Genomic DNA, 72,089 nt, shown 5'->3' with positions numbered 1-72,089 from the left:
TATCAATTTGTGGTGTGATTTACTAATCGGTGCAAGCAGTTCCATGCGTGTCTTGTGCCTAAATAATAGATACGGCACAGACATAGAAGCAGAAACAAGTTACTTCACTAGATCTGCAAAGATGGCTTCAAATCCATTCAGCTTGTCCAATGAAGAGAGCTCCTCTGATTTTTCAGTCTCAGAGCAATTTTTGCCACCAAAATCCAAAAAGATATTCTTAAAAGAAGAATGTGGCCAGGTCTGCCGCCATCATGCACTTGAGTTGGCAATGCATTTTAGGATTTGACACAAATAATTGAATATGATTTATAAAATTGTTATAAATGTTCAGTGCTAACTTTGCATATTTATGTGTGTCTTAAGGTCCCTTCACACGGCGTAAGCGCTCGGCTCATTCCGAGCCGTACACGCGAGCGCTTCTAAACACTTCCCATCCACTTCAATGGGAGCGCGCGTAAAGCCGGCTTTACGAGCGCTCCCATTGAAGTAAATGGGAAGTGTTTAGAAGCGCTTGCATGTACGGCTCAGAATGAGTGGAGGATACGGAATTCTGATGCAGGAAAAAAGACGCAAACACTTCATAAATCTGACGTAACAGCAAAAATGGCGCAAGAAAGGAGCAGCTCACATCAAATTCAGGAGCAAACACATTGATAAATTTGCCCCATTTACTCTGATTGTTTTGAAAACAAAAAATTTCTATTGTCATGCCAGTAAGGCCTTACCCTAAGGTTAAATGTAAGAAAACAGTGGAACTGCACACTCATATACTGGATTGAGGTGCAAGCAGAAAATGGGTCCTCCGACCCTGTCAGTATCCAAAAAAGAAATTATCTGCTGTACACTCTTGATTCAGTGGTGAATAAACAAATACATTTATTGTGAAGGTAACATAGGTTGATGCGCCATGGAAAAAACGGTATTTAGGTATACATGAAAAATTGATCCAAGAAATGCATTGCGGTTTTTCCAGCAGCGCTTTTCACAGGGACAGTTTTCCTCTTAAGACTTTCTTCTTCAATTATACCTATATGGTATATGGTTTTTGAAATGTCAGCACATCCACTCGGGTATTTTACTGCAATGTGGGGATTCAATTAGCCAGAATCCCATCGACTTTGCAGGTAGTGCAAAATGCCACGGTTTTTGCTGCGGCGTTTCCGCCGTGTCAAAATTGCAGAGTTTACCCTATGTGGGGCCCTCAGCTTACAAAGCAGTTACAGTGTTCAGACTACACAGCTAAGGCCTCGTTCACATCTGTGTTGGTAATCCGTTCCCATGGGGACCCCCCAGAACAGACTACCAAATGCATTGGCAAGATGTGTGCAGTGAAAGCACACAGACCCCATAGACTATAATGGGGTCCGTGTGCTTTCCGCACAGGTCATGCGGACAGGAAAGTAGATCGTGAACAAGTTTTCTGTCCGAATGTTCCGTGCGGAGACCGTGTGGAAAACACACACGGACCCTATTATAGTCTATGGGGACCCTGTGTTTTCACTGTACACCACTTGCCAATGCGTTCAGTAGTCCATTCGGGGGGTCCCCATGCGGACTCCCCAAATGGATTACCAAATGCAGATGTGAATGAGGGTTAAGGCTCATTAGTGTCTCATGACTCTTGAAGGTGTAAAGGGATGTGGTAAAATAGCCTAACTTCTTGGGGTCACACGGAGGAAAAAAGGTAAGGAATTTGGTGTGGAATTTCAGTGCTGAAAAAAAAGCCTCCCATTGACTTCAATGGGTTCCTTTTTCTTCTAGCAGAAAAAGGAACCCATTGAATTCAATGGGAGGCTTTTTTTTTCAGCGCTGAAATTCCACACCAAATTCAGCACCATTTTCCTCCGTGTGAATGCACCCTTGGAATGAAAGTTGATGAATTTTCCCCTACTAGGAAAGCAAAGAGGTTGCATTATGACTTCAATATTACTGAAACTCTTGTGTGAACGAAACTCTCCAGACCTAGCCTAAAAATCACTGGATGATATGATTTACCCAAATTCTGGCAGAAGAGAAAAAGGAAGAATGCCCCTGCCTCATTCGGGCTAATAGATGTCAGAATATTTTAGTATAATTATTTTATCAGTTTATCTTACTAATATAAAATAGAAGACTAAGAATGACTGTAGAAGATGGAGCCACTGAACACCTTTGCATGATTGACATCTCCTTGTGCAGCGTCACATTTGTCAGGTGCTTTGCAGCTTCCTTGAGGAGAAGACAGAAGAGCAGAATCTGTGTCTCTCAGCACATTGCTTACAAAAACATTTTCATTTTCAGTTCCCATTCGGCACTCATTCATGTGTGCTATTCAGAGTGGAGATTTCATTAAATGCATTAATAGATTTTATGGGACTTGTCAGCTCCGAGAGATGTTAGGAAACACAAATGCATTTTTTGTTGCTGTTGTTGTGCATAGAATTTCAATGACAGAGGAAGCAAATGCGCTGAGAAAATATAAAAATAAGACTCAAGGTGAATGTGCCTGCTGGAAGAATGGCATGCTGGCTGTTGTAGTTCGGCATCAGATGGTATGACACAAGATCAAATGGTTTCCTTTGCAGTCTATAATGAGTGGTATAGCTGATACATGTGGTGCCTCAAATATGCCACATGCTCCTAACTGCTGCTGGTTCTAACTGTCAGAACCAGCAGAGACCATACTAAGGCTAAGGCCCCACATTGTGAAAGTACAGTGTGTTTGGCTGCTGGAGAAATGCAACAGAAAAAAATGCTGGAATTTACGCTACCACCATAGTCAATGAGCTCCATTCCCTGCACTTCCAGATTGTCCTGTACAATCCTGAATATATCTGCCCACACAAGAATCTGACCATATCCTAGTGGGCTAAAGGACCTTTGATGACGTCACCCAGTGGCGTAACTAGGAATGGTGGGGCCCCGTGGCGAACTTTTGACATGCCCCCCCCTCCTGACCGACACCAAAGACCTTCACCGACCGACCCCCCCCCCGCCGCATTCCTGCGTGCCCTATTATGCCCCATAGTAGCCCCTACACACAGTATTATGCCCCATAATGATCACCCATGAACAATTATTATACCCCAGAATATAATAATTGGAGCCCCTGAAGGTAACCACTTTTTAATGCGTATAGGTTTCTGCTTAGGGGGTCCCCAAGCAGACTCCACAAACGGAAACCTGAATGCAGATGTGAACCGGGCCTAAGCATCACATTATAAAATACAATTTTAGTATGTACTGTATAATGGTAGACATGTATAGAAGCACATACAGATAGATAGATAGATAGATAGACAGACAGAAAGACATTGATATGCTGTATATACTTACACATAAACACCTCTATTCACACACATACAATCATATACAACATATACACACCTATCTACACACATACAGGACTCACACAGTATATAAGACACAAAATCGTAACACACATACACATCTATACATATTTTACCCAAAAATATACTTACATTTTGCTGAATGGCTGGGTGCCCAGGACATGGAGGAAACTTCTGTACAGCTCTGCCTGGCAGTGAAGAGAGCAGCTACATCGACTTCTCCTCTCACACTACGATGCTGAGGAGGGGGAGGGGCAGCACAGGAAGCTGCTGTGTGCAGGAAACTTTACAAGAAGCGATTGGCAGCCCCTGCATCTGCAGATGATTTCTCTGCTGCCGATCTTCTCCTTATGGTAGGCAAAGTATGGGGCCCCTGAGTTGTGTCGGGAGAGGGTGTGGGGACCCTGGGAAACAGGGGTAGTGGCTGTCACCAGGACCCTAATGTCCCGGGCCCTTTGGCAGCTGCTACCACTGCTACCACGGTAGTTACGCCACTGACATCATCAAAGATCCTTTAGCTCACTAGGATTTAGTATCTACCGCAGGAAGAGCCCCGGAGCTGATGCACAGCCCAGGACAGGTGAGCATAATTTTTTTTATTTTTATACACCTTCCCTGGGTTGGCAATTAATGGAAAGGGGCCCATTCAGGTCCCTTTCCATTAACTATATATATATATATATATATATATATATATATATATATATAGTGGTCGGGGAACAAGGCTTTCCATGAACTCTATGGTCCGGGGCTCTGGCCATTTCAAGCTGGCCACGGGCCCTGTACCCCTCCGGGCCCCGTTGCGGTTGTACTCCCTGCGACCACAATTGTCATGCCATTGCCAACATCCTTTAGTGGCCCCACATAGTATCATGCTCCCCAGTGCATGTTGCTAGAAAGCATTGGGCCTTTCTATTTTTCAAGACTGTGCTTCTGACACTCAAAACTGTAACCCAGTGGGCCATGACAGTTATGTATTGTCTACTGCCAATAATTGATACTTTAAGTATTGAGGGTGGTGTGCACCTTTCCTCTCTTGGATATTTACCTGAAGAGGCCTACATGGCCATCAAGCAGGAATAACTTTCTTCAAGAAATAATGGTGGCTAGATATTCTCTATGGAGACTGTGCACTGCCATCAGTTGGTGAAACACAGTGGATTCCACTAAGTGGCATAGAAACAATTGCATCACCAGTAACTTGGCCAGGGGATTGTTAAATTTGCAGACTAGCACGATGACTGAGTTCAGAGTACATGGAGGAGGAGAAGCAGATGGATAATGTAGAAGCTAATAATGAATGATGATCATGACTACCATGTGCTAGGTGTGGAGTGACTACATAGACAATCATGGGAAGAATGGAATGGTTTTGTTAAATTGGTGCCACTGCTAATTCAACTTTGCCAAATATGCTGGTAGCATTTCATGTGTGTACGGAGAGAATTAGTTCCTACATGTGGGCCTGCACGCCCATGGCTAAGATCTTGCTATTTGTCATTGATTTGTCATTTGGTAATGTACAAAATAATTTCCATACAGGAGATGCATGTAGCTGCTGTCACCAAAACCAGAACCATGTCTTCTAGTGCCAGTCTGCTACCTCAGGCAGGTCTTCTGGATGTTGGGGCTGCATGGTAGGTGGGACTATTGCAGCTGCCACTGCCCTCATCCTGTGCAACCCTATCACCCTCACTCTATTGCTATGTCTTATTTGTAATAGAATCATCATCAAATTCTAGATCACCTTCCTCAAATTTTTGTGACTCATAATGGCAATGGGATTCCTCTATGCCCTCATAATTCCTAACAGATTTCCCCCTAGTTCCTTTTACCAGAATTACCACCAGTAGCGCATCCCTTACCACTACTACTTCCACTGACTCTCATGCCTTCCACTGCTACCTCCTCACAATAAAAAAAAACAAAACTGTGGCAGTTCTCTTCCAACCCATCAAAAAGAGGAAGAAGATAAAGTATTGGACAATGAGTAAAATTCAAATGGGATCTAAAAGGGATTTGTACCATTGAAGATAATGGAGAAGATATGTTTGACAGTACAGAGAGATAGCATGTTGAGGAGGAACACATAGACCTCTCACTCAATATTTGTGGTTGACTACTTTAAAAAAAGGCTTTATTCTAGAATAAGTACAACAACACATGCAACTACTGGTGGGGCTGTCAAGACCAGAAGTAGGGTTTCTGTAGCCATCCACATTCTTATTCTTAATAAATAGAGATGAGCGAACAGTAAAATATTCAATATTCGTTATTCGTTTCGAATAGACGCGCAATATTCGACTATTCGATCGAATATCGAACCCTATTATAGTCTATGGGGAAAAATGCTTCGTTTCAGGGGAACCCACCATTCGACTCAGGAGGGTCACCAAGTCTACTATGACACCTCAGCACATGATGACAACACCTCTGGAATGCAACTGGGACAGCAGGAGAAGCATACCTGGGGGCATCTAACAAGCCCAAGTCACAGTTTTACCCCACCATCACAGCATAACAACTATACACTTTCCACACTCAAAAAAACCTATCAAAGTGGGAAAATACCTGGAAACCTTCTTTCTTCCCCAATTGGATGGACAGAAACCCAAATTTAAGCTAAAGAAACATTAACAAGCACCCCTTTAAATCACATTGCCCATGACAACCACAGATGGAATAGGCAATCGGAAATCCAAAAGCCCCCACCCTTAACTGTCATTGTGGATGTGTGTGTGTGTGTGTGTGATGTGGTAAGACCTTCCAAAATTCACTTTTCTGGCCCTTAACGTGAGCCCTTCTAAAATAAGTTAGAGGCCCTTAAGCTGAGCTACCAGCAGAGATTGAGGCCCTTTAGGTGACTTCAGCCTCTTGCCAGTAGAGTTTTAGGCCCTTTAACTTAGTTCAGCCTTGCACCAGCAGAGATTTGTTGGTTCTTTGGGTGAGTTGAACCTTGCACCAGCAGAGTGTTAGCCCCTTTAAACTTCTTAGCGACTAAAACGGTGGTTCCAGAACCATCATTCTCATTGTGTTGGATTGATGCAGTGGATTGGACTGAGGACCCAGACATTGACCTTGATTTTGATTGGGAAATTGATAACATTTTGGCATCAAGTCCTGGGGGTAACTTTTATTTAGAGGACCGCAAAGGTGGAGAATTGGCTGCAACTACTACTACCAGTAATCGTCCTCTAATATCGGACTCTACATTACTTCTACAGGGTTCTGATCAGGTGTTAATTGTCCAAACAACATGCTCCAGTACTTTAGATGTATATCAGGAACCACTTCCGACACCAGATTTAACCAAGCTTCACCATCATCATCCTGCTGAGATGGAGCCACTAAAGCAAACCTTGCCTTCAAAGGCATGTTCTGGAGCTGCAACTGAGCCAAATATAAATACAGAGACCTTTGGAACTGAACAAAATTCACCAGCAGTGTTTTTGGCCCTTAGAGTGAGTTGAGCCTTGCACCAGCACGTGTCCCGTAACATCAGTCGGGCCCTAATTTCTGCGCTAAGTTGCACAAAGCTCCACTTGACCACCGATGCATGGACAAGTGCATGCGGCCAGGGACGCTGCATCTACATCGCAACACACTGGCTGAGTGTAGTTGAGGCTGGGACCGGGTCGCAAACTGTGGCAGCCTGCCTCGTCTCCCCGCCCAATATTCCTTGCAGGAGTGCTGAAACACCACCCTCCTCCTCCTCCGCCATTAAATCGACCCCAGCTACGAGCTGGAAACGCTGCAACACTGGCATGGGAAGATGTCAGCAATATGGTAATATGGTTTTCCCTGCTGCACCTCGGCCCAGGCATGTTTGCGTATGTGATAATGGTCGGAACCTGGTAGCAGATCTGGAGCTTGCCAGACTCAAACACGGTCAACACATGGCCCATGTTTTCAACTTGTTGGTGCAAAGGTTCTTTGAAACCTACACCATTGTGCCTAATATACTGGTCAAAGTGCGGCCATTTTCGTAAGTGAAAAGTAGCCTCTGCTAGGCTGAAAACATTCAGAGTACACTACTGTCATCTTCGCACCGTTGGCTGGCGGAGGAAGACGAGGAGGATGAAGTGGCATTTCATGTCACTGTCCCACACGAGGCTTGAGGGTGAAGTTCAGTGCATCCCATTGCTTCAGCACGGATGGTGTGAAGGGGAGTGGAAAATGGAGCAAATGGATAGTGACTCTTACAGTTGGGGGCAGCGAAGTCATGCCAAGTAACACACTGGCACACATGGCTGACTTCATGTTGGGTTGCTTTTCAAGAGACAAAGGCATACTTCACATCATGGAGAGCAAACAATACTGGATTGAACTAACTGAACTAGCTAAACTGAATTGCTGTGTATCACCCTTAGCTTCGGGGGGTAGACCCTTAAAAATTGGATTGACCATATATGGCCTGACGGAATGAACGGCTGTTTCCCACTTAGCTTCGGGGGGTAGACCCTTAAAAATTGGATTCAGCGCACATAGCCTGACTGAATTTCTGTGTCTCCCAGGTAGGTTTTGGGGGTACACACCGTGTAACTGGATTGAACATACATAGCCTGACTGAATTTCTGTCTCTCCCACCTAGGTTTTGGGGGTACACACCATGAAAAACTGGATTGAGCGTACATAGCCGGACCTAATTGCTCTGTATCCCTGTTTTGGGGTTACACACTGCCTGAAAAGCTGGTTTGCACATATATATAGCAAAAACTAACTGCTCTGTATTCCTGCTATTTTGTGGGGGGGACACCCCTAACAAAAGCTGGTTGGAACGTATATAGCAAGAAGTAACTGCTGTGGATTCCTGCTATTTTTTTGGGGGGACACCCCTAATAAAAGCTGTTTTTCATGTATATAGCAAGAAGTAACTGCTGTGGATTCCTGCTATTTTTTTGGGGGGACACCCCTAATAAAAGCTGTTTTTCACGTATATAGCAAGAGGTAACTGCTGTGGATTTCTGCTATTTTTTTGGGGGGACACCCCTGAGAAAAGCTGGTTGGAACATATATAGCAAGAAGTAACTGCTGTGGATTCCTGCTAATTTTTTGGGGGGACAGCCCTGAGAAAAGCTGGTTGGAACATATATAGCAAGAAGTAACTGCTGTGGATTCCTGCTATTTTGTGGGGGGATACCCTAATAAAAGCTGGTGTGCAGGTATATAGCAACAAGTAACTGTTCTGTATCCCTATTTCCTCCGTCCGTGGAAAGCTGGACTCCTGTCCCTGCAGTGTATAGCTCTGAGAAGAGCTGTTGTTGTTCTTCGGTTTTTCCATGCCTATCTGAAGCTAATGCCTATCTAGCCCTCATCAGATATGTTTCTCTCCCTATCTCTGACCACAAATCTGGCGAATATGGCGGCGGCCGTTCTTATAAATGGGAGGTCACATGTTTTCGGCAGTCAATGGGTTTTTTCAAATTTTTTTTCAATGCCTCCGTTGTCATAGTTGCTGTCCCACCTCCCCTGCAGTTATTGGATGCAAAAAACGCGCCAGGGAAGGTGGGAGGAGATACAAATTTTTACTGCGTATGGCGCATGGTATTTGATTGGGAACGAATACTTTGAACGGCCTGATATTCGATTGAATGCCTATTTGATCGAGCGGTGTTCGCTCATCTCTATTAATAATAGTATTTACACAAGTGTTCCCCCCCACTCTTTTTGCCTGTCTCATGCCCTGTTTTTTTCCAATCATTTTAATGCACACGGTTAACTGATTTAGCAACAATTCTGACACTGTATTTTGTATTGTAGAGATGAAACTGCTCTATTGTACAACTGACACACACAATTAGATTATCAGCAGAGATGAGCGAGTACATTTGATCGAATACCTCCCCTGCATAGTTTTTGGTTTTAAAAAAAGCGCCAGGGAAGGTGGGAGGGGAATCAAATGTTTACCACGTGGTATTCGACCGAGTACACCAATAACTATGCAAAGGGAGGTATTCGGTTGAATACTACTATTCAATTGAATACTACTATTCGATCGAATACTACTCGCTCAGCTCTAATTATCAGTAATGGAAGGGTTAAATGTCTGTATAAGAAGCAGCAGCAGAAGCACAGATTCTTACAGCCACTATGTTTGTAATCCTATCACTATTGAATTGTAGCAATAATCTGCCTATGTGATTGCTTGAGTCTGTAAGTTCACCTAGTCCTCTAACTATTGCTGAAATTCCTATTGCTTTTTCAGAATTGTCCTACCTAAGCCTATAGCCTATGGTGCAGTGAGAAGGATCAGGAATCTATTTGCATGACCACCATTACAATCACCAACTAAAAGCTGATAATGAATGCACAAGCTTTTATACTCCATATGACATCAGTACTGTAAGTGTCACCCTCAACTGTCTATTGGCTGAGAGGCTGTCAGGTGGTGCTTCAACATCTCAGTGACTCAGTGAGAGTGTCTCTGTGATACACACATGTCTCCTCCTCTTTATTTACTTGTCAAACTTGTGGCAGCGGCCATTTTCTCATAGCAAGGCCATGTTTATTCGTCCATTTGGTTTGTTTAGGTCAAATTTGGTTTGTGATGAAGCGGTTCACCCATCTCCAGATGAGTGGTTCTGTAAAGACACATTGGGGGAATTTATTAACCCCTCAGAGCCAGTTTTCTGGAATAGATAATTGATATTGTGGTGCACTTTTGGTTCAAGGTCCTAATGTCTGGTATATTTCTTGTTCTGAACATATTGCGAAGGTGGGCATAGCACAGCAGGCGAGGCAGTAATGCCTAGGTGCAATGTATTTATTATAACTCATGCCATGGTGTGAACTATACAGGAAATCTACACCAGTTCCTGACTTAAAAATTATTTAAGAGGAGCAGGTGCACATGGCCCTATCCTCAGGAAAGGCCATCAATATTAGATCTGCAAGGGTCTAACATGTGGGACCCCACAGATACCAATGTGCCAAGGGCTGCGATAGAAACTGTGGCTGAGTGTAGGTACTGCAGTGTTGTTCCCACAGATCTAATATTTATAAGCTATCATCAATGTTAGAAACTGTATACTCCCTTTAAATGTACAAGGAGACGGGAACTAGCTGTTGCAACAGTCAGATGTCCCACAGAGAAGGCCGTCATAAGTAGAGATGAGCGAACACTAAAATGTTCGAGGTTCGAAATTCGATTCGAACAGCCGCTCACTGTTCGAGTGTTCGAACGGGTTTCGAACCCCATTATAGTCTATGGGGAACATATACTCGTTAAGGGGGAAACCCAAATCCGTGTCTGGTGGGTCACCAAGTCCACTATGACACCCCAGGAAATGATACCAACACCCTGGAATGACACTGGGACAGCAGGGGAAGCATGTCTGGGGGCATAAAAGTCAGTTTATTTCATGGAAATCCCTGTCAGCTTGCGATTTTCGCAGGCTAACTTTTCCCCATAGGAATGCATTGGCCAGCACTGATTGGCCAGAGTACGGAATTCGACCAATCAGCGCTGGCTCTGCTGGAGGAGGCGGAGTCTAAGATCGCTCCGCACCAGTCTCCATTCAGGTCCGACCTTAGACTCCGCCTCCTCCGGCAGAGCCAGTGCTGATTGGCTGAAGGCTGGCCAATGCATTCCTATGGGAATGCAGAGACTTAGCGGTGCTGAGCCAGTTCTGCTCAACTACACCGTGTGCCGGTCAGCCCATCTGATATAGCAGAGCCGAGTGTGCACATCTGATGTAGCCCATCTGATATAGCAGAGCCGAGTGTGCACACTCGGCTCTGCTATATCAGATGGGCAGATGTAGCAGAGCCGAGTGTGCACATCTGATGTAGCCCATCTGATATAGCAGAGCCGAGTGTGCACACTTGGCTCTGCTATATCAGATGGGCTGACCGGCACATCAGATGTAGCAGAGCCGAGTGTGCACACTCGGCTCTGCTATATCAAATGGGCTGACCGGCACTGGTCGAATTCCGTACTCTGGCCAATCAGCGCTGGCCAATGCATTCCTATGGATTCCTATATCCACACTCGGCTCTGCTACATCAGATGTAGCAGAGCCGAGTGTGCACACTCGGCTCTACTACATCTGATGAGCCGGTCAGCCCATCTGATATAGCAGAGCCGAGTGTGCACATCTGATGTAGCCCATCTGATATAGCAGAGCCGAGTGTGCACACCGGCACTGATTGGTCGAATTCCGTACTCTGGCCAATCAGCGCTGGCCAATGCATTCCTATGGATTCCTATATCCACACTCTGCTCTGCTACATCTGATGTGCCGGTCAGCCCATCTGATATAGCAGAGCCGAGTGTGCACACTCGGCTCTGCTACATCAGATGTAGCAGAGCCGAGAGTGGATATAGGAATCCATAGGAATGCATTGGCCAGCGCTGATTGGCCAGAGTACGGAATTCGACCAATCAGCGCTGGCTCTGCTGGAGGAGGCGGAGTCTAAGATCGCTCCACACCAGTCTCCATTCAGGTCCGATTGAAGAAAGAAAAATTTGAAAACAGACACATTTCCCCTCCTTTTTTAATTTATATCTTATGGAATATTTTTAAAAAAAACAAAAATGTGCAAAAATAGAGAGGACATAAAAATAAAGTCCTATAAATCATCAATAATATTACACAAACATTATTTGAATAATCTAAGTGAAAAAATGATAGAGCTGTCAAAACTGCATGTACAAAAAAACCCCCAAAATGTGTCCGGTCATTAACCTGTGAAAATGACCGTGGTCATAAAGTAGTTAAGTCTGGGGTTACATGTGTTGTAGCTGAACAGGCTAGCCAGCAGCTAAGCTAGTGTGAATAGAACTCTATTGGGAGGCTTTTTTTTGGAGGCTGATTTTGAGACGGATTCAGCCTCAAAATCCTCGCCAAAAACTGCGTGTGAGCTGACCCTTAAACATAGTGTAGAACCCTATCTATCTATTGCTGAGACCTATGATTGGGCCTCAGCGGTGACATGGGCACGCCAAGCGTCATGATGTTGTGATGCTCAGTGTGTATATGTGACCACTGGTGGAACAATCACAAGCCTCAGTAGAGACCCCAAGTGCATGACGTCACAGGAGAGTGCAAAGATGCTACAAACTAGCTCAAAACAAGTAAAGGAAGGTGAGCATGAATATTGTTTTTTATTTTTTTCACCTCCCCTGGTCCTCCACCTATTATACTCTAGGGTCTGAAGAGATTCAGTCTTTGCATTGCAATAGTTAAAAAAAACCAAAAAAACAATAGTAGGGGTAAATCCTGCGTGAAAAAACAACTGATTTTGGCAGCTTTTTGCCAACAGCAGGTCTGTAGTGTACCACTATATGTGGACTTAGCTTAAAGCAGCTGTACCTGTTATGAAGCTGTTACAGTTATATGTTACTTATAGATGATTGGTCCATGGAAGGTGTAAAGGATTTTTGTCTGGAGCTTTTGAATCACTTGATGTCCATGGCTAAATGTCAGTCAAGCATAATAGATCTGGCATTCTGGTGCACCCTCCCCCAACCCTTGACCCTTGAGCCCAGGCCAATAGGTTAGGGACAGCAGTTCACTGCTTGCATATCAATAGGCAACGTGACTGTTGTCACACCATCTGAGCATTGCATAGTGTAAGACTCATTTCCTGACAGTGTATGTTGCCATCTAGTGTTATTTAAGATGAACTACAGCCTTGTTGTCTTCAGTAAATCTTTCCATATGTTGGGTTTATTTATTAGCTTACCTTTAGGAGTGTAAAAAATCCAAACATGAGTATAAGAAGTTAAGCAAATGTTGGCTATTCTAAAAAATTTAAAAACCTTTAGTCACTGTCCTGTTTTAGGCCCTAATGACCAAACTATTTTTTGCATTTTCCTTGGCATTTCAAGGTCTTTCCTGTCAATGTATGAGGGCCTGTTTTTTGCTTGACAAGTGGTAGTGTTTAATATTACTATTATTGGCCATCAATAGATATATCTCATTGATTAACTGGTAATAACTTTGTATGGGAAGGAATAGAGAAAAAAATCCCTAAAACCTACAGTAGTGACCCTTTCCCCGCATAACTTCTCCAGTCTCTCCTGCCTTCACTACTTACCTTAATAAAATATTTAAAGGGGCTCTATCATTGGGGATATGCATTTTAACCTAAGGGCACGTCGGAAAAGCCTTTAGAAATGTTATTCTACATCTACCTTTGGTTCAGTCCTCAAGACTTTCCCTAAATATATTGATTTAGAAATTCTGCTTTGTTCTCCTGCTATGTGACTTTATTCCTCCCATTGTTTACATAGTGTTGCTATAACCACAGACCTATAGGACAAGTGACATCACTTACTCAGTGCTCGGCAGGACAATCCGTGCAGCTAATTGCAGTTTGCTGTTAAAGCTTAGTCTGTTATCTCTATGTAAACACAAAGATTACACTGAGCCCATTCTGTACAAGCATCTGCATATTATCTGACCTGCAGAAGTTGTTCTATGTCCCGTTCAGCAAGAGGGAGGAGGTGGGAGAGAAATACAGAAAGTGAGAAGAAGACATTGCAGGCAAAGTTGATGAAACATTGAGATGGGAAAACCCCTTTAACCTCTCTCTCTTTTCTGGACTCTTTCCCTCCTCTTTCAAATATGCTGTCATAACCTCCTACTGAAGAAATCCTCCCTTGACATGTCCTGTGCTGCTAACTATCGACCTGTCTCTTACCTCCCCTATATCTATAAAATCTTGGGACCCTTGACCTACTATCATTTAATCTGCTAACTTTCTGCTAACGCTCTTCTTGACCCCTTACAATCTGGCTTCTGGACTCTGCACTCTACTGAAACAGCCCTCCCAAAAGTCTCCAATGATCTCCTTACCGCTAAATCTAATGGTTACAATTCTCTTCTTATTGTTCTGGATCTCTCAGCAGCATTTGACACTGTTGACCACCAACTCCTCCTCACCACGCTCTCCTGGTTCTCCTCTTATCTCTCAGACTGCAATTTCATTGTATCATTTGTGGGCTTTGTCTCTTCCCCTTGCTGTCGGGGTTCTTCCGGGCTCGGTAATAGGCCTCTTATTCTTCTATCTCTACACAGCCCATTGGACAAACCATCACCAGATTTGGTACCATCCGGTACCATCTTTATGCTGACAACACCCATTTATATACCTCATCCCATGACATCACCCCTGTACTAATACAGAACACCAGCAACCATCTCTCTGCTGTCTTAAATATCATGTGTTCGCTCTATCTGAAACTAAATCTCTCTAAGACTGAACCACTACTGTTTCCACCATCTAATAGATCTGTCCCTGATATATCAATTGCAGGCCTTACTATAACTCCTATGCAGTATACCCACTGCTTCTGGGTTATGTTTGTTTTAAACCTTTCCTTCAACCCCATATCCAATCACTTGGACGCTCATGTCACCTCCACCTCAAAAACATCTTCAGAATCCATCCTTTCCTTAACACAAAAACACTAAAGACACTTATTGTTGCCCTGATTTACTGTCGCCTTGACTACTGTAACTCCTTACTAATTGGTCTTCCCCTTACTAAACTCCCCCCTATATTCTGTATGTAGCAGCCAGGCTCATCTATCAGTATAGACGCTACAGCGTCTGTACTCTCCATTCAGTGAATGACCTAACACTTACATCCTCTATTATCATAACCTCCCACACGCGTATCCAAGACTTCTCCCGAGCTGCACCACTTCTCTGGAATACTCTATCCCGGACAATCAGATTAACTCCCAATTTCTACAGTTTCATGTACAAACTAAAGACACATCTCTTTCGACAAACTTATCAAAATTCCTAATGTAAACCCTTCCGCAGTTAGAAACCCTAAGACGAACCCTCCTCTGTTCATGCTACCACATTGCCCCACAAGATATAATGGCGTATCGGACTGTAACTTTATATGTCCAGGCACCAGCTGCACATTAAAGAAGACTGACTGGTGACAGCTCATGCAGCATTATTTATGTGTAATGAAAGTAACCACAATCACAAAAATGCTTGGACCAATGTATAAGCAATGCTACTTCTGATTCCACCTTGAACCATACAGTTTGTAAAATGCCCTAGAATATGTTGGCGCTATATAAATAAAATGTATTATTATTATTATTATTATTAATGTATCAACAGCAATTTTGCCATTGCCTTTTTATGCTATAAATTTTGGGCCATTCACCATGGCTTAAATAACCTGATAAATATTTTCACTGGGTCAGTACAATTAAATTGATACCAAATTTATATAATTTTTTAAGCTTTACTCTTTTCTGTATGCACATGCAACTATTTTGGCAAAAGGCAGTCCTGGGGACCTTCATTAGGCCCGTAGGGCCCCTTCACACGGAGTATACGCTCGCTGATTCTGAACGTGTAACACATTCCAAATCAGCAGTGTTAAAACAGATCCCATCGCTTTCTACGCGCGTATCACATTGAAAGCAATAGGGAAAAAAACAGCCCATTCATTTCTATGGGGAGCGCACGTATGCTGGCTCCCATAGAAAGCAATGGGATCTGTTTAAATGCCGCTGATTCGGAACGTGTTAACATGTTCAGAATCAGCGAGCGTATACTCCGTGTGAAGGGGCACTTAGCTGCCATGTAAAAGTATCAGACAGAGTTTGCAGAAATGTTGATGCCTACAGGGGGTCGTCATCTTCATCCAAAACCTTTATGATGCTGCGATATAGCAGGATTTGAGGCTAAGGCACCACATTAGGAGCAATTTTTGTTGCAGATTTTGTAGAGTTTTTTTGACAGAAAGTCAGGAATAGATTTAATAGAATGGAAAAGTATAAATGCTCTTTTATATTGTCCTTTCCTTTTCAAGCCACTCTTGACTTTGGCTGCAGCAAAATCTGCAACAAAAATGCTGCAATTCCGCAACGTAGGGCCTTAGCTTAAGGTTGGCCAAGGGCCGCTTTAACCATAGGGTCATTGGTGCACGTGCATCAGGCCCTATGATAGGGGGGGGTCCCCTTGAAACAGTGAGACAGTCGTGCATTTAGAGTCCTGTCGCGATATGTCACAGCTCCAGCTCATCTGCGTCCTCTGAGTGCAGATGTGTGGAGTACAATGGTGATACAGAGAACCATCTTCTCCCTGCATCACCATTTGGCTGCTCTGCTGTCTCTGCTCCTGGTGCACAGCTTGGGAACAATAGCTGCAATGTAGTGATGTCACTTTTTTTTTTTTTTCTTATGGTAGAGTTGGAAGGGACCTCAAGGGCCATCGGGTCCAACCCCCTGTGAGTGCAGGTTTTCCTAAATCATCCCAGCTATATGTTTATCCAGATTCCGCTTGAAGATTTCCATTGATGGAGCGCCCACCACCTCCCGTGGCAGCCTATTCCACTCTCTCACTCCCCTCACTGTCAGAAAGTTTTTCCTAATGTCTAATCTGTATCTCTTTCCCTTTAGTTTCATCCCATTGCTTCTTGTACTTCCTTGTGCTAATGAGAATAGGGTAGATCCCTCTGCACTGTGACTACCTTTCAGATATTTGTAGACTGCTATTAAATCTCGCAGTTTTTAGAGGAGGAAAATAGGGAAAAAAAATTTTGAAGCAAAAACTGGTAAAATATTTAATATATGGGAGTTGTAGTTTTGCAACAGCTGCAAGGCCACATTGACAGGTGACCCTGCAGCTGTATGGGGATGCATAGAGCGTTTTTTTTGCGGGGCCAGCTGTAATTTTTAGTTATTATTGCTTAGATCACCTTGTATTGAAAAAAAAACAGGAGGTGATTTAGAACTTTTATTTATTTCATATTTTTAAAGCTTTTTTTTTTTTACTATTTTATTCCCCCCCGGGGGCTTGAACCTGCGGTCACTTGATCGCAAGTCCCATAGACGGCAATACAACTGTATTGCCGTCTATGGGAGCATTCACACGGTGTTACGTGCCGCGAGATTTGGCACGTAGACGCCGCGTGACCCTTTGCGTGCCGTACACGCTCCCATTGAGTTCAATGGGAGCGGGGAGCGTATGCGCCGCGCTAGTTTGCGGCCGTGCATTTATTCACGGCCGCAAACTAGCGCGGCACATACGCTCCCCGTTCCCATTGAACTCAATGGGAGCGTGTACGGCACGCAAAGGGTCACGCGGCGTCTACGTGCCAAATCTCGCGGCACGTAACACCGTGTGAATGCTCCCTATGGGACATTCTGTCTATTAGTATTACGGCTGGTCATAGACCCAGCCGCAATACTAATATATAGCAGTGACAGGCCTGGGAGCCTCATTAGGCTCCCGGCTGTCACCCGAACAGGTCGGCTCCTGCGATATCGCCTCGCAGGAGCCGGCCTGCAACTTTACAGGTACGGGGCCGGTGGGGACCGGCCCCGGGGGAGAAGGGGCCACGGATACTGACCCGGCATCCGCTGTACTAGAGAGGCGGATGCCGGGGAGGGATAGACGCCGGGGCCTGAGACATCGCTACGATCCTCTGCCCTGCATGAAGCCAGCGGTGGGGGCACGGAGGAGCCCCTGCCGCTGCTGGCTTCATGCATGGCAGAGGAGCGCAGCGATGTCGCAGGCCCCGGCACCTGTAATGGCATCTATCACTTGCCGGCTTCCGCCTCTCTATTACAGCGGATGCCAGGCGCCACCTTCAGACTATAAGACGCACCCTTCTTTTCCCCCAAAATTTTGGGGAAAAAAAGTGCGTCTTATAGTCCGAAAAATACGGTAAGTGTTTTCAGTCCACAATCTTGTTGACAGTTGCCAAATGCAGGTTCCCAGCATGGCATCCATGTAAATTGTGGTCCTCATTCCTAGCATGGTTCCCCTCACCACCCCAGCATGTCTACTTCTCTCATTACTGGTATGTAGCAAGGCTCCCCTCTCATTTCTAGACCCCAACATGGCTTCCCTTTTTACTCCCCCTCCCCTTCACTGTCATCCTGATGACATTTTATAGGCCAAAATCTCAACTTAAAGCACACACCCTGCTTCTTTCGGCCCTCTTCAACGTCGACACAGACGTCACGTGGGCCAGACCGGTGTCATGACGCACAATGATGCCTTCCTGGCCCATATGACGCCTGGGATGTCACTAAAGTGGCCCAAAGACTCCTTTGAGTCACTCCGGCTCCCAGGAGAGGTAAGTGAAACTGTTTTTTATGTTCCCTCACCTCCCATGGGTCTCCAACCATTATACTCTGAGGTCTGAGAAGATAATAGTTTGTTGGGGGCATAATACTGTTCGCAGGGGCTACTGTGGGGCATAATACTGTCTGGAGGTCACTTTGGGACATTATAGTGTGTGTAAATAGGGCATATACTGTGTGGAAGCCAGAAAGGGGGTGCTATGCTGAGGGGGAGGGGGGAATGTCAAAAGTTTACTGGGGAGTCCTTACTTATAAGTTTCTTGCTTTTGCTTGATCCAGGCCAATTATTTGGTGCAGTTTCCAGCAACAGCCTTCCTGACTATGCTCATAGATTTTTTTTTCTAGTATTTTATCTGCTTGGTTGCATGTATTTGCCATGTATTTGCAGTCCAGTGTCCCTGCAGTATTGGTCACTTGGGCTTTTATCAGGTATTTGTTTGCAATAGTTATCCCTGGATGAATGACAGAACATTATCAGTAATGGATGGGGGAGGGGGCAGACTTCTCATTGTACATGCCCACACTCAGAAACAGAATTGCAAAATGTGTTTCAATCTGATTTAGTAGCAGAAAAGAGTGAAGGCTCATACAGTCATAGAAAAGAATGCCCAGCAAGACCTTTCAGATATTCATACATTCACAAAAACTCAGGTACCCTTCAAGGAGGTGGTATACTCAAAGGAGTTGTCTTCTTCAGAGATTTTACTATGTAAGTAATGTTACAAATTATGGTAACTAAGCTTCTTTCTATTTGCAAACTGTTATATGGTGGGCAGTAATTTACCAGATATATTCTTATTAGAAATGGGTTCTCAAAACCTCAGCTCCTGCTTAGCTCCGGCCCGGCTTGCGTGTGTAGGCGTGATGTGATGACGTCATCGCGCCTACACACACAAGCCGGGCCGCAGCTTTAAAGCTGGAGCTGATCTCACAGCTCCTGCTTTAATCGCGTATGTATTCAGCTCATCGGCGGACAGACGCCGATGAGCTGAAATCGTGACAGGCAAGTGCCGGGGGGCCCCCAGAGGCTCTGTGGGCCCCGGCACTTGCCCGACTATGCCGAGCTGACCGGGACCATTTTGTTAGGGCCGGGCCGCGGGGCCCCGCTAAGCGCGGGGCCCCGGGCGGTTGCCCGGCTCGCCCAGCCCTGGATCCGCCCCTGTTGCCCCCCTCCTCCCAGCTTCTCCCATAGTTAAACATTCCCCAACAGTATTTTATCTATCTTTGGGTACTAAACAAACATAAAAATCCTTATACTCACATCTACACATTCCCCTGCTGTTCTGTCTGATGTCTCTGGTCCCAGATGCTTCAAGGAGCTAAATTCAATATAAGTGGCGTCATTACATTGCACCTACTGCATCTAGAGCAGAGACATGGGCTGAATGGTAAAGCAAGGAGCTGATGGCTTCCTGCTTCACCATTCTCCTATTTAACTTATCTGTGTCTGAGTTGAAACCAGGACATACCTCCTGCCGATCAGGACAGTCGGACAGTACCCAGAATCCTGGACTATCCTGCTGACTCTGGCATGGTTGGGAGGTGAGCTTTTACAGCAACTCAGAGCACAGTATAGGGGGAAGATCTTTATATCAGCTCACAGCATGGTGCAGGGGAAAAATCTTCTACAGCTACTAGCAGCACAGAGCAGGGTGAATATCTTGTGGGAAGAAGATAATTTACAGAAGCTCAGAATAAAGAGATAATGACAAATATTCATTCTGCAGCTACTCACAATACATTGTATGGTGAAGATTGTCTACAATGGCACAGTCTAAAAGATTGTTGATGGAATCTCATGGCAAGCTGTGGGCAACGCCGCACCTCCCATGAGGCGACCTGAAGCGACCGCTTCAGACGGCGCTATGTCAGGGCCCCAGGGAGGGCGGCATTTTTGCTTACCTAAGCCAGTCCAGGACAAGCTGTCTTGGACTGGCTTAGCACCGAGCGGTGGATTGGGGAGGCCGCTGGAGCAGCGCTGCTCCAGCGGCCTCCTCTCACGCTCAGACAGAGAGCAGGTCCTGTCCCTGCCTGCTCTCTGCCTGCGAACGCCGCTAAGCCCCGCCCCCTTCGCTTCACCCCCTTCGCTCCGCCTTACCCCCTCCACTCCGCCCCCTCCTCCTTTCGCCTCGGCAGGCTGTGGGGGAAGATTCTCTACAGTAACTTATAGACAGCTCATATCACAATCTAGGAGGAAGATATCGAGTCCATCTCACAGCTATTCCATAGCAATGTGTAGGGCAAAGATCATCTACAGCAGTTCACAGTACAACATGGGGTAGATGATCTCAAGAAGATCACTGCACAGTGTTGTGGGAAAACCATGAACTGCAGCTCACAATACATCGAAAGAAGACTGATCTTTAACAGTAACTGAAAGGGGGGAAGGTTAAGATAATCTTTGTATAGGTGTGTAGCAGAAATCAAGGTAGCAAAACAAGATAACATTTGACTAGTGATAGATACCCTCCCCCCATCCCATGCAAGAAGACTGAATGTAGAAAAGATTGCAAACCAGTTATGAGTGTTGAGCACAGAAGAAGTAAAGCAGAATACAACAAATCGATGCAGGAAGGTTTTTTTTTTTTTTTTTTTACTACAGGAGCTAAGGCTGGGTTCAGATCTGCACAGGATCTCCTTTCATTGACTCGCAGTGACACCTGAAAATCGCCAGACAAAAAAGTGCTGCAACACTTTTTCATCTACAGGTTTTACCGGATGGGTTACATTATTGAGTATCCTCTGATGGACCAAAACAACAGATACCCAGGCGAGGATGTGAACCGGGCCTTATACTTACATATCTGTTTAGTTTTTTTGCACAAAGGTGTCCATAGCCTGTAATGTAATACAGTCTGATGAATGTATAACTAAAAACATGGCAATTGTCTAATATGCTTAGTTTTTTTTAAATTCCTCTCCTTTTTTCAGATCTTTGTTTTTGGCAGTAAACTATGAAGTACTCGTTTGCTTGAATCGGTTTTACTGCAATTCATTGATTTTGTGGTTTCTGGCACTGAACTATGACCTGATGACACCATGTGAACAAACGCTTAGTGTCTGCACTTCTACAAGAAGATTTACTGGTGTATTTTGGTTTGTGCTACAACAACTTCCAAAACTGTACAGATGAGAGCAAATGATGGTCATCATTTTCCAGAATTTTAGCCAAAATTTCTCTCTTTTTTTTATTTTTGTAATATTGAAACACACACTTCTGTTCAAAAGTTTGGGGTCACCCAGACAATTTTGCGTTTTCCGTGAAAACACACACTTTTATTTATCAAAAGAGTTGCAAAATGAATAGAAAATATAGTCAAGAAGGTTAGAAATCATGATTTTTATTTGAAATAATAATTTTCTCCTTCAAACTTTGCTTTTGTCACAGAATGCTCCATTTGCAGCAATTCCAGCATTGCAAGACCTTTGGCATACTAGCTGTTAATTTGCTGAGGTAATCTGGAGAAATTTCACCTCATGCTTCCAGAAGCCTCTCCCACAAGTGGGATTGGCTTGATGGGCACTTTTTGGGTACCATACGGTCAAGCTGCTCCCACAACAGATCAATGGGGCTGAGATCTGGTGACTGCGCTGGCCACTCCATTACAGATAGAATACCAGCTGCCTGCTTCGTCCCTAAATAGTTCTTGAATAATTTGGAGGTGGCTTTGGGTCATTGTCCTGTTGTAGGATGAAATTGGCTCCAATCAAGCGCTGTCCACAGGGTATGGCATGGCGATGCAAAAAGGAGTGATAGCCTTCCTTATTCAAAATCCCTTTTATCTTGTACAAATCTCCCACCTTACCAGCACCAAAGCAACCCCAGACCATCACATTACCTCTACCATGCTTGGCAGATGGCATCAGACGTTGTCCACCATCTTTTCAGTTCTGCATCTCACAAATGTTGTTTTCTGTGATCAAAACACCTCAAACTTCGATTCGTCTGTACATAACACATTTTTCCAATCTTACTCTGTCCAATGTCTGTGTTCTTTTGCCCGTATTAATCTTTTCTAGAGATGAGCGAACAGTGTTCTATCGAACACATGTTCGATCGGATATCAGGGTGTTCGCCATGTTCGAATCGAATCGAACACCACGTGGTAAAGTGCGCCAAAATTCGATTCCCCTCCCACCTTCCCTGGCGCCTTTTTTGCACCAATAACAGCGCAGGGGAGGTGGGACAGGAACTACGACACTGGGGGCATTGAAAAAAATTGGAAAAAGTCATTGGCTGCCGAAATCAGGTGACCTCCATTTTAGACGAATAGTGGATTTCAAATCCGGGTCATATGAGAATGTGAACTTTGTGACTATGAGACAGGGATAGCTGTACAGGCAGGGATAGCTAGGGATAACCTTTATTTAGGGGGGAATGTTATTAAAAATAACTTTTTGGGGCTCTATCGGGTGTGTAATTGTGATTTTTGTGAGATAAACTTTTTCCCATAGGGATGCATTGGCCAGCGCTGATTGGCCGAATTCCGTACTCTGGCCAATCAGTGCTGGCCAATGCATTCTATTAGCTTGATGAAGCAGAGTGTGCACAAGGGTTCAAGCGCACCCTCGGCTCTGATGTAGCAGAGCCGAGGCTGCACAAGGGTTCAAGCGCACCCTCGGCTCTGATGTAGGAGAGCCGAGGGTGCACTTGAACCCTTGTGCACCCTCAGCTCTGCTACATCAGAGCCGAGGGTGCGCTTGAACCCTTGTGCACACTCTGCTTCATCAAGCTAATAGAATGCATTGGCCAGCGCTGATTGGCCAATGTATTCTATTAGCCTGATGAAGTAGAGCTGAATGTGTGTGCTAAGCACACACATTCAGCTCTACTTCATCGGGCTAATAGAATGCATTGGCCAGCGCTGATTGGCCAGAGTACGGAACTCGACCAATCAGCGCTGGCTCTGCTGGAGGAGGCGGAGTCTAAGATCGCTCCACACCAGTCTCCATTCAGGTCCGACCTTAGACTCCGCCTCCTCCGGCAGAGCCAGCGCTGATTGGCCGAATTCCGTACTCTGGCCAATCAGCACTGGCTAATGCATTGTATTGGCTTGATGAAGCAGTGCTGAATGTGTGTGCTTAGCACACACATTCAGCTCTACTTCATCGGGCTAATAGAATGCATTGGCCAGCGCTGATTGGCCGAATTCCGTACTCTGGCCAATCAGCACTGGCTAATGCATTGTATTGGCTTGATGAAGCAGTGCTGAATGTGTGTGCTTAGCACACACATTCAGCTCTACTTCATCGGGCTAATAGAATGCATTGGCCAATCAGCGCTGGCCAATGCATTCTATTAGCGTGAACTGAGTTTGCACAGGGGTTCTAGTGCACCCTCGGCTCTGCTACATCAGATTGCTACATCTGATGTAGCAGTGCCGAGTGTGCATCAGATGTGTAGTTGAGCAAAACTGACTCAGCACTGCTAAGTCTGCATTCGCATAGGAATGCATTGGCCAGCCTTCGGCCAATCAGCGCTGGCTCTGCCGGAGGAGGCGGAGTCTAAGGTCGGACCTGAATGGAGACTGGTGTGGAGCTATCTTAGACTCCGCCTCCTCCAGCAGAGCCAGCGCTGATTGGTCGAGTTCCGTACTCTGGCCAATCAGCACTGGCTAATGCATTGTATTGGCTTGATGAAGCAGTGCTGAATGTGTGTGCTTAGCACACACATTCAGCTCTACTTCATCGGGCTAATAGAATGCATTGGCCAATCAGCGCTGGCCAATGCATTCTATTAGCGTGAACTGAGTTTGCACAGGGGTTCTAGTGCACCCTCGGCTCTGCTACATCAGATTGCTACATCTGATGTAGCAGTGCCGAGTGTGCATCAGATGTGTAGTTGAGCAAAACTGACTCAGCACTGCTAAGTCTGCATTCGCATAGGAATGCATTGGCCAGCCTTCGGCCAATCAGCGCTGGCTCTGCCGGAGGAGGCGGAGTCTAAGGTCGGACCTGAATGGAGACTGGTGTGGAGCGATCTTAGACTCCGCCTCCTCCAGCAGAGCCAGCGCTGATTGGCCGAATTCCGTACTCTGGCCAATCAGCACTGGCTAATGCATTGTATTGGCTTGATGAAGCAGTGCTGAATGTGTGTGCTTAGCACACACATTCAGCTCTACTTCATCGGGCTAATAGAATGCATTGGCCAGCGCTGATTGGCCGAATTCCGTACTCTGGCCAATCAGCACTGGCTAATGCATTGTATTGGCTTGATGAAGCAGTGCTGAATGTGTGTGCTTAGCACACACATTCAGCTCTACTTCATCGGGCTAATAGAATGCATTGGCCAATCAGCGCTGGCCAATGCATTCTATTAGCGTGAACTGAGTTTGCACAGGGGTTCTAGTGCACCCTCGGCTCTGCTACATCAGATTGCTACATCTGATGTAGCAGTGCCGAGTGTGCATCAGATGTGTAGTTGAGCAAAACTGACTCAGCACTGCTAAGTCTGCATTCGCATAGGAATGCATTGGCCAGCCTTCGGCCAATCAGCGCTGGCTCTGCCGGAGGAGGCGGAGTCTAAGGTCGGACCTGAATGGAGACTGGTGTGGAGCTATCTTAGACTCCGCCTCCTCCAGCAGAGCCAGCGCTGATTGGTCGAGTTCCGTACTCTGGCCAATCAGCACTGGCCAATGCATTTCTATGGGGAAAAGTTAGCTTGCGAAAATCGCAAACTGACAGGGATTTCCATGAAATAAAGTGACTTTTATGCCCCCAGACATGCTTCCCCTGCTGTCCCAGTGTCATTCCAGGGTGTTGGTATCATTTCCTGGGGTGTCATAGTGGACTTGGTGACCCTCCAGACACGAATTTGGGTTTCCCCCTTAACGAGTTTATGTTCCCCATAGACTATAATGGGGTTCGAAACCCATTCGAACACTCGAACAGTGAGCGGCTGTTCGAATCGAATTTCGAACCTCGAACATTTTAGTGTTCGCTCATCTCTAATCTTTTCCTTTTATTAGCCAGTGTTAGATATGGCTTTTTCTTTGCCACTCTGCCCTGAAGTCCAGCATCCCGGCGTTGCCTCTTCACTGTAGACATTGACACTGGCATTTTGCGAATTTTGCTATTTAATGAAGCTGCCAGTTTAGGACCTGTGAGGCCTCGATTTCTCACACTAGAGACTCTAATGTACTTGTCCTGTTGCTCAGTTGTACAGCGGGATCTCCCACTTCTCTTTCTACTCTGGTTAGAGCCTGTTTGTGCTGTCCTCTGAAGGGAGTAGTACACACCGTTGTAGGAAATCTACAGTTTCTTGGCAATCTCTCGCATGGAATAACCGTCATTTCTAAGAACAAGAATAGACTGTCGAGTTTCACATGAAAGTTCTCTTTTTCTGGCCATTTTGAGAGTTTAATCGACCAACAAATGTTAATGCTCCAGATTATCATCTAGCTCAAAGGAAGGTCAGTTTTATGGCTTCTCTAACCAGTAAAACTGTTTTCAGCTGTGCTAACATACTTACACAAGGGTTTTCTAAACATCCATTAGTCTTCTTACACAGCAAACACAATGTACCATTAGAACACTGGAGTGATGGTTGCTGGAAATGGGTCTTTGTACATCTATGTAGATATTGCATTAAAAACCAGACGTTTGCAGCTAGAATAGTCATTTACCACATTAACAATGTCCAGAGTGTATTTCTGATTCATTTACTGTTATCTTCATTGAAAAAAACTGAGATTTTGTTTCAAAAATAAGGAAATGTCTAAGTGACCCTAAACTTTTGAACAGTAGTATATAGCAGCTGTAAACCTACAAAATATCAAACACACTGAGGTGAATTAATTAATAAATCTATGTCAGTTTTCTGGAGTATATGTGTAAAAATTTAACACTTCCCATGTTCTGGACCTCACTCGAAACTTTACCACTGAAATATGGATGGATCTGGGCAGAGCATGAACTGACGTAGGGATGCTTGTTTTCTAGACAGAGTTATACAGGAAATCTACGCTAGTTCCTGACTGGTGTAGATTTCCATTCCAGCACAAAGCCTTGTACCTAATTTCTAAAGAGGCTGGAGTCTTTTCATAAATCATATACAATTCTGATTCTTTCAGTATTGGAGTATTTCAACCACAAGGTGGCAGTGTATACACACTACAAAACGTTCCTTTTGGCACCTACATAAGCTTCTGTCTTTTTGGACTGTGATTTTAACTCTCACTCAATTCAAGGACAATTATTTTTATATCTGTATGGTTTGATGGTGCTCCAGGTGCCCATTAAGAAGAGGGACATGTATTTATATCATAACTGGCACTCATTGAGCTCCATTAATTTTATAGAACTTTGATCAACCGCCTAAGGGGCAGTACTGGGTACCATACTCCATGTCTGACATCTGAAGACTGTATTTAAGAATATCTATGAAAAAAGGCAATTGGAAGTGTCACCAGTCGTAATGAATTCCTCCTTTTTTCAAAGTTTAACAAATGAATGTGTGCAGCTTTATGTTTATATAAGAAGAAATGGATAGAGTCACTCGGTCACTGATGAAAATACTTGCAAAGTACTTAACATCCTGCAAATATAGAACAATCGGCACCAACCACTAACGTCTCACTTCATGTATATGTATCTTATGAGCAGGGCGTGCGATCACCATCAATATGACATACTCGCGGTCTCCAGCTTAACAAGAATCCAGACTTGTCAAATACACTCCAAAAAGGAGAAAAGAAAGAAAACAGCGGCATTTCTATTTTTTTCTATTTTCTATTTGCTGAACTATAGTTAACATCAAATTGCCTTCCTTCATCAATTGGTCATTTTAATCTGCATTAAAATGCCTTTTACTTACTAACTACAGGGTAGGGCTGAGGCTCCACGTTGCGGAAATGCAGCTTTTTTTTTTTGCTGCAAATTTTGTTGCGGTTTTTTAAGCCAAAACAAAAAATGGGTATAAAAGTAATGGGAAATATATAGGAAGTTCTTATACTCCTACCTTCTGCTCAATCCACTCAGAAAACTGCAACAAAATCTGCAACAAAAAAAGTTGCGTTTCTGCAACATGGGGCTTTAGCCTCAAAGCTAAAACCGCATTAACTATAAAACTCACATCAGACAATGGCTGTGTACTGTGCATAACCATCCCTACTCGTCTCATATGTCTCTGCCTTTGTGTTATCAATGTGTAAGAGGTCTGTACCATGTATAGTTGGTAAATGACCCCTGTGTGCCTACTTTATGTGGTAATGTGATTTGTTATTCCATTTGTAAATTTGTCTGTCCACTCTGTGTGTGTTCTCTCTGTTAGTGGCATGGTTGGAAAAAGACTGAAGGGGGAAGAGCTATTGATAGTTGGGTGAACAGCTGCCATATTGAATAGTCACAGATTAGGGGTAATATTGCTTTATATTACTCTTTGTGTGTGATCTAGTAACTCTAAGGGTCTGTTCACACTGCAGAAATTGATTTTTCTCATCTCAAACTTGAATGTCGAGCGTCAGCTTTTTGCTGTGACTTTCATCCCCTGATTAAGCAAAGAAGAATGGGCCTAATATAAGGAGAGTCACATTCCCCTGGTTCTCAGATGTATTCAGCAACAGAATCCACCTCAAATTCAGCACCAAATTCCTCTGTGTGAACATACTCCAAGTAGTACAGCTTGAGGAACAGAGCTGCAGCATGGAAGGAACTGCTTACTAGACATTGCTGTGATAAGACATGATTGCTATATTAAAGCAGAAACCACAGCATAAGATTAAAAATGCTTAATGAGGTTATCCAGGCAAAAATGGACAACCCCTTTCACTCAGCTGGGGCAGTGAAAAAAATACTCACCTGTCCCTGATGCTCCGGTGTCCTTCTGGAGCGTTCCGGGCTCTTCTAGCGTTCAGGTGACTGCTGAAGCCAATCAGCGAATGACCTGTGAATTCACCACCTGTGACATCACAGGTCTCTTCCTGAGGTTGCTGATTGGCCTCAGTGGTCACGTGACTGCTGAGGCCAATCAGTGGCTCAGTGGAAGGGATCCATGACATCACAGCCAGTGAGCAGTTTCAGAACAGAAGGAACGGACTGCACATGGAGGACACTGGAGCATCGGGGACAGGTGAGTATGATTTTTTTCTTATTCTTTTCACGGCCTCCAGCTGATTTAAAAGTTAAAGGGATTGTCTAATTTTGCCTGGACAGCCCTTTTAAAAGCATTAATATACTATACTGTATTCATACAAAGTACCAAGGAAGCACTGCCATAAAAGCAGTTTAGTTCTTGCCATGGGTTCAGCACAGAAACTGCACTATGGCTAAGGTCTCTCGTAGGGTCCCACAGCAAAAAACATTGTGGGAAAAACTGTGGCAGCAATGCATCGTGGTCTTTCCTTCAGTGCATTTTACTGAAAGTTTGAAGAGGTTTCCCCTGAAGACTTTCTGCTTCAGTTATACCTATAGGGAAACTAGCGAGACAATGGGGCACCATGCCAATAATTATGGGGTATGCATCCCAGATGTGCCAGTGCTAGTGATGCTACTCTAGGTGGATACCACTGTGTACAGACAGGAGATAACTGTTAAGTGTACAGTCCACATATTGGTTCATTTGCTTGTATAATACACATTGTTTATTTTGGGATACAAAATTAGTTAAATAATATCCGTGATGATACCATAAATTGTCATCCATCTTACTGGAAAGTGTAATTACTTTGTCATTTGTGCTACAATATAATTGGCTTTTAATTGTATGTTGCTGATATATAATAAAGAAATTACAGCAATGAATTCTAATAAGCAAGCTAGTGAAATCCTCCAGGAAATAACGCAAAAGCAAGTGACATTTGAGTGCATATAACACTGGGACATGCTTATTACAGGAAGCCCCGCTAACCAGTCTTCACTAAAACCAATAGGCAAAATTCACACCAACAAATTTAAATACAATTTAGTTCTCTAGAGCTGAAGTCACACTCTGTCTTTACATAAAAGATCTATATGGTAGCCTATATTCTGTCAGTGTCATGTCTGCCCCTGTTAGCACAGAACAGACCCCACACAGGCTGCATAAACAGCAGATATTCTGCTGATGGTTAATACAGGGCAGGAGTAAAAAAAAATGTTTATAAGTGACATAAAGCAGATATAATAACATTTTATTTCATAGTAGAAAATGTATTTTCATTTCCAAGAATATCCTGAGATGATAAAACACACAATTGGGGTTGTAGTGCTCAAAGACCCTCCAAGCACGTATGATGAGTGATGTGTTTATACCACCAGATGCTCATAATATAATAACTCTTATGAATGCTAATAACAAAGACGCTGCCATCGCTGATACAGTATTTAATAAAGATGAGTTCTCAGCCTCAGGTGAATCCATAGGTTGGCTAATACATTACACTATGATGAAAACACAGCACCTTCCTGACCTCATCTCAATGTCTCTTAAGGTGTAGGGATCACCTAGCTAGAGATTTCATACATGGTGACTAAGCTGTTGTGACACCTTCGATTGCTTTGTTCAGATATCACAAGCAAAAGGATTTTAGAAGGAAATAGCTTTGTGACCCCAAGCTTTTTTTTCTAGATTAAAGTGTCTGGAGGTGGACAGGGAATATTTGCCAGATTATCATTCCGTGGATGAAACATCCCTTATAGTAATGGAAATACAGGCATGAGTTGCTGCTGGACCCGTGTCTTAGTGAGGTATACACTGTATATTAGTCTTTATCTTATTAGTTTTACTGTTTCTTTGCTGTTTATTTCTTTAATCTTGTAGCAATGTGATATGGGAGACACTATGAGGCCTACTGTGGACATATAATTGTGTGTGGGGGGCCTACTGTGTCGTAAATAATACTGTGTGGGGACCCATTATGGAGTATATAATACTGTGTGGGGAGCCATTGTGGAGCATATAATACTGTGTGGGGGACCTACTGTGGAATATATAATGCCACAAACCAGATGGAGGAGAATGAAGGTTGGGAGTTGTAGTGGCGGATGATATGCCACTTGCTAGGCTGAGCACACTCCAGCTATTACTCCAGACCCACTCTTGGGCTAGACATTTTCAAGGAGGGTCCTGCAGCACGACCAGATGGTGGTGGTCATAATTTCCCCTGGGGCTCTTCCAGTTGGAGAGGGGACCTCTCCTCTCTGAGCCAATGCGGTGTTGGTTGGAAGCGTCCTGATGGTGAGGCAGGCACGACTCAGTAGTCCAGAGGTGCAGTGAACCAGGTAACAGTTTATTATAGCAACTGGAACAGAAGAGAATGACAGCTTGCAGATGGGGGTAGTAGTACAATGTCCAATCCCCAAGCCTTGGCTATAGGAGGATTCCCAGGGATGCTACAGGCTCTGTTATACACTCCAACACTTCTCCTCCTCTCTTGCCACTTCCATATAAGCATACTAGGGATAATAGTGAAATAGGGTCCTGACAGGGATCTACTTACCTTTTTTTTAGGCCCAAATGAGTTCCTCCTGCTCTTTCTAGCACGGCATGCAAATGTCTAGACTGTGGTAGTCCCTGCTCGGGGCTGTCTCTAGCTGAGACTGGGGCAGAAGAGTTTCCTCCTTGAGGCTGTAAGGCTTGCTGTTGAGTCTCAGTCCAGAAGCTGGTTGCAGGGATGCTCTGCACTCTGTACTGCACACTCCACAACACCAAGGACCAATGGTCGCCATGGAGACTAGAGTCTCCAACAACCCCACCCAGTGGCCTGTGATAGTCCAGTCTGTGTGGGGGCTACTGTGTAGCGTATAATACTGTGTGGGGGCCCACTATGGAGTGTTTAAAACTGTGGATCATATAATACTGTGGATCATATAATACTGTGTGGAGGCCACTAGACATATAATGCTTTGTGGAGGCCACTGTGGAGCATATAATACTATCTGGGGTTCCAAATTGGAGTATATAATACTAAATTCATTATAATTTCTTTGGTTGTTGTTCATCCAGGGCAAGGGACAGGCAAAAGAAAAAAAATGAGGAAACATGCTTGCAGTCACTAACAATAAGAATGTAGGTGGCAACAGCAACACTACTTCCGGTCTTAAGTTTTTAATTATTTAACTTGCTTATCTCAGTCACAGAAGGATATTGCACTGTATAACCCTACAGTCCCCAACAAAGTTGATCCAGAGGAAGGCAAAAAAAAACCCATGAGACTCATGCCAATTGCCCCATTTCAGAGGAAAAAATTCCTTCCCTACTCCAATCTGGCAGTCAGTATAAAAACCCTGGATCAATGTGTCCTTAAAATCTAGAGTCCATAACCTGTAATATTGTTCTGTTCAAGCAAGGCATCCAGGCCCTCTTTGAACTTGTTCTGTGAATCCACCATCATCACTTCCTGGGGCAGAGAGTTCTATAGCCTTACTGTTCTTACTGTAAAGAATCCCCTTCTATGTAGCTGGTGAAACTTTCTCTCCTCCAGACGTAGAGGATGTCCCCTTGTTACTGTCACTGGCCTAGGAGTAAAAATATAGTTAGAAAGTTCTTTGTGTTGTCCCGTCCCTTCATGTATTTGTACATTGTTATTAGATTGTTATTTTCTCTAAACTGAATAACCCCAAGTTTGCTAATCTCTCGTTGTACTCCAATCCACCCATTCCCCTAATTATTTTGGTTGCCCGTCTTTGCACTTTTTCAAGTTGACTTATGTCTTTCTTGTATTTTGGGCCCAAAGTTGCGCTCAATATTCTAAGTGTGGCCGTACCAGTGATTTGTATAGAGGCATAACTATGTCCTTGTTATGAGACTCTAGACCTCTTTTGATGCATGCCATAATTTAATTTGCCTTGGCAGCAGCTGCCTGACACTGGTCACTAAAGGTAAGCTTGCTGCCCACCAAAATCCCTAAGTCTTTTTCATTGGCAGTCTTACCCAGTAATTTACTATTAAGTACATAGTCATACATTTTATTATGCCGAACAAAATGCATTACCGTCGGGAAGGGGTTAATAGGAGCACTGCAGATACCCTATATTCAGCCAGGCTGAATTCCAAGTGGGGGAAAAAAAAAAGTCCTCAAGCTAAGGAAAGGGGCAGACAGACAACCAAAACACCCCCTCCCCTTCCCCAGCGTCTAATGCACCCAAAAACTCGGCCATTTTAATTTTTGAAATTTTCCAGTAGCTGCTGCTTTTCCCCCCTAGGCTTATACTCTGACTAGCTTTCCTGTCCCTGCTGATGAAAAGCCTCCCCACAGCACCATGCTGCCACCGCCATGTTTCACAGTGGGGATTTTATGTTCGGGGTGATGAGCAGTATTACTTTTCCACCACACATAGCAATACTTTTACATATTACACTTTTCATATTTTTATTTGGTAAAAATTTTGAAAACCATGTATTATTTTCCCATAGCCATTTAACACCAGAGCACAATGGGGAAACATGGCTGGGTAAAATGCAACAACCAGGCACATACAAGGGCGGCTCCTGTCACACAGACGGGTATATAAAGAAAGGAGTAGACACTTTGGCCTGGACGATGGGTTATATCTTTAAGACCAGAGATTTTATCAATTGTAAAACGGCAGGGGTCATGTATGTAATTACGTGCCCCTGTGCCAAGAGCTATGTTGGTAAGACAAAGCGGGAACTGAGGAGACGTGTCCTGGATCACGTGGGTGATATAGTACGACACACGGATACACCAATATCTAAACACGTGTGGGAATCCCACGGTGGTGATGGGGGGGGAATCCGCTCTCCCTCCGTTTACAGGGCATTGAAAAGGTCCCTAAGTCCATAAGGGGTGGGAATTGGGATGAGATTTTGAGGCGGGAGGCCAGGTGGATCTTTCGATTCAGGTCTGTGAGACCAAATGGCCTCAATGAGAATATTTCATTCCTCCCCTTTATTTAAACGGATGGAAATCTGTTGTGGTTTTATCGATCGTGCCCTTTACCACTCTGGAGACACTTGACCATATAGTGCGAGGCTGTAATACTCTTCACAATTATCTGCTACATTGTTTTGGTCTATCACTTAAAATCTCAATAAAATACATTTAAGTTTGTGGTTGTAAAGTGACAAAATGTGGAAAAGTTCAAGGGGTATGAATACTTTTGCAAGCCACTGTATGTCTAAAAAAAAAAAAACCACGGGCAAGCACCATTCCCCAAAAAAAGGGTAATTTTTTGAGCATTTTAAATGTTAAAATGCCTAAAAGCAAGTGGAATATATGGTTAAACTCAGAGTTTGTTTCCACTATTTACTAGAGATGAGCGAACACTAAAGTGTCCGAGGTTCGAAATCCGATTCGAACATCCGCACACTGTTCGACTGTTCGAACGGATTTCGAACCCCATTATAGTCTATGGGGGGAAATGCTTGTTTCAGGGGTAGGCAACATTCGATAAAATCATACATACCAAGTCCACGAGTGACGGTCGGGCTGGATTCTGCTTGAAGTCTTCTTCCGGCGCAGGGTCCCCGCGTCCTCTTCTGGGTGGAATTCACTCTGCCTAGGCATCCGGCCTAGGCATAGCCGACTGCGCATGCGCATGCGGCTCTGCCCAGGCCTGACGTCTGAGCAGAGCCGACTGCTCATGTGCGTGTATGCGCGTGCATGCCCGCGCATGCGCAGTCGGCTCTGCCTACGCCGGATGCCTAGGCAGAGTGAATTCCACCTGGAAGAAGACGCGGGCACGCAGCGCAGAAAAGACTTTGGAAAGGTAAGAGAAGCACCATTGTTGATTGGCAGAATGTATAGAATTCTGCCAATCAACGCTGGTTCTACATCTAACATTAAACTTCGAACACCTAGTAGGTGTTCGATCGAATACTACGGTATTCGAAATACTCGTACTCGATCGAACACCTACTCGATCGAACACTACTCGCTCATCTCTACTGTTTACCATATGTTTCTTCATAGACATACATGTCACTTACATTTTCACATAACTTGGGCTGTGTTTTTCTTAGAGAGCTAGAAATTGGATAGATAGGTTTCTAGTAGCCTCAGGGTGTTATATGCTATTGTAACATCTCTGCCTGTTCGGGTCTCTGCGCCACCCTCTGCTCGCGTCCTGCGGCGCAGGAGGCGGGTGCAGTTTGATAATTTGCTTGAAGTTTTTAGTTGCACTGTGTGAACACGGCACTAGTTCTGTAATTGTATTTGCACCACACCCGTCTTCTGCCCTTGTTGCCTCTGTCCATTCAGTGGTTTGATTTTGTCTTGCCTGTGATTGACAGCCTGCCTTCCTGTCAGGTTCAGGGCGGGTCCTTCCTCCCCTATTTAGTCTTGGCTCACATTCACACTGGTGCCGGTTATTGCCTCTTGCTTGCTGGTTTCCCTTGCTGTTTATTTACTTGTATTCTAATCCTTGACCTCTGGCTTCCCTACTGACTATTCTTTTGGACTCTGATTTGGCACTGCATCGCTCGACTGTTACCGAACCCTGGCTAGCTGACCTCCCTTTGTTGTTGCTTGTCTTGTCTGCATGTTGTGTATCACTTATACAGGAAGGAACTGTCTTCGTGGTTGCCGCCTATTACCTAGGATAGGGTCTGGCAATAGGAAGGGTCAGTTGGGGGCTTCAGCTTAGGGCTCACTGTCCCTTGTGCCCCTTCCTCCAGGGTTCGCCAGCAGCTTCTGGGGAATTATCATCTGGCTATTCCCTAACAGCTATGTTCTAAGCCAATTGAAGTTGTGGTTCATACCAAACTTGTTTGATCTGAAACAAATCTTGTACCCAAGCCACTCAAACCCAAAACTAAAGAAATCTTGGGAGGTTCACCTATTTCTAGTTTTGAGGTCAGTGTGCTCCATGTGATCACTGAATTCCGATCACAGGCATCTGCAGTGACCCTGGGAAGATATTAGAAGAGGCTGCAGAAGGCCATGGGTGAAAACTGGATGGTGGAAAGAAGATCAGATGCCCAGGAGAGGTAAAGGTGACTATTATTATTTTTATTTTGTCTGCACCATCCCTGGGCCTTTGTTTTCTATACTGTAGAATCTGAGTTCCCGGAGTATAATAAAAATTTTGTGTTCAACCCAACTAGAATTTTTTGTACAATTTGTTACGAACCAAAATCGCTCATCCCTAATGATGACAAATGACCTTCAGAACAAAAATGTTAAAAGACCAATTTAGCTTATTTTATTCCATATTGACCAAATTGGGTTGTGATATTACATTTTGATTCATTCTCTTTATTTTATGTGCCACACTACAGGTTGGTTACTTGATCGTCAACTGTTGATGTAATAACTGTTAAGTGAAAGGTCCCAAACCTTGTTTTAACTTTTGAGCCATAGTCAACTTTGAGAGATGGTTGGGAGCCATATTCACAACAAAAATAGAGGAAAGACAATCTGCACATGAAATATGACTATAAATGGGCAAACCACTCAGAATTCATTCGGGTCCAAGATTAGTTTCAGATCAAATTCAGTTCTTGCTTCCTGGAGATGTACCTTGGGCCACAGACAATGGACAAGAACAGACCCTATTGTCTTCTATTGAAGAATTTTCTAGGTATGCTCTATGACTTGTTCTCCATATTGTCTTCTTCATATTATTTGGCTTAAGAGCATGAGTCTGCAGGATTTTTATCATTTTTTTATATAAATAATAACATGGATTTAAAAAAGTTAACTAAAAATCACATAAAAATATGTTAAACATGATATTTAATTTAAAAAAGGGTCATTTTCTGATGACACATTCCTTCATGTGGATCCATCATGGTTTCATGAATAGTTAGATTTTTTTTCTAAAAGACCACTGCAATACTGATGTACACTCACCGGCCACTTTATTAGGTACACCTGTCCAACTGCTCGTTAACACTTAATTTCTAATCAGCCAATCACATGGTGGCAACTCAGTGCATTTAGGCATGTAGACATGGTCAAGACAATCTCCTGCAGTTCAAACCGAGCATCAGTATGGGGAAGAAAGGTGATTTGAGTGCCTTTGAACGTGGCATGGTTGTTGGTGCCAGAAGGGCTGGTCTGAGTATTTCAGAAACTGCTGATCTACTGGGATTTTCACACACAACCATCTCTAGGGTTTACAGAGAATGGTCCGAAAAAGAAAAAACATCCAGTGAGCGGCAGTTCTGTGGGCGGAAATGCGTTGTTGATGCCAGAGGTCAGAGGAGAATGGCCAGACTGGTTCGAGCTGATAGAAAGGCAACAGTGACTCAAATAGCCACCCGTTACAACCAAGGTAGCCAGAAGAGCATCTCTGAATGCACAGTACGTCGAACTTTGAGGCAGATGGGCTACAGCAGCAGAAGACCATACCGGGTGCCACTCCTTTCAGCTAAGAACAGGAAACTGAGGCTACAATTTGCACAAGCTCATCGAAATTGGACAATTGAAGATTGGAAAAACGTTGCCTGGTCTGATGAGTCTCGATTTCTGCTGCGACATTCGGATGATAGGGTCAGAATTTGGCGTCAACAACATGAAAGCATGGATCCATCCTGCCTTGTATCAACGGTTCAGGCTGGTGGTGGTGGTGTCATGGTGTGGGGAATATTTTCTTGGCACTCTTTGGGCCCCTTGGTACCAATTGAGCATCGTTGCAACGCCAAAGCCTACCTGAGTATTGTTGCTGACCATGTCCATCCCTTTATGACCACAATGTACCCAACATCTGATGGCTACTTTCAGCAGGATAATGCGCCATGTCATAAAGCTGGAATCATCTCAGACTGGTTTCTTGAACATGACAATGAGTTCACTGTACTCCAATGGCCTCCACAGTCACCAGATCTCAATCCAATAGAGCATCTTTGGGAAGTGGTGGAAAGGGAGATTCGCATCATGGATGTGCAGCCGACAAATATGCGGCAACTGTGTGATGCCATCATGTGACTATGGACCAAAATCTCTGAGGAATGTTTCCAGCACCTTGTTGAATCTATGCCACGAAGAATTGAGGCAGTTCTGAAGGCAAAAGGGGGTCCAACCCGTTACTAGCATGGTGTACCTAATAAAGTGGCCGGTGAGTGTATATATGTATATATATATATATATATATATATATATATATATATATTTATATGCCACTGCTTACCCCCGATAAAATATAATCAGAATATTTCAAAATGTCTGCTAAAGAAAGGGCTTTGTATAAATGACATTCTACAGTGGGGCAAAAAAGTATTTAGTCAGTCATCAATAGTGCAAGTTCCCCCACTTAAAAAGATGAGAGGCGTCTGTAATTTACATCATAGGTAGACCTCAACTATGAGAGACAAAATGAGAAAACAAATCCAGAAAATCACATTGTCTGATTTTGTAAGAATTTATTTGCAAATTATGGTGGAAAATAAGTATTTGGTCACCTACAAACAATCAAGATTTCTGGCTCTCACAGACCTGTAACTTCTTCTTTACGAGTCTCCTCTTTCCTCCACTCATTACCTGTAGTAATGACACCTGTTTAAACTTGTTATCAGTATAAAAAGACACCTGTGCACACCCTCAAACGGTCAGACTCCAAACTCCACTATGGTGAAGACCAAAGAGCTGTCAAAGGACACCAGAAACAAAATTGTAGCCCTGCACCAGGCTGAGAAGACTGAATCTGCAATAGGCAACCAGCTTGGATTGAAGAAATCAACTGTGGGAGCAATAATTAGAAAATGGAAGACATACAAGACCACTGATAATCTCCCTCGATCTGGGGCTCCACGCAAAATCTCACCCCGTGGGGTCAAAATGATCACAAGAACGGTGAGCAAAAATCCCAGAACCAATGCGGGGGGACCTAGTGAATGAACTGCAGAGAGCTGGGACCAATGTTACAAAGCCTACCATCAGTAACACACTACGCCGCCAGGGACTCAGATCCTGCAGTGCCAGACGTGTCCCACTGCTTAAGCCAGTACATGTCCGGGCCCATCTGAAGTTTGCTAGAGAGCATTTGGATGATCCAGAAGAGTATTAGGAGAATGTCCTATGGTCTGATGAAACCAAACTGGAACTGTTTGGTAGAAACACAACTTTTCGTGTTTGGAGGGAAAAGAATACTGAGTTGCATCCATCAAACACCATACCTACTGTAAAGCATGGGGGTGGAAACATCATGCTTTGGGGCTGTTTCTCTGAAAAGGGGCCAGGACGACTGATCCGGGTACATGAAAGAATGAATGGGGCCATGTATCGTGAGATTTTGAGTGCAAACCTCCTTCCATCAGCAAGGGCACTGACGATGAAACGTGGCTGGGTCTTTCAACATGACAATGATCCAAAGCACACCGCCAGGGCAACGAAGGAGTGGCTTTGTAAGAAGCATTTCAAGGTCCTGGAGTGGCCTAGCCAGTCTCCAGATCTCAACCCTATAGAAAACTTTTGGAGGGAGTTGAAAGTCCGTGTTGCCAAGCGACAGTCCCAAAACATCACTGCTCTAGAGGAGATCTGCATGGAGGAATGGGCCAACATACCAACAACAGTGTGTGCCAACCTTGTGAAGACTTACAGAAAACGTTTGACCTCTGTCATTGCCAACAAAGGATATATAACAAAGTATTGAGATGAAATTTTGTTACTGACCAAATACTTATTTTCCACCATAATTTGCAAATAAATTCTTACAAAATCAGACAATGTGATTTTCTGGATTTGTTTTCTCATTTTGTCTCTCATAGTTGAGGTCTACCTATGATGTAAATTACAGACGCCACTCATCTTTTTAAGTGGTGGAACTTGCACTATTGGTGACTGACTAAATACTTTTTTGCCCCACTGTATGTACAATATGTAGCAATTTGTTTTCTACTGCTATGTTGCAATAGCTACAAGCTTCCTCTTGTTATTGTAGTGAGGTTCGTCACCAATGAAGTCATTGTCCCTCTAGGCTACTAGTAAAATGAATTCCAAGGGTTCACTATACAGTTACATACATATATTACATGACACTTGTTTGAAAATTCCTAAAATGTACAGTAGGTAATCCACTGCCTGGTTGACCTGACTCTGCAACTCAATGTCATATTTACTGCTCAGTAAAACATCAACATTTAATAAAATAGTAATACAATTTGTTAATACATTTTTCTTAACCCCCCCCCCCCTCTCAAAACATAAAAGTTCAAATCACCCCTCTTTCCATAGAATATAAACATGATTTAAAAAATTAATGTAAAAGTCATACACATTATCCCTGTGTCCAAAAACATCCGCTCTGCAAACTCGTGTGATCGCTGTAGCAGAAAACAAAATCAAAAGTGCCAAATTGCCGTTTTTTTCGCTCTTTCACCTTAGATAAAAATTTTAAGAAAAAGTGATCAAAACAATAGATATTCACCAAAATTGTATAACTAAAAAGTGGCCCTGCAAAAAAAGACACCTTATGCATCCCCTACACCGGAATCTAAAAAAGTTATGGGTGTCAGAATATGGCGACTTTAAGAAAACCATTTTTTTCAAAGATTTAGATTTTTGTTAAAGGGGTTAAAATGTATATAAATGTGGTATCTATTGTAGCAAAACATAGAATACAGCTGACATGTCACTTTGGAAACGTAAGAAAGTTGCAGAAATTCACTTTTTCTCCAATTCTACCACATTCTGATTTTTTTCCAGCTTCCCAGTACATTGTACAGAATAATAAATGGCACAATTATGAAGAACAAATTGCCCTGCAAACATTACCGGTAAGTCTTCATATGGCTCTGTGAATGGAAAAATAAAACGGTTTAGAAGGGGGGAGTCAAAAATGAAAATCGAAAAATGTCACTGCGGGAAGGGGTTACGATTCTTTCATTGGCTCTAAGTGGTCACGTGACCAGGAAAGGAGGAGGCATCTCCTCCCATTCACAAATACATCTAGATTGGAGCACATGCCCACTAAATGAAAACAACTTAAGAGTATATGTTGGCAGTCTTCGGCAAATTTAATCTATGAGGCTTTGTGAATGGGAGCTAATGTATATTGTGGTTAGAGCAGGTAGATCGGGTATATCCGATCTCGTGAAGTAATACATTTTATAGTTCCATATCTCTCAAACCTAATAGAAGACCAAATACCAGGGATCATTCAACCGGTTTTGGCGGAGTCATTAGATCTATCAACTGGACATCTAAGCAGTAAATATAAATGTTACCAACTAAAAAAACATCTTTCTATACTCCTGAATAAGAATTTGTGGTTTGTTGAGATCTATATTGTATTAGGAGTGTGATCAAGAATCTATACCTTTGTGTAGTTTGGAACTCATACTCTTTTTATATTTATAATGAACCGCAACAAATGTAAGTAGTGTGAATATGATTATAATGTATGATGCGTCAATGTTAGTAATATGTCCATAATTCTTTATATTAAGTGAGATAGGAATAACTGATTCAATTTAAGTTATCTATGATGGTGTTACAACACTAAAAGATACACTCACCGGCCACTTTATTAGGTACACCATGCTAGTAACGGGTAGGACCCCCCTTTTGCCTTCAGAACTGCCTCAATTCTTCGTGGCATAGATTCAACAAGGTGCTGGAAGCATTCCTCAGAGATTTTGGTCCATATTCACATGATGGCATCACACAGTTGCCGCAGATTTGTCGGCTGCACATCCATGATGCGAATCTCCCGTTCCACCACATCCCAAAGATGCTCTATTGGATTGAGATCTGGTGACTGTGGAGGCCATTGGAGTACAGTGAACTCATTGTCATGTTCAAGAAACCAGTCTGAGATGATTCCAGCTTTATGACATGGCGCATTATCCTGCTGAAAGTAGCCATCAGATGTTGGGTACATTGTGGTCATAAAGGGATGGACATGGTCAGCAACAATACTCAGGTAGGCTTTGGCGTTGCAACGATGCTCAATTGGTACCAAGGGGCCCAAAGAGTGCCAAGAAAATATTCCCCACACCATGACACCACCACCACCAGCCTGAACCGTTGATACAAGGCAGGATGGATCCATGCTTTCATGTTGTTGACGCCAAATTCTGACCCTACCATCCGAATGTCGCAGCAGAAATCGAGACTCATCAGACCAGGCAACGTTTTTCCAATATTCAATTGTCCAATTTCGATGAGCTTGTGCAAATTGTAGCCTCAGTTTCCTGTTCTTAGCTGAAAGGAGTGGCACCCGGTGTGGTCTTCTGCTGCTGTAGCCCATCTGCCTCAAAGTTCGATGTACTGTGCATTCAGAGATGCTCTTCTGGCTACCTTGGTTGTAATGGGTGGCTATTTGAGTCACTGTTGCCTTTCTATCAGCTCAAACCAGTCTGGCCATTCTCCTCTGACCTCTGGCATCAACAACGCATTTCCGCCCACAGAACTGCCGCTCACTGGATGTTTTTTCTTTTTCGGACCATTCTCTGTAAACCCTAGAGATGGTTGTGCGTGAAAATCCCAGTAGATCAGCAGTTTCTGAAATACTCAGACCAGCCCTTCTGGCACCAACAACCATGCCACGTTCAAAGGCACTCAAATCACCTTTCTTCCCTATACTGATGCTCAGTTTGAACTGCAGGAGATTGTCTTGACCATGTCTACATGCCTAAATGCACTGAGTTGCCGCCATGTGATTGGCTGATTAGAAATTAAGTGTTAACGAGCAGTTGGACAGGTGTACCTAATAAAGTGGCCGGTGAGTGTATATTATCCAGTAATACATAAAACCAAATGACGGTCTTTTTTTTTTTGAACCAACTTTATTGTACTCCTATCCATTGGACTATTGCACAAACTTAAGCAATTAAAGATTACACCTGTGTATAGCATTTATAAGTCACAGAATGTTGAATGTGCAACATGCTATGATTAAGGGGCGGTCATACCCCGAAACGCGTAAGCGTCTTTTTTAACTCACTATGTGTGACTTCTGACTTACATCACTGTTTGTGTGCTGTCGTTTTTAACTGGAATGGAATAAAGAACAAGACTTTTAAAAAGGCTTGGGAGTGGCTGCAGACCTTTGTTTCTACATACTTCGATTTGAATTTCCTCCACGGTCCGGAGGTGGGGTCTTGCACCTCCAGAACAAGCCGCAGGATGTGGTAAGAGACAGCCCAGTCACAAATTTTTTTCTTTTTTCATATTACATATAGTACACGTTCTGTAATGCAGTCCGGTTAGACAATTGAAGTCCATATGTTTAAGACCAACAAGTCACTATATCACCGTATCGGTATATATGCGTGTAGTAGAAGGATATGAGGAATGGTCCATGAGTCAGAACTTCAGAGGATACAGTCCAGTGTGGAGTGAAGGACTGGTTATCTATAGTTAATAATATTAATAAGATTGCCCTCAACCACCATCCATTCACTTACTGAGTGTCCAGTATGACACTACTATCAGTAAGTGTATGAGACGCATACATTTACAAAGGGACCCTACCCCATTACATATACATTAGGGCTCTTCCTCACCACTAATAAACCTGCTAACAGTCCACCACCCCCACCACTCACAAATACACTAAAGAGATTCTATCATTAAAATGGCATTATTTTCTCACTAACACGTAGGAAGAGCCTCAAGAAAGGCTATTCTTCTCCTACCTTTAGATGTCTTCTCCGCGCTGCCGTTCGGTAGAAATTCTGGATTTCTTTGGTATGCAAATGAGTTCTCTCGCAGCATCGGGGCTGTCCCCAGTGCTCAAACAGCACTGGGGGCACTGCGAGAGAAATCTCTAGCGCCGCCTCCATCTTTGTCTAGAACGGCCTCTCCCCGTGTCTTCTTCTGGCGCTCTGTTCAAACTTCTATGCATGTGCAGTCGGCTCTGGGATTGGGCAGAGCCAACTTCACATGCCCGTGGTCAAAAATGGCTGCACGCATTTGCAGTCGACTCTGCCCAAGGTCCGATGGCAGAGCCGACTGTGCATGCATAGAAGTTTGAAGCCAGGGCTGGAAGAAGACGCTTATCGACAAAAATAGTAATACCTCAGCAAAGGAGGCAGGGGAAAGTATGCTTGATTTAGAATACCCTAACCTATCTATCTGTGGGATGGAGTAATATGCTGAGTTCTGGTGACAGAAAAACACATGGCATGGCATTTATGTTCAATTTGTGACTTTCACAGATATATAGATCTATGGGTGTCAGTTATACGCAAAATTTAAACTCAAAGGTGTGTTATTTGTGAAGAGCACGGACAGTAAACCTCCTTGAATCTTGGATATATGAATAAGGCCTAAGTGTATGAGTGGTGGTGGAGGGAGAAAGTCCTGAGTAAAGTTAGTGTTACAAACCTACAAACCAACTTTGTTCGTGATTATAAATTGCTGTGTCTCTCTGCAACTCCTTTACCGATTTAGGTCATACTTCCCAACTTTCAAAGGACAGAAAGAGGGACAGAATGTGCGTTGTGCATAGTGAATGACAGCAAATTTAGCTCCATGCACTTCTATGTTGACTCCTCCCATTTTCATCCATTTTCCCTAGTGTCTCCACACAGTATAATGCTCTTACAGTAGCCCTAACATTATATTCCCCTACATTATAATTGCCCCAACAATAGAAAGTCCTTTTCCTGGTGCCCACACAGTTTGTTGTCACCCTCCAGCTGCCTGCAGTTTAATGTCCTCCCCCAGCTGCCCCAAAGTTTAATGTCCTCCCTCAGCTACCCCCATGGTTCAATGTCCGTTCCAGCTACCCCCATGGTTTTATGTCCCCCTTCAGATGCACCCAATTTAATGCCCCCCTCCAGCTGTCCTCTGGACGCAGATGAGTTGAAGCTGGAATATACATTCCACCAACTGCGATATCGGGAAAGGACCACAATGTGGATCCATTCATTTATAATAGTGAAGAAATCAGTACCCCCCCTTTCACTAAAAACATGTACTTTTGGAATATTCTCAGAAATTCCTCTGGTGGGCACTTGGCACTGGATGCCAGCTATGACCAGTTCCATACTAAAGCTAGCCCATCTGTTAAAACAGCGGCTACATGCGGACACCATAGATTATAATACAGGACTTTTCCCCCATAGAATTCATGCTGGACATTCCTCTCTGCAGATGTGAACTTAGCCTAAGCCTGCAAAGTTGTTGTATTCACCTGCACAACCTGCTAAGGTGAGTCTCTCTGATGATTAAACTCCCTTGACTAGTGTTGAATATACTGCGCCATGATCGCCTCTTTCGGCTTCTCTCTTTTCTTCTAACTTTCTGATCATAGTCTCTCTTTAAAGATCTTTTGCTATATCACTACTCAATTACATCCATGTCTTGTCTATAATGCACTTGACCTAGTGAAGATTTGATCACCCTTTTAACCAAATATGATAGTTTTCAAAAGCTCAATTTTAAAAAGCAGAGAGTTTCCTTTATCTCCTTTTTTTCCATATGCAGACTTATCCTACAAATGCAGGAAATGTCTTTTCATTAGATTTGTACGAGTTTTGTCTTTTACAAATGAGCGCCCTGATTTACTGCTTTGGCCATCTAGATAAAAGCAGAGGTGTCTCAATGTCAGTATTCTATGTGGAATAGTTTCCAGAGCCCCTATATTAATCATCAGATTCATGCTCATATCACATATACTGAATGAATAGTATGGTCACGTATCCACAATACTCCGCTAATTAGAGGGATGACTCATATTTGTTAAAGCAATGGTGCTGAAAGACGTCCTGCCTTAAAGTAACCATCACTATTTATTCTGAAAAGAAAAACTAAATCATTTGTTCCAAAAAAGAGAGGGTACAGTGGTAGTACATAACATCAATCCTCTGCTCCCCAACAAGCAAACAGGGATAAATCTCAACAACCTCTTCCCACTACTTGGGGGTTTGTATAAAACTTAGCATAATCCGTACTAACTTTAATAGGTCGGCATGGAGTCACTGTTGTTTTCCAGCTGTGGGGTCCTGGATTCGGATCTGACCAAGGTCAACATCTGCATGGTCTGACCGTATTTGTGTGCATTATATCCAGGTGATCCGGTTTCTACCCACATGTCACAAATATAGATGACAGGTAAATTCCCATAAAACGTCTGACGCTTGTTGATGTTGGGGATGAGTACCTGTGCGGCAGGCACTAACTCTGCTGCTCCATAATCCTCCCATAATTCTCCATGTGCTTTGAGTCCATTGAGTGGTAAAAGTGCAATATAAATGATTATAATTAATAGGAGCTGTGTGCCAGAAAACAGATAGCTCCTCTAGAAGTACAGAAATTTAAAGGGGTTACTCAGGACTATAATATTGAACTCCACTTCTTCCCATCTGTCAGGCACTGACATCACTTTCAAGCACAGCCATTATACAATGAATGGTGGTGTTCAGGTAAGTAGTGAAGCGGCCACAGCAACCTCATCAACCCCCTAACTTTAAAACAGCAATAAACCTCCTGAAAATGTCCCTTTTTGTTAACATTTTGAATTCATGGCTCAAATAAATATTACTGGCACATTACTCCAGTGCCTTATGTACATTTTATCCCTTTAGCTATCTCACACATTTTATCCCTCCCTGCATTCTCGTTTTCCTAATTTTTTACATTTTATTTCAATGTAGCTTCATGAGACCTTGCATATTTACATTACAAATTGATTTGTAAATGCAACATTCTAAGATTATGTCATAAGAATGCAGCTTTTAAACCTTCTGTCTTTACACACCTTTTATTGGAAGAATATGCAAATATGTTTCCCAAGATGTAAATAGGAAAACATTGCCTCTGTATGCTGTCCTCTGTAAGCTCCCTTGAACATCAGGCCCGACTTTCCCACAAGCCTTTGCTGCAATGATGCGGGATTTTGCCAAGTCAGTATCCCCGCTGTGGACAGCGCTGTTTCAATCTGATTGGATCTGATCTGATCTGTGCTGATGAGATCCAATCAGATCGAAATGGTGCTGTCCGCAGCTGAGATACTGACTTGGCAAAATCCTGCATCATTGTAGCAAAGGCTTGTGGGAAAGTTGGGCATGATGTTCAAGGGAGCTTCCCCTAGAGGGCAGCATACAGAGGCAGTGTTTGCCTATTTACATCTTGGGAAACATATTTGCATATTCTTCCCATGATCCCCCCCAGTGAAGCTAAAATGGCTTTGTAAGACTCCACACACCTGTCAAGGTGGTCTCTACCTAAGGAAGCATGGTATTAGTAGGGATCCAGAAAATTCTTCCATATTTTCCACAGCTGCTTATACAGACACTCTTCCTATACAAATTGTCCTTATTTTTTAGGATCGACTGGGTTAAAATGTCTTTCCTAAGAGGCAAGAATTGGATGACTTTTGTACAGTCTCCAGATACCTATTGCCACTCAGTATGGCATTTAGACAGAGATATTGGAGCGAGTCTCTTCCTATATATAACTGCTGTTTGTCTCAGTGCACACAGAGCGACAACTCTGCCCCCTGCCTGGTTTGCTTTATTCTGTTCTACACTGATCTGTTTGTACACTCATCGAATTTACCAGAAAGGTCTTTATAACTGTGATCTGCTAAATTTTACATGTCACGTTTTTTATCTCCTTTCATTCTTGTTATACCAATAAAACATATCCAGATATTAGCATCTCTTTTTATAGATCTTTTCCAGTTTTTTTTTTTAAATATTCCCTTTTTAAGAATATATCCATAGATATATGCTAGTTTGCCTGAAGCAAGGCAGTGATATAGTTAACGTTTTGCTTGTTTGCCGTTTGCTCAAGTCCATTATTAGAGAACCATGGAGAGTAGAAACGTTTTACTTCATTTTCTCCCATTTAATTTCCCCCCGGAAAACCAAATAATATCCTTGTCTTCTGTAGATATCCAAAAACATTAATTTGTTTCACAGGAAATAGCAGCTACTTTATGAGCTGGGTAAAATTGAGAAGAGGACTCGCGGGAAAGGAGATGATAAAACGAGAGAGGGAATCACTCCGGAAAAAAAATACGCATATTAAAAAGCTTTTTCAGTTTCAGTCTTCTTTTATTAATACAATAGCAGATGATGAAAAGATGGACAAGTCAGCAGTGGTTAGGAAAATATATAGAATAGTAGTCTCCAAGTTGGTGCAAAGCTACAACTCTCTGGGGCTTTGGGATTACTGGAAAGCCACATGTTGCAGGCCATGGATAGAGACTCTACTTGTGTTCATCCAGCTGAGACTGAATGGAGGACTTGATCTACTTAATGCAACCCGTGATATTATCTGCCTTTCAGATAACCCTATACAGGCAGCCCAATGGACTAGAACTGGAGATATCACCATATTTGTATATAGGGGCCTGGCTAGGTTTGACCTTCTGAACAGGGCACAAGTTGGGTTTGTAAGCCACTAATATTTTGGACATGCTTGACGTGGAACAATGACCCAAATCTATGGTGACTCCTAGCAATCCATAATCTCTGCTAGACAAATGTATTTTATTTTACATCTCCAAATAACAGATTGTATTACAAAGAAAGATCTGTAATGATATGAATAGGCACACGACTGAGAAATGACAACCTATGAAATTACACTGCCATTTCACTGTTGTTAAGGTGCACTTCATATCCGTCAATATGGGGAAGACGATTTTCTTTATAACCCATCTTTATATTGGATAACTTTGTAGCTGTAGGCTCTTTAGCGTTACTTATTTGTCACACTGATGGACCTCTCTGTGACTAGGGACACACAATTACTGCCCTAGATTGTTTCATCAATAGCTAGCGTATGTGGATATAGCAAGATGTTGGGCAGTGTTATTAGACAGCCTAGACTCCACAAAACATCATCTTATCACTTGTTAACAATCCGTGTTCTCCTGCTTGGTGATTCCTTCTATTCATTAATAAAGTGTAACAAGGTTAGGGGCGGACTCTGGAGATGTTTTGTAAAATGACTATTAATCACATCACTTTTACAGTGACATATAAAATCCGATTTTGTACCAGGAATTACCCAGGAGTTATGTATCAAACTATGCAAATAGAAATGCAGTTCTTTGTACATGTGAAAAAAAAGCAAACTACTGTATATATAATAAAATATAATAAAAGCAACCACAGGACAGGTACTTATTTTCATTTTGTTCATAACAAAGCGGAAAAGTATTTCATTTTTGTTTCCCCATTTTTGTGTGTCATGGTCTTGTACCCCGTTTCAGTTTGTCATTTTGTACCCACCTATCAGCTGATTTCTGCTGCCACATCTGAAAGTGGCATATGACTTATGTAAAAAACTGAGCTCTGTAATATTGATTTATGATTTGCAGCAGGACTTCAGATTAAAAAGCAAAATAAATCTGGCCAGGACTCCTAGTTAGAGTCCCGCTTATGGGACGTTCACACTTGCACCCCTGTGCGCCCTGTGTCAGTCCGCCGGAGAAACTGGACAGGGCATGGCTTCTCGGCAGACAGTTTTAAAATCCATTCATTTGAATAGGTTTTAAAAACAAACCACCGATGTCTGTATGCAGCTTCTCCGCGAGGCTATGGATCTCACTGCTCCAGGAAGTGGTGATGGTGGATTCATCATTGAACAAGTTCAAAGAGGGCCTGGGTGCCTTTTTTTGAAGAGAACAATATTACGGGTTATCGAATCTAGATTTTAAGGATACGTTGATCCAGGGTTTATACTGACTGCCAGATTGGAGTCAGGAAGTCAAAAATGGGGCAATTGGCATGAGCCTCATTGGGTTTTTTGCCTTCCTCTGGATCAACACTGTAGAGGACTGTAGCGTTATAGGTTGGACTTGATGGACTGTTGTCTTCAACCAACCTCATCTCCTTATGTAACTATGTCTTTGGACTCAATTGTCATTGAATGACTGTGAATAGGCACATGACTGAGAAATGATTGACTGTGCAGGAACCCACAATCTGTTTTACCTACAACAAAATGACCAGTTTAAAAAATATTGACAAAGGCCTATAAATCAAAAAATAGTAAGTCTTTTGTAAGATTAGATGAATTTTTGAGGCAGTTCTACTTCAATATCATACAGCGTAAAAACATAAATTCAGCTTGTTACATAGAATTGTGTTCAATTAGCGTTAAATAACAATTTGAGAGGCATGTAGTCCAATATTTGACAGACTGCGTACCTCTGTAGACTCCATCACATTTGTGATAAAAGTTAGCGTGTTATGAGAGAAATGGTCCTGCTCTTGCAGAGTTGGCATCTAAATAGCCCTTTTAATGCCTGATAAAAAAAAAAAAAACCACGTTCCTGTTATTAGTATGTTAATACCAGAGAGAATGGCTTTCTTACGACATGCAGGTGCCATAGCAGCCAGTCCAGTAGCCCCCTCACTTTATAATTATAGAAAAACAGACCAAGCTCAGCGTTTAACTCCTCTTCAAACAAAAACTCGATCCTGGACTGTAAAACAAAGATTTAGCAACAGGTAATGGTATAGCTGACACATTGCAGGAATATAGCCCATAGTACTGTACAAACCCTGACAACCTTTGCTCTAAACTGCTTACAATTACATCATTTCATAGACAATTGATAGAAATATGAATGCTTTCTATACGCAAAAATATAACTACTATAATACTGTTCAATATAAGCAAGCATATAACAATTATAATACTGCCCACCATGGACAAGAATAGAACTACTATAATGCTGTCCCCTATATTCAAGAATATCAGTACTATAGTACTGACCCCAAGTACAAGAATATATACAGTCGAATCCCATCATTATGACCACCTACTTTTGATGTTGGCATAGCCCATGAAGAAAATAATGTGTCATGGGCTGGCGTGATGGGGATATAAAGTGTGTGATAGACTTACCGTAACAAAAATCACTTGTCGTCATGGGTTAAAGGAACATTTTTATCAGAGAAGAGGGATGATATTGACTCTTAAGCCATTGGTGGCAGTATTTCTCAAAGAGCGCAGTTTGTGAACTGTTTGCGGCGAAAGGTTATCCGTAGCTACTATAATACTGCTCCTTAAATGGGTTATATAGGACTAGAAAACATGGCTGCTTTCTTCTTCTCAGGAAGTGACCTTATGTCACTTGGCAATGCTACAACTCAGTCCTATTAAAGTGAATGAGACTGAATAGTATCATGGCTTTTTGGCCAACGAATGTGAGGTCACTTTCTGAAAACAGTAATCAGCCATGTTTTCTAATCCTGCAATATACAGTGCAAGAATATAACTACTATAATACTATTTCTTATGTACTAGTGTAATGCATAGATGTGGACACACTGTGCCAATTAACTTTATAATAACTTTAATAATAATAACTTTATTTATCTAATTTATAACTTTATTTATATAGCCTCAACATATTCCACAGCGCTTTACAAATCAGAGGACACATGAAAAGACAATATGAGACATTACAATAAACATATCACACAGTAGGAGTGAGGGCCCTGCTCACAAGAGCTTACATTCTACGAACAAACAGATGTAAACAGAAGAAGAAAGCAGTCATGTTTTCTAATCCTGCATGATTCCTTTAAATTGCCCACAGGGGCATAAGATTGGCTGGGAGCAAACAGCAAAATTACAAGATCTTGAACTACCAGCACACCCTAGAGACAAGGACTGGGTCACCCATGACCAGGAGAACAGTTGGTCAGGCAGTGAGAGGACACAGACAAGAGGTGCCAGGCTGTGCTGCAAAACGAATACACTGTCTACCAATAAGTATTTGGACACAAATGCAAATGATGATATCTGCGGTCATGATGTGATGTACGTCACACATTCTGCTGTTAAATATCGTGTAGGAAACAGCATTGGCATTAGTTGCATGCAAGATGCCACGAAGTGCAGAGTTGTCTGATTTCAAGAGAAGGGTAATTGTGGGGTACCACAGAAATGGTCGATCCTTAAGGGACGTAGCAAGTGAACTGAATTACCCAAAATCAACAGTGGCCTGTGTGATTATGAAGTGGAAGGTGAATGGTGATTGTGGGAATGTGCCCTGAGTTGACAGACCCCCGAAAATGCAGCCGTCCAAAATCGGTGAAAGAACTTACCTGTCTTCTCCAAGCCGAATGGAATAAAATAACCACTAGCCATCATACAAGGACTTGTGGAAAGCATGCCCTGGAGGGTTGAGGCTGTAATTGCCATTCATGGAGGCACTACCAAACTTTTGAATATGAATAAATGTAGTTTTCTATTGTACCACAGGTGTCCAAATACTTATTGCTAGACAGTGTATAACTATGATACTGCTTCCTATGTACAAAAATATAGCTACTATAATATTACTTTCAACTTAGAAAAATATAATTCATGTAAAATATAGCTGATATAATACTGTTCTCCATAGAGAAGAATATAATTACTATAATACTGCCCACTAAGTACAAAAATATAAGTACTATAATACTGTTCTATATGTATTACAATAATGTAATTCTCATAATATTGCTCCTTATGTACAATACTGCAAATATTGCAAAGTAAGAAGTCTTTCAAAAAGAATCGGTTAGACTAGATTCATGACTGTTTTGCATTTGATAGCGGTCTGCTTTCACGGATCCCTCATACATTGACAGTGACAATCTGCGGCAACAGTGCTAACCACTGAACCACCATGCATTGTAGTGTATGAAGGGATTCGTAAAAATAGGTAAAATTAGAGCGTGAAAATATTGGCAACGTGAATAGCCCCTATTCAAATACAGTGAAAATAATGCAGCTGCGGGACAACCGTTAAAAATCACCATCACATAGCTGATATTGACGTTGTGAGGATATAACTTTATAACTTTATTTTTGTCAATTAACAAAATGCAAAGTGAATGAACACCCTGCCTAAAACAATACTATGCAAGAATGTAACTACTATTATCTATACTATCTTCATGATGAGGTTGAAATCCTAAAAGCACACAGCATAGCATAGCTACATAACAGTCCATTATAAGAATGTAAATTCTTAACTCCTTTCTACTCTATGATGAATATATTCGGGATAGACAGGGGACAGATAAATACCATCATGGAGATCACGTGAGTATTGCCAGTACCCCCCAAGTGACCACTGGCAGGAGCTAGGCTGACACACAGCTGGGTTCCTGCTGCAACTGCTAGAGATGGATAACTCTAGGGACCGTGGCATATAAAGTGGTTAGACAGAGGAAATGGTTTCCCTATGCCAGTGTTACGGTTCTGTCTATATATATGAAAATAATATTTTAACAATGACAGAACCGCTGGACTGCAGACACTGCAGTGAGGTCCACAAGCCCCAGGGGGAGGGGCGGCCGTGTGCCTAAAAAGCTAACCACCAGTTAACTGCACTGGCAGTGGTGTTTGTGCGGTTCTGGTGTGAACTAACTGCAAAAACACTCTCACCAGTTAACCTCACTGGGAGTATGCACCTGTGCAAAGCTACAAGCTTCAGCCTGCTACACTGGATTGGCTGCCAGGGGTTAAACGTCACCCCTGGTCAGTAACACAAAGGGCTCCTAAACAGCTTGGGAGCAACAATATAAATAGACAGTTCCAATAGGCTTAGGTGAGTCCCACTGGCAGAGCCAAAGAATCCTAGCTTAGATCCCTGACCTGACCTGACAACCTGCCATTCACAGGAACCTAACCCTGACCTCCTGTCTCAATTTTAGTTAAAGTGTGAGCACCAGGCGAGCGTCGGCTCACACTATATAAAGGCTACTCCCCGCCCAACAGGAGCGGTGGCATGATGTCACCGATCATGCTCAGTATGGGCAAAATGGGACTTAGCCTGTGAGTGGCCCTGAAATGACTGAGCATGCTCAGTGGGCCGAAAGCTGGAGTTAGACTCCAGACATCTCACTGCACGGCACCGAGGGCGAGGTTTGGATTGGCCCGCAGGTGACGCTATGTGCTGGACGGGAAGCCTGCAGGACCCCATCCTAACAGCCAGCCCCTCGTAGCATAATTACGGCGTTCCAAGGGGTTGCCAAAGCCCCCTTGCATTTCCTTGAATGCAAAATTTCATATTGTTATCTCATCTTCCAACAAATGGAATAAAAAATCATCAAAAAGTTGAATACACCAAAAAAAGGACACATAAAGATTACAGCTCATCCTGCAAAAATATGTCCCTGTACAGCAGAATTAATTGAAAAATATTATGAAATAAAATAATCAAAGCAAGGAAATGAATGTACATAAAACATGTAAATCACATCAGGAACATCTTTTCTATAATAATCTAATTTTTTTCTTTAATATAGTGTTCATTGGTTATATTGGAAGTTTTCCATGTCCCACTGGGTGACAGTCAGGATATAAATATATATAACAACGTCATTTTGTTTCTTTATCATTTGTGGAGTTAGATTATCCCTTTTATATAGAATGTAATAGTAATGGTTAGTTTGGTGCCCTGCAGTGGAATTGCCATTACTTGCAGCTATGATTCGGTTATTATCATTATCATTAAAACTGACCTGGCGCCCAACGGGATGTGGATTTTTATTGGTGTGAAGCATGCCTAGCCTACACTGTTTTTCCATCTTTTTCATTTTCATTAAATCTTATCAGTCATGAACAGAGCAGAATTTGGTGTTCAATTATATGTGCAATAAAGGTGTTGAAAGTGAATCTACACCTGTTATAACTTTTAACATTTTTCTTTTTATGTAATTGGGACAGTTCCCCACACGTATATATTACACTTTATATTACAGGATGAAATACACACAAGGTCCATACTTTCAGCTTGAAATTACACAGTTTGTAATGAAACCTAATACTCGGGCTTTATTTTTATGTTGTTTGTATTTTTGCATGTGTTTTAATTTTTTTTTTATATCCGGGAAAATATACCGTATATACTCGCGTATAAGCCGACTTTTCCAGCACATTTTTCATGCTGAAAAAGCTCTCCTCGGCTTATACACGAGTCAGGGTCCACGAAGAACAGAAAACTGGAAGGACCTGGAAGGGGAGGTCCTTTAGTGCTACTGCTCTGTGATTGGCCTGTTATGAGGTCATGCCTGTGATGTCATCAAAGGTCCTGTAACCACTGGTATGTAACATCTGCAGATAAGATTGAGTCTAAATCCTAGTAGCTCCGCCCACACCAGAGTCCGATCACATGGTCATGACGTCATCAGAGGTCCTTTAGCACACTAGGATTTAGCATCTACCCTGCAGATGAGTGGCTGGTATTCATTGTGCCTTATGGAAGATGTCTGTTGTATGGAGGAGAGGAAGCTACAGTAAAGTGACACACACAGGGACCTTCCTTTAGTTACTCTGCCTAGTAATGTCAGGCATTTGGGGTTATTAATTTAGTTTCAGTATCTCCATGTGCCTCACATTAATAACAGTTAACCCCATCATGTCCCTCACATTAATAACCCCATCATGTCCCTCATATTAACCCCATACCTCCCAACTTTTGAAGAACCGAAAGAGGGAGAAAATGTGCGGCGAGTGTAGCGCACCGCAGCAAATTTAGCCCCGCCCATTTTTGTGTTGACTCCGCCCATTCTCATACATTTTTCATGTGCCCGCACACAGTATAATCCTCCTACAGTCACCCGTAAATTATATGTTCCCCCTCTATCTCTCCCCCAGTTTCATATACACCCTTCATCTGCCCCCAGTTTCATGTCCCCCCTCCATCTCTGCCCCCAGTTTCATGTCCCTTCCATCTCTGCCCCCATATTCATGTCCCCTTCATCTCTGCCCCCAGATTCATGTCCCCCCATCTCTGCCCCCAGATTCATGTCCCCCCCATCTCTGCCCCCAGATTCATGTCCCCCCATCTCTGCCCCCAGATTCATGTCCCCCATCTCTGCCCCCAGATTCATGTCCTCCATCTCTGCCCCAGATTCATGTCCTCTCCATCTCTGCCACCAGATTCATGTCCTCTCCATCTCTGCCCCCAGATTCATGTCCCCCCATCTCTGTTTTTGTGGTAAAATTAGGGGTCTCTGCTTATATTCGGGTCGGCTTATACTCAAATATATTCGGTAAACAAAAGAGAAGGGGAAACATGTCTGTTTCCCCCCCTTTTTTTTTAATAACACAAAGTGCCACTAAAAAACTTTTTAAAATAGTCTTTCCTCTCCAACACAATAATTTTTATTTTGTATGGTGTCGTCTGGGGTGGGGCTAGAATTTGTAATAAGGGTGTTTTATTGATGTGTCATATTAGTTATTTTTTAAAGTATTTCATTTTTTTTTTTTTTTTTTTACTGTTCTATTATTTCTTTTTGACATTATGTACCCATAAGGTCCTAATAGACCTTTGAGTACACTTTCTCTTTTTTTTTTTTTTTTGGGGGGGGGGATACAGCCTCCTACCCGTCACTATACAGCTAATCTACTTCTTTTAGGACCCATCAGCTCTAACAGACTCTATGTACCGTTCATTCAAATTTAGGCCTGTGGGGGGAGGGTATAACTCACAAATCCATATGAGCATACTGAGGCGCAGGATGATCTAGCATAGAGTCAACTCAAGAAACCCTTAGTCTCTTCGCATCCAGGAAAAGTAGCATTATAGAAGCCTGTGATCATTGAGCATTGTGGATAGAAGAGAAGGCCTTCAGAGTGTTGTCCCTTTGCAGAATAAAGCCCTCCTGATCAGGGGGGATGAGAGTATGCATATGGTGGCACAATTTATTTATGATCAGTTCAGTAAATACTCTGGCATCATTGTTGATCAGGCTGATGGACCTATAGCTAGGGCCGAGTTGAAGATCTTTGCCCTCTTTAGGTATGATTGTGTTGTGGGCATAGAGGAAGGAGGGAGGGAACAGCATTTAGGGGAGACTGTGTCGAAAATTTTCAGTAGAAAAGGGTTTAATTCCTCTTGTAAGGTCTTGTAGAAGCGTGCCATATAACCATCTCGACTTGGACTCTTACCCTCAAGAGAGGCCAGAAATGGTTAGGTCTAATTCCATTTGGGAAAATGGGGTATCCAATTGGGTCGCAATATCAACAGTGAGTGTGAGTAAAGCTATGTCTGAGATATATTATGGGAGTCTAAGTGGGGTGTCAGGTCTTTGATGGAAGGTGTGGTGATAGGTGAGGTTATAAAGTGACTCCTAATAATCTTGGAATGTGGAGGCTATGTCAGTGGTCAGATGGAAAGTTTGTCTGGTGGGTTTCTTAATGGACATAACATGGAGAATCGATTGTTGTTCTGAACCACGTGTGCCAGTAGACGGCCTACCTTGTTGCCTCACTTGTACAAAGAGCGTTGCTTCAAGTGGCGGAGTTGCTGTTTCTTATGCTCCAGGTGAGTCCACCTTAGTACACAATTCAGGGACTCCCACTGAATAAGCAGTGTGGTAATATCCTGTAGGTGGTCATGTGAGAAGTTTAAGATCAGTCAGGCATTGAGCAAATCATTGAGTCTCTAGGAGTTTGAGTGTCTAATAGGAGGAAGAAGTTTAAAAGATCAAGTGACGGGGCATGGTTACAGAGTAGGAGAGAACAGATGGTAGCTATAGTAAACTGTGGGAGAAGGGCATGGGAGTGAAAGATATAGTCCTGCCTGCTGTAGGAACCATGATCATAAAAACAGAATGAATAATCTTTCATCTCCGGATGTAGAGCACCAGGACAAGCCATTGCTTACACTCTCCGTCGTCATTTTCTGGCTGTAAAGTGAAGATCACATTGTGAAACTGTGGAGCATGCTGACCGTGTGCCACGCATTTTTCTTCAAATTCTGTAGTTGCCCAAACCAACAAATGTTAAAATGTATAAAAGCAAATAGGAGTGCAGTGTATGGTTACACTAGCAGTTTGTATCCACTACTTACCATACATTTTTCCATAGACATACATGTGACTTTCACATAGGTAAAAAGATCGTAGGAGCCCTGACAGTGTTATACACAGTGTTTTAAAGGGATTCTACCACTAAATAGCTATTTTTTCTGCTTTAGACGTCGGAATAGCCTTTAGAAAGGCTATTCATCTCTTACCATTAGACGTGGTCTCCATGGCACCATTCCTTAGAAATCCCGGTTTTTGCCGGTATGTTAATGAGTTCGCTCAAACGCCGATGGGGGCATCCCCACTGCTGCCCAAGAACTCTCTCCAGCAACGCCTCTTTCTTCAGCTGCATCCTCCCCTTCTCTGTCGTCTTCCGTCTGCATCAGCTCCGACGCCTGCACAGTCAGCTCTGCCAGAGAGACACTAGTAGAGCCGACTGCGCATGCCGGCGGCTATATGTTCGAGGCCGCAATTGCGCGCACACACAGTACACTCTTCGAAGTCTTCACCATACAGAGTGTACTGTACAGACCTCCGACGCGCGAGTGAAGTCATCCAGGCTTCGGAGGGCCTGTACAGACCTTACTGAGCATGCGCAGTATGCTCTGTTCGGCGAAGACTTCGAGGAGCGTACTGCGCAATTGCGGCCTTGAAAATATGGCCACCGGCTGGCATGTGCAGTCGGCTGTACTAGTGTGTTGCTGGCAGAGCTGACTTCACAGGTGTCGGAGCTGACCCAGAAGGAAGACAACAGAGAAGGGGAGGATGCAGCTGAAGAAGGAGGTGTCGCTGGAGAGAGAGCTCTCGGGCAGCAGTGGGGACGCCCCCATCGCCATTTGAGCGCTGGGGCCCTCCCCCATTGCTGCAAGAGAACTCATTAGCATACCGGTAGAAAACAGGATTTCTAAGGAACGGCGCTGCGGAGACCATGTCTAAAGGTAGGAGACGAATAGCCTTTCTAAAGGCTATTCCGACGTTTAAAGCAGAAAAAATAGCTATTTAGTGGTAGAATCCCTTTAAGTTAATTTTAGCTGTGGTGCGTTTGACCTGTTCGACCTGAATCAAAGCTTAAGACCAAACCGCCCAAACCCAAAACAAAACGAATCTGGTGAGAATCTAATTGCTCCATGTTGCAATAGAATAAAGTTGTGTTGCGTATGTAGTGTTCCCAACAAGTTACAGATTGTACAATTTTTTTGACATGAAAAGTAAGTGAAAGAGCAGGTAATAAGTTACTAAGCCTTTTACTGGCACTTAAGAAAGTTATATTAATAAACCTTTCCTATTGAATGCTCTTGACAGTAATGCAATATCGCACAAAAAAAATTTCCTACATTTATAAAGAATTGGACTACATTGTTGCTTTGCTGATAGCGATAAGGGTTGTCAGTGTAGAAGACAATGGGAGAGCTTTATGCCGTTATATGCTGCTAGCGGAAAAAAAGATTGCGAGTGGTCTCCATAGACCACCATTGTGAGGGTGCGGATTATGACGTGGATTCCGCACCATAATCCGCCCCCTCTGTGCCTGTGTGAATGGGCACCTTACAACTTGTACAAACAAGGGGGTTTGGCCTTCTGTGAATAGGATGTGGTCTTATTGTAAAGGAGCATGGCCTATGTTGTGCCAAGAATGCGGCAAAATTTTTAAACCAACTAATAAGTGGTGTAAAGTTAGACTGATGCCTGATGTTGTTTGATAAGTCTGGTGCGGTTTAGGATTGTATAGTCTAAAACATAGACACTATTAGTAAATCTGCCCCTTATGCAAGTGCAGCATTGACTCTTTGACTCAGATATACAGTAGGCTACATTCAGATGACCGAGGTACAAAATGGCTGTGAAAGTGTTCATTTTACACAGACATTTTGCACCCGAGTGCACCAATTTTCACAGATCCCCTAAGTGTATGGAAGGATCCATGAAAGCGGTCAAAAATAGGGCATGATCTATATTTTGATAGGCCTTTAAAGTAACAGTCATATGAATAGCTCCTGATATAGCCTCTGGTATTGAATTTAATGCTGCTGTGGATATCTGTTAAAAAACAGACATCATGCATCCATTAATTGCTGTCGTGTGAATGTAGCCTTAGGTGTCGTGCATACAGACGTGTTACAGCTGTTTTTGCTGCATCATATGTCGGTTTTGAGAACACTCAAGATCAATTCCCCCCACACTCATCACTTCTCGCCACATTCCCCCCCCCCACACACTTTTCTGTTCCTTTTTCCAATGCGATACTGTAAAAAATTGTTGGCATACTTTGTGATGCCATCATCGAATGATGTTGGCTGTTTTTATATTGTTATTTTGTAATGTTTTCTTACTTGCCTTTGTTAAATAAAGAATTGATAAAAAAACAGAAATGTTGGTGAAAGATAAATGTGTCTAAAATACACAGTAAATGGGGCCATTGTGTGGAAAAAGCATCAAGGAACTTTTACAATGCCATTGACAGGATGTTAGTAAACTGACAAAAACACAATTTACTATGTACCCCATACATGTGAAGATAAATAATTTACAATAAATACAAATATGCCCTGAGGTTAGGTTCTCTTTAAGTGAACTTCAGTGGTTTACTACCGACGTCTGCCTTCTGTGTGCAGTAGAATAGATCATTCTAACACTTGTCTAGAAATAAATAAAGAGGAAGAAAGTGAGAGAGTCTGGAAATTATGCATGAGCATTTCACTGAACATGACAGGTAGAAATCTTCAAACAATTCACCCTGCAATTACCGGAGAAGTGGCGGGGATGGAGGGTGGCAGATCACATGGAAAATAAGCGGAAGAGATGATGGAGGTAAGAGGGAGATAGATAATTATTGAGATGATATTATAAAGGAGAGAAGATATCTCAGGCTTGGCATATGACGTCAGTGCTGCACAAACGCTTTCCAGTGTATTGTCAACAGGCATGATTGTTTTCTACGCGCAAGAAAGTTATGAAGAAGCCTTAAAAGGAAACTAATACTTTTAAGTTCCTTAGTTTTTATTAATTCCCAAAACTGATTGATTTTGGTGTATGGGAATAATGCCGCTGCCTAAGGAGAGACCACCTCCTCAGGCGTATGGAGTCTTACAAAATGCCATTTTAGCTCCACTGGGGGGATTATGGTAAAATATGCAAATCTGTTTCACAAGATGTAAATAGGGAAACAGTGCCTCTGTTTGCTGCCCTATCTAGTGGTAGCTCCCTTGAACATCATGCCTGACTTTCCATCAAGCCTTTACTGCAATTATGCAGGATTTTGCTAAGTCAGTATCCCAGCTGTGGACAGCGCTGTTTCGATCTGGTTAGATCTATTCAGCACAGCATAGGGAAAACTGACTTGGCAGAGGTGAGAGATTTCTAGACCAGGTTATGGGGATAATGTCACTCCTTAAGGAGTACCACCTTCTCAGGCTTATGGAGTCTTACAAAAAGCCATTTTACCTCCACAGGGGGGATTATGGGAAAAATATGCCCCTAGAGGGCAGCAAACAGAGGCACTGTTTCCCTACGTACTTAATTCTTGGGAAACAGATTTGCATATTTTTCCCATAATCCCATAATGATTAGTAAATATGCCCACCGAAATATATCTCTCTATTGAGCAAGTCTGCAAAATTACGAAAGGTCATGATATTGTGGAACTGTTCATCATATATATACTGGCGGCCTGTTATCACCATCCTAAAATAGGCCAGGTAGGGTTGTTTCACTCCCATGCTATAATGAAGGGGGGATGGAAATGATGAGGGTCCACCCATGACAACTTTACACTTGACCCACTAATGTGTTATAATGAGGATGCTTTTACTGAGGTCACATGGTAGTTCTCAATATGGTCTGGGAGCAGCAGAGAGAGACCTCCTGTTTATACAGCATTTCATGCTAGAATAAAACAAGTCACATAGTGATCACATGACTTATTTAAGAAGGTGAGTAGACAAATATTACTTGTGAAGGGATCGACCTTATATAATGAGTGAATAAAGAATCACCAGAATATCCAGAATACTTGCATGGCTATGTGATTTTCAGGCACAATCCCTGAATAGTCACTCGTGTTCGTACACTTATGTCTTTCACAGCTGATGGCAGTGCCGCACCTCTAATGAGGTGACGTGAGGCGCCCGCTTCGGACGGCGGTCCGGGGGGGGGCGGCAGCCCGGGCAATTTTTTTTTTCCCTCAGACATCTACGTATCAGTGTAGGCGGCGTCATCACGCCGCCTACGCTGATACACAGACGTCCTGTGAGAGAAGAGAATGCGGCAGTGGGAGCAGCAGCACACGGTCGGTCGGTAAGTATAACTCTTTTTTTTGTTTTATAATAGGCCACTGCCTGCTGGAGTATCTACCAGCAGGCAGCAGCCTATTTACCAACCCTGACCTGTTCACTGCCGCCCCCCGCTTCTCCTTGTACTTTAGGCCACGGCAGGCGGTAGTTAATAGGCTTTTCAGACCCCCGAGTATAATAATCGGAGCTCCAGGGAGGTAAGAGAACATAATATGGGCTATATGGTAATGCCCAGACATCACGTGGTCTGGGATATTACCATATAGGCCCGAAGCCTGTGCTAGCAGTACTATATAGGCCCGAAGCCTGTGCTAGTAGTAATAGCCTGTTACTGCTAGCACAGGCTTTGGGCCTGTATGGTAACAGGCTGTTACTGCTACCACAGGCTTTGGGCCTATATGGTACTGCTAGCACAGGCTTTGGGCCTATATGGTAATATCCCAGACCAGGTGACATCTGACACATTACCATATAGGCCCGAAGCCTGCTAGGAGTAACATAAGATCCCGGAGAGGTGAGTAACAGTGTTTATTATGTTCCCTCACCTCCCCTGGGGCTCTGAAAAGACCCCTGAGTATAATAATAGTTCATGGATGTGCAACTGTGGCGCATAATAGAGCTCGAAGAGTCCACTGTGGCCCCTGTAACCTCTATTATGCCCCACAGCGGCCCCCCTGCAACCTCTATTAAGCCCCACAGTCTATTGTGCCACTGTGGGGCATAATATAGGCTGCAGGGGCTGCTCTGATAATATATATATGGGTTGGATGTGTGGAGAAGCGAGGAGTCAAAGATGTCTGTGTTTCAAACTTTACAGAGTCAAGTCACAGCTGGAAGAAGTGGTCATGGTGGTCCAAAGGGAAGAGACGGGAAATGTGGGAAAACGTCTCCTGTGAGTATTACTGCACAAAATATCACATTGCATTGTATTTATTGTAATGTTGTAATTTATTTTAACGGCACTGCTAGCACCCCCAATCCCCTCGCTGTCTGAGGCGGACAATCAAAAGATGAACAAACTCCCCCCCGGACTCAATACAGGGGGGGGGGGGCGTCTTTTGATCGTCTGCCTCAGGCAGCAGAGAGGCTAGGTTCACCACTGGCTGATGGTTTGTTATAATTGTTTCTAGTCTGTGAAAAAAGCAGATTGGTACGAATATTTCTCCTGTACTGATGTTTTGCTGCAATGTGTCAGTGGAGGTAAAATGTATCAGCCTGAACTCCAGAATACTTAGACTGGTGACAGTATTATAGCTACATATATTCCTTTTTGCTGGCAGCAATGTATTGTGAGGAATGGAAAGACTGACAGGACCACCTCACTGCATAATAGGAAATGTCAGTTATGGGTCAATTTCCATGAAAGTGTAAACAATTTGGCTAATAGATGCCTGGACCTGCAGCGAGTGATCTGATCTGTGATTTCACTCGCACAACAAACAGAACAATTAACCTTGAAGGCAAAAATGAGATGAAGCTAATGACCTTAGACTTGCACTCCCGCTGTGCATGACATTTAATTATATATCACACGAGGCGTCCTCATTACTTCTCTTATCTACACCCACAGGTGTCTTTCTATATAGATATTATGGTGTGGTCTATATGACAATACCCACAGCCTGACTGATGCTTACTGCAGCGCTGTTATTAGAGATGGCGGCCGTCCAAGCTACTGTGGTTTTCAGTTTACCCCTATGACCTCTCTATAATATTCACCAAAACTGTAATAATCAATATTCCTAACATGTAACCATTGACTTCCCAATAAGGTCCTGTGCAGGGGAGCAGTGGCTAGGGATGAAGTTCTTAGAGAGGTCACTCGTGATAAATGCAAAAGTATGAAGCTATAACTCCAATTGATTCTTTTTATTAAGGGATAAGATTGGATGCTGCTTCTCTACATAGTAACTGTGCAGAGAGGTTGGTGCAGTGTTGATGGGAAAGATTGTGGACGGTGTGTGCTTTCGTCACATTGACGTCTCCTTTATCATTGAAGGATGCAGGGTTGTTTGGACGTTAAATAATAAAGGACTGAAATGAACAGCCCCTTTAATACTTCTGTTATGGGGCCATAAATATAAAAGAGCAGTACTAACCTCACCCGAGCCCCCCTTCCCTTCCCCCTCCAGCGGCAGCAGCACTGGTCACAGTCTTTATATATGTCCCTCAGCTGATATCACCAATGACGTCCCATTTGTATGAGGGGACTGCTGCATTCAATGACAGGCCTCAGTGGTGACTAGGGTTGAGCGTTTGGGATCGGACAAGATCGGATCCCAATGGTGATCGAGTAAATTTCACGATCATGATCGAGTTCTGATCCCGCCTAAAAAAAATCAGGAACGGAATTCCGACTGCAATTGCTCAACTTACCTGCACAGAAGCACTGCCGCTGCCACTCCCCGTTGTTCTCGCTCCTCTTGTCTCTACTTCACATGCCTGCAGAGCGCCGTGCGCGCCCCTGCCTCCTAGGCTAGTCTTACAGATGCTGGGAGAAGGTGGGGCTTGTTTCTTAGGAGATTGTGAGCGGTTACTGGGAGGGGAGATTTGTGTGATGCACTCATGTCTCCCCGACCTGTACCTGCCCACACTCTCCTAAGCCACAACAATCCCCGCCAGCTCCCAGCATCAGTAACACTAGCCTGGGAGGTGGGGGTGCGCACGGCGCTCTGCAGGCATGTGAATAAGAACAATGGGGAGAGGCAGCGATTCTCTGCAGGTAAGTGGGGGGGACTAAGTAGCCGGGGGATTTTTAAACCCTACGCAGCGTGGAATCCAAAAATTGAAGCGTTCAATTTTTGGACTCCATGCTGTGTAGAGAATAGGATCGTTTTTAAAATCTGATCTTTGATCATTCAAAAATCCCATTGACTTGCATTAGGATCGGAAATGGGATCAAAATCGGGTTCAGATGGAAAATGAATGGAAATCGGATTTTAAAAACGCAGCGCTATGCCAGGGCCCCAGGGAGGGCGGCATTTTTGCTTACCTAATCCAGTCCAGGACAAGCTGTCCTGGTCTGGCTTAGCACCAAGTGGTGGATTGGGGAGGCCGCTGGAGTAGCGCTGCTCCAGCGGCCTCCCCTCAAGCTCAGGCAGAGAGCGGGTCCTCTCCCTGCCTGCGAACGCCACTAAGCCCCGCCCCCTTCACCCCGTCCCCTCCTCCTGGGGGGGGCAGCTTTCTGTCGTCCGCCTCAGGCGGCGAAAAGGGCAGGTTCACCCCTGTCTTCATATATCAGGACATTGCTCCATCCATATTAGCGAAGCAAAAAAATCCTTTGTCCAGAGACTCTTCGAACCAAGGGCATATATTATGCCTGGCTATATCCCTTCGGCCTAGAAGTGATACACAAAAACAAGATACTTTCCATCCACTCCTCACAAGACGTGACTGCCCTGTGCAGACAAAATGACATGGAGCCACTAGACATCCCACATCTGACTTACACCGACCCTGCCGGAGTTCCCAGCTCTTCAAGATTCTGTTCAATGGCTCTCTGGACCCAACACAAGTCACCGAAAGGCAAGAAGTTCCTAATTTGCCTGAAGCCTTCTGCTTTATCAAAGACTAATAGGGCTTTATGCTGTGAGATACCTGTTCTCTTATTCTGTGCAGTAGTGCTAGGTCTGTACATCACTTTAGTTTAATCTGTGGCAGATCTTACGATTTAGTGTTTGTCTGTCTGATTTTACATAAGTGCTTACTTATGACTCATTTGTCACTAGTATTTTATTATTAAACTGTTATTACCTTCCATTAAGAAACACCTTTGCGGTTACACTAGATGCAGCTTCCGCTTTAGACTATGGTGTAACCCGCATCTATGTGCTCCTGACCGACTTATTGTGAGCTGTCAGTGCGTACCCTGCTGGGACACCACTGCACTTATAATAGCTATCAATGTGCCTTAAACTTTTGGTATATACCATGTTATTCATGTTTGCTTCAACTATCATACTTACAGTTTTTCAGGAGGAATGTAAGGCGGGTGGTCTCTGATCAGACATTACTTGATCCACCTCTTGCTTTCCCTCTCATCCACGAGTTCTGTATTGCTTTTTATATAGAATTGATCACCTCAAAGGACAAACCTTCTATTGTCTTAGTGTATACCTAATGTGCTATCATATGCTGGATTAGTGTATTTCTCCTGAGATCTCTCCCACTAAATCCTTCTATTCAGAGGTGTAGCTAGCGGGGTGGCAGAGGGGGTGGCTGCCCCCGGTCCACTGATTCTGTGGGGGCCGGCCCGGGGGTCACCATTAGTGCTTTACTTTTAATTAGATCGGTATCTGCAGACACCAATCTAGGTAAAAGTCCTCCTGTCCTGTAAACCGCAAGCCACTTCAGGCCTACAGTTTACAAGACACCGGAACAAGACAAAACACGTCTGATTTTGGCACAGGTCGCTGCAAGGACATCATAGAATCGCACCAAGACACAGACACCTTACGCATCGAGCATAGGGCTATGAAGATGAGGTGGCAGTGGCTCTATTTACCAGAGGATCACAGGTAGGGAGTATAACTTTTTTTTTTTAGCTCAGTTATGGGTGTTTTAATAGCAAAATGTTTGTTTATTAGTGGGCTTTACAAGGGGAAGGTCATTTATACAAGGGGTCATTAGAGTCGCAGTATTTATTTTAGGGGGAATCAGATGCATTATATAAGGGATCAGTTCTTTTAGTTAAGGTGGCACTTGGGCTTTATTAAGGCTAAGGCCCCACGTAGCAGGCCGCAGCAAAAAAGCATTGCAGGAAAAACCGCTGCCATAATGAATCACAGAAATTCACAGAAAGTCCGTAGAGGTTTTGGAAATCGCAGCATGTCCACTGTGTGTATTTTTACGCAATGTGTGGATGGAATTCACTAGAATCCTATCCACTTTGCAGGAACTGTAAAACACTGCATTTTCCCTCCACTGTTTACTCTGTGGCCACACCACGGCATTTATGTCATGTGAGGCCCAGCCTTAAAGGGACTCTACCACTAAAGCAACATTTTTTTTAATTACCACGTCGGAATAGCCTTAAGAAAGGCTATTCGTCTCTTACCTTTGGACGTGGTCTCCGCGGCGCCGTTCCTTAGAAATACCGGTTTTAACCGGAATGCAAATGAGTTCTCCGCAGCAATGAGGGCGGGCCCCAGCGCTCAAATGGAGATGGGGGCGTCCCCACTGCTGCCCGAGAGCTCTTTCCAGTGCCGGCTCCATCTTCAGCTGCAACCTCGCCTCTTCTGTCTTCTTCTGTCAGTCCGTCTTCCGACGCATGCGCAGTACGCTCCTGTATTGAACTACAAGAGCAAGAGCTGCCTCTCAAAAATGGTGAGGACAATGTGGTCAGATGCCTGGAAAAGTGCGGACCCAAAGATGTCTGTGCTGCAAACTTTACAGAGTTTGAAAGAAATGGTCATGGCGGTCCAGATGGAAAAGAAATGGAATAGAAATGTGAACGATTAGTCAGAGACGTAACCTGTAAGTCACTAAATGTTACTGCATTGTATTCATCTAAATTGTCTTCAGATCCCTGTGCAGAGCCAATATCTACCACTATAAAACCACCGTATAGTGAAAATTTTGGTATACCTAAGTTGGGGGCCCACTTGGACATGACCACCCCCCTGTGCTGAACTCCTAGTAATTCCTCTGCTTCTACTTCAACACCTTAGGGCTCGTTCCCATGATGTAACGCGCCGTGCATTCAGACATGTATACACATGTCAGAGTGTGAGGGCTCAAAACAGATGCCATTCATTTCAATGTGTGCCGACTCACGCACACTAGACATTGAAATCAATGGGTTAAAAAGCCTCCCATTGATTTCAATGTGTTACACATGTAAGCCAGCACACATTGAAATGAATGGCATCTGTTTTGAGCACTCACACTCTGACACGTGTATACGTGTCTGAATGCGCGGCGCATTACATCGTGTGAACGAGCCCTTACTTCTCTGTTTTACTCTCTCTCTTTACCCTACTCTATCCCCTCTCTTGTTCCCTCACCAGAGCTGAGTGTCCTACCGTTTCTCCCGCAACTACTTATATCTGTCCAATTTCCACTCCCTACTATCCTCCATCTAGAAGCTACAGGAGTTCTTGGTACAGTTTAGGAAGCGCACCATTATTTTATCAGAGCCATACTGATAAACCTTCAGCTGAGAAATGATCCAAAATAATGGCAATCAATTCCCTTCTTGCACAATTCTCAGCTATCGAGAAATGCTCTGTAAACTGAATGTATTTCTTTAAGGTCGGGGTACCATGGGCCAGAAACGCCGCGATTTGCCCGCAGCAGTAACGCTGCAGGAAAAATTGCGGCATTTTACAGTAACTGCAAAGTGGATGGGATTCATGTGAATCCCATGCCCACTTTGCATTTAACCGGTTAAGGACCGGGCCCAAAAGTATGTTAAAGACCAGGCCTTTTTTTTCAAAACTGACATGTGTCACTTTAAATGGCAATAACTTTGAGACGCTTTAACATAGACAAGTGATTCTGAGATTGTTTTTTCGTAACACCTTGTACTTCATGTCAGTAGTAAATTTTGGTCGGTATGTTATGTCTTTGATTATTAAAAAATATGAAATTTGGCGAAAATTTGGAAAAAAATGCAGTTTTCAAACTTTGAAATTGCATGTCTTTCAAATAGAAAGTCATACCACCCAAATTTTTTCATAAATATAATTAACCATGTCTTTCATTTATGTAGCAATCAAATTTTAATCACTCTTTAATTTTTTTCAGATATTATAAGGCTTACAAATCAAGCAGTAATTTTCAAAATTTTCAAGAATATTTCCAAAACACATTTTTCAAGGGACCAGTTCAGTTCAGAAGGGAAATTGAAAGGCCTCTGTAATAAAAACCCCCATAAGTCACCCCATTCTAAAAACTGCACTCCTGAAAGAATCCAAAACAGCAGGTAGAAAGTTTTTTAACCCTTTCAGCATTTCACAGCAATTAAAACAAAATGGAGGTCAAATTTACATTTTTCAATTCCTATCACTAATATATTCATTTAGCCCTAGAATTTACACATTTACTAAGAGTTAAAAGAGGAAATGCACCCCACATTTTGTTGCACAATTTCTTCCGAACACGACAATACCCCATAAGTGCTGTTACCCTAATGTACGGGCACACAATCGCTCTCAGAACGGATGGAGCGCTAATTGGATTTTGTAGGCCAGATTTTGATAAAATAGTTTGCAGGCACCATGTCCCATTTGCAGAGCTCCCAAGGTGCCAAAATAGTGGAAACCCCCCAAATGTGACCCCATTTTGGAAACTAGACCCCTCAAGGAATTTATCAAGGGGTATAGTGAGCCCTTTGACCCTACAGGTGTCTCACAGATTTTTTTACCATTTAGACGTGAAAATGAAAAATTACTTTTTTCATAATAAAATGTTACTGTAGCCCCAAATTTTTCATCTTTACAAGGGGTTAAAGGAGAAACTGCACCCCATATTTTGTTGCACAATTTCTCCCGAACACAACAATACCCCATATGTGCTGGTACCCTAATGTACGGGCACACGGTCGCTCTCAGAACGGATGGAGCGCTAATTGGATTTTGTAGGCCAGATTTTGATAAAATAGTTTGCAGGCACCATGTCCCATTTGCAGAGCTCCCAAGGTGCCAAAATAGTGGAAACCCCCCAAATGTGACCCCATTTTGGAAACTAGACCCCTCAAGGAATTTATCAAGGGGTATAGTGAGCACTTTGACCCTACAGGTGTCTCACAGATTTATTTACCATTTAGACGTGAAAATGAAAAATTACTTTTTTCGTAATAAAATGTTACTGTAGCCCCAAATTTTTCATCTTTACAAGGGGTTAAAGGAGAAAATGCACCCCATATTTTGTTGCACAATTTCTCCCGAACACAACAATACCCCATATGTGCTGGTACCCTAATGTACGGGCACACGGTCGCTCTCAGAGCGGATGGAGCGCTAGTTGGATTTTGTAGGCCAGATTTTGCTAGAATACTTTTCAGGCACCATGTCCCATTTGCAGAGCTCCCAAGGTGCCAAAATAGTGGAAACCCCCCAAATGTGACCCCATTTTGGAAACTAGACCCCTCAAGGAATTTATCAAGGGGTATAGTGAGCACTTTGACCCTACAGGTGTCTCACAGATTTATTTACCATTTAGACGTGAAAATGAAAAATTACTTTTTTCGTAATAAAATGTTACTGTAGCCCCAAATTTTTCATCTTTACAAGGGGTTAAAGGAGAAAATGCACCCCATATTTTGTTGCACAATTTCTCCCGAACACAACAATACCCCATATGTGCTGGTACCCTAATGTACGGGCACACGGTCGCTCTCAGAACGGATGGAGCGCTAATTGGATTTTGTAGGCCAGATTTTGATAAAATAGTTTGCAGGCACCATGTCCCATTTGCAGAGCTCCCAAGGTGCCAAAATAGTGGAAACCCCCCAAATGTGACCCCATTTTGGAAACTAGACCCCTCAAGGAATTTATCAAGGGGTATAGTGAGCACTTTGACCCTACAGGTGTCTCACAGATTTATTTACCATTTAGACGTGAAAATGAAAAATTACTTTTTTCGTAATAAAATGTTACTGTAGCCCCAAATTTTTCATCTTTACAAGGGGTTAAAGGAGAAAATGCACCCCATATTTTGTTGCACAATTTCTCCCGAACACAACAATACCCCATATGTGCTGGTACCCTAATGTACGGGCACACGGTCGCTCTCAGAGCGGATGGAGCGCTAGTTGGATTTTGTAGGCCAGATTTTGCTAGAATACTTTTCAGGCACCATGTCCCATTTGCAGAGCTCCCAAGGTGCCAAAATAGTGGAAACCCCCCAAATGTGACCCCATTTTGGAAACTAGACCCCTCAAGGAATTTATCAAGGGGTATAGTGAGCACTTTGACCCTACAGGTGTCTCACAGATTTATTTACCATTTAGACGTGAAAATGAAAAATTACTTTTTTCGTAATAAAATGTTACTGTAGCCCCAAATTTTTCATCTTTACAAGGGGTTAAAGGAGAAAATGCACCCCATATTTTGTTGCACAATTTCTCCCGAACACAACAATACCCCATATGTGCTGGTACCCTAATGTACGGGCACACGGTCGCTCTCAGAGCGGATGGAGCGCTAGTTGGATTTTGTAGGCCAGATTTTGCTAGAATACTTTTCAGGCACCATGTCCCATTTGCAGAGCTCCCAAGGTGCCAAAATAGTGGAAACCCCCCAAATGTGACCCCATTTTGGAAACTAGACCCCTCAAGGAATTTATCAAGGGGTATAGTGAGCCCTTTGACCCTACAGGTGTCTCACAGATTTTTTTACCATTTAGACGTGAAAATGAAAAATTACTTTTTTCGTAATAAAATGTTACTGTAGCCCCAAATTTTTCATCTTTACAAGGGGTTAAAGGAGAAAATGCACCCCATATTTTGTTGCACAATTTCTCCCGAACACAACAATACCCCATATGTGCTGGTACCCTAATGTACGGGCACACGGTCGCTCTCAGAACGAATGGAGCGCTAATTGGATTTTGTAGGCCAGATTTTGCTAGAATACTTTTCAGGCACCATGTCCCATTTGCAGAGCTCCCAAGGTGCCAAAACAGTGGAAACCCCCAAAATATGACCCCATTTTGGAAACTAGACCCTTCAAGGAATTTATCAAGGGGTATAGTGAGCACTTTGACCCTACAGGAGTTTCACAGAATTGGCCCAGCAAATTGGAAAATGACATTTTTTGCTATAAAATGTTGCTTTAACCCAAAATTTTGCATTTCCACAAGGGGTTAAAGGAGAAATTGCACCCACATTTTGTTACACAATTTCTCCCGAACGTGACAATACCCCATATGTGCTGGTAATCTAATGTACGAATGGATGGAGCGCTAATTGGATTTTGTAGGCCAGATTTTGCTAGAATAGTTTGCAGGCATCATGTCCCTTTTGCAGAGCCCCCAAAGTGCCAAAACAGTGGAAACCCCCAAAATATCACCCCATTTTGGAAACTAGACCCTTCAAGGAATTTATCAAGGGGTATATTGAGCACTTTGACCCTACAGTTGTTTCACAGAATTGGCCCAGCAAATGGGAAAATGACATTTTTTGCTATAAAATGTTGCTTTACCCCAAATTTTGCATTTCCACAAGGGGTTAAAGGAGAAATTGCACCCCACATTTTGTTACCCAATTTCTCCCGAACGTGACAATACCCCATATGTGCTGGTACCCGAATGTACGGGCACACGGTCGCTCTCAGAACGGATGGAGCGCTAATTGGATTTTGTAGGCCAGATTTTGCTAGAATAGTTTGCAGGCATTCAATAAGTGCTTTAGCATCTTCTTAGAGTATCCAGATTTTTTGTGAAATGTTGAAAAAGATGCAAAAAAATGTAATTAGTATTTTTGTTCCCCAATGTATTCATCTAGGGGTATAATTTAGGGAATTTAGAGTTTATAAACAATAGGAATTTGCAGGTTTATGCAAAAGATGGGGCTTGGTGGCAATCACAAAATTAGAAGTGGAATTTTCTGGGGAAGAGATCTAATAATGAAGAACAGTGTGGTATCTCTCAAAGCAAGGGACAATACACAGGCCTGGTTTTGAGGGGCATGAGGGACAATGGTAATGGGTATCTCTGCGTCGCCCATTTTTGGTGCAGACACGGCATTTTTTTTGCGCGTTAGCTCGTGTTGTTGTGGAGGGAAGTAGACTAATAAAATGCCTTTCAGTGAGTCGTTTGACATCTTCAGACTGGGGGGTCTCTATGGGGTCCTGAGGGTCAAAAAGGAGGTTGTGAATTATTTTTTCCTGGAAATCCAGATATTTGTCGGT

Source organism: Leptodactylus fuscus, chromosome 6 (genome assembly GCF_031893055.1).
Source record: "Leptodactylus fuscus isolate aLepFus1 chromosome 6, aLepFus1.hap2, whole genome shotgun sequence".
NCBI classification, from domain to species: domain Eukaryota; kingdom Metazoa; phylum Chordata; class Amphibia; order Anura; family Leptodactylidae; genus Leptodactylus; species Leptodactylus fuscus.
The sequence above is the reverse complement of the archived record's forward strand: the minus strand, read 5'-3'. Positions refer to the sequence as shown.